We start from the raw sequence: 72,089 nt of genomic DNA, 5'->3' as shown, positions 1-72,089 counted from the left end.
CTAAATAAAAATATCAAAATAACCTTTTGTAATTAACTCCTTCTTTGCTTGAGTATGTCTGACCGTAGTAATGTTCATGAAATGAAACTTGCCAAACTATTCAGTTATGATAAATGTTAGGGAATAACAGAATTGAAAGGCAAAATTTATTACAGCGATTGACTATTATGGATATCTGGTGAATGTGGCACAGAAAACATTTTCCCTGACGAACACATAAGAATGTACACAGTGCTTGAAGTATAAAGCAAATAAATGGCAGAAACTCTGTTTGTGTCTGCTTCTTTTTCATTGTTGTGATGCTGTTTAAATATAACACAAGTTGTTAATCAAGCAGGCTTCCCTCTTGAAGTTTCGTACCAGCTGTTGAAAATATATTGTGATAATGTTTGTTATGGTGAAGCAATTGTTGTGGTGCTGGTAAACTTTATTAGATGGGCAGCCTATTAGACCCAGGTCATTTGGAGAAGCTCCAGTTATTTATTGGGATGCATTGCCTGAAATTGGGACTGTCCTTTTCACCAGGATGTCTGGTCACCCTAGTAAATTATAGTGTCAATGAAACAGTCACACCACAGGGTACTTTGCTCAATTCTAGATAACCTTTTGTTTTTCTTGCTTGTATTTTATACTTTTACGGCTAGGAAAATCATTTTATTAACTGTACAGTGGTTTTCAACCTTTTTGACAAGTGGGTAATTTTTAGTTAGACAATATCTTCATGGACCAGGGAGTTCTCTGTGCAGTTCAAATGACTTGATTGAATAATTGAAGGATTTTAAGCAGCTCGATCAATTAATAATAGATAAAATGACAGGTTGCTTCTGAGTTACTAGTGGTGGAACTGTGTGGACTGGTAGTAGGCAATAACAGCATTCATATACTTGCCATGCCTGCCTTTTCATGGACTGGTACAAATTTTCTATGGACTGGTGCTGCTTCATGGGAAAAAAGCAGCATTGGGTGGAGTAAAATTCTAGTGCACTGGTTCTCTTCTGTTTTTGCTCTCAAGTCACTGGGTAGACTTCATAAACCAGAACCAACTTGCTGATGGAATGGTTTCTGAGTGTGCCCAGCTGGACTGGCACATGGAGGATTTCCAGATGGTTGGGTAAGCAGACAGTGACAGCAAGTAACTTTTTACGCAGTCTGCTGGTATTTCATTAACTTGTACTGGGGATCTGTTCGCTGTCAGAAGCAGCCATCGGTAGTGCAAAAGAGGAAAACACGCAAACTATACAAATCTGCGGTAGCCGCTGTCAACGTAAAGTTTAAACAGTAAATTCATTTGTAGTTTAAGTCACATAGAGTGTTTAACTGTTTTTGATTCACAAATGCTTTTCAATGAGAAATTCTGAAATTTGAGATCTATTCGAAATTGAACTGTCCTAATAAATTTCCTTGAATAATAATTTTGCCACATGCCAACAAAATTGGTCCACTGGGGGCTGAATTGTTTCATGTGGACAGATGGCTGGACAGGTAGACAGATAAACATAGGCTATTGCAATAGGTGCTTGAGTATTATAGGCAAACAGACCTAAAACAGGGATCCATCATTTTTTTTTGAAACTATAAGGCAGAAACAAAGCTGTTTTACTCCTATTTTACTTCATGATGGAGGATGAGGGTGAAATGGAGTGTACGCTGTCACAAAAAGATGTTATTGGCAGGAATTTTGCACAAAATACAGGACCAGGAGATGAAATGGATGAAACAAAATTATTCGCCAAAAATAAAAACACAATCCGAAAACAAACCCAAAAAGAAAGGCCTAAGCTAGCAAAGATTTTTTTTAACTATGTATTGGAAGGATTTCCTGTTAAGAGATTTATCCAGAAATTTAGATAAACACTAAAACACATTACCATCTTTTGTACTGAGAGGATGTCATCATGGCGTCTGCTGGTGACAGGGTAGCAATGAATGCCATTGTTAACAAAAAAAATAACACAACAATAGTGGCACACATTTTTAACAAAGCTTGAATTTCACAAAATTTTTATTTAGCAAGATATGCACAACATAAGAATTCTAATAGCATACAAATTATAAATAGCTAAAAAGTCTAACACCATGATTCCTTTTTTTCTAAATATTAGTTTTATGATTTATGCCAGAAAGTGCCATTCCCAGCCTATGCTATCAATAGCCTGATGGCTCATTCATCTGGTTTGTAGCCTGCCTATTATGGCTGTTGCAATGTTCTTCTCCTAGAGATGTATATTCTGCTTTGCTATACTCCCACAAATCCTTTCTTCAATGTTTTCATTATGGCAGACTTAAGAATGCTGTCTTTAATCAATACAGGAAAGCTTTGTAGATATTTGGCCGGCATACTGGAGCTTTTGGTTAGTTTCTGGAATAGTCTCCATTTTTTTGTATAGTGAGATTTAAAACAGCTTCTGGGAACAAAATAATTGACGAGGGATAAATTCCAAATTCGGATATGTAAATAAAGATATAAATACATCTTAGGGTACAGAATGCAAAAAAGACCACTGAGGTGAGCGGAAAGTGGAGGTAGAAAAAGAAAGCAGGCCTGAAGATATGAAAAGGATGGACGTCTGCTATTATTTTTTTTTGCAAGATGTATGGACTAAGCTTAAGAAAGAATTTAGCTCCCATTGTTTCTATCTGGTAGGTGTCTTTGAATCCCAAGCAGATAAAAACACTAAATAAAATTAAATGGTGCCACAAGGGGCTTGAAGACATCTTTGATCCTGGCCTTTTTCCTGAATCAATATACAAACAGTCTACCTCTTTCTCACATGTTACTAATTGGATGGTTTCCATTTAACTGCATTTCTAGCAAAACAGAACAGTTTAACATCGGACCACTTACTTGTCCAATACTCTTGTTTATTTTATTTTCAGTCATTTATACAAGTGAAATAGGTCAAAGCTCAAAATATACAAATCATTTCAGGGAGCAGTTTGGAGCTGTTAGAATGAAAAATTTTCCTTATGTTATTTTTGGCAACAGCAATTACTTTGCAGCCATTTTCCCCAGTTGATTAAATATGTTAAGAGACGCAAAAAGTAAAAAAAAAAGCAATAGTAATTAATAAATAGCTGATAATTGTGCATTATATACAATAACTTTTTTCCTGTGTTTGCTGATATATGTTTACCTTGCACACAAATGTAAAAAAAAATGTAATTCATAAAAGAAAAGGAATTTTACTTAACATCATCAAATCATCATTCATCTGAAATGAAAATGACACCTAAGAAGTCCAGTTCTTGGGCCACAGGTAATAACAGCAACAGGTTCCATTTCGAAGTGACTTTTGCAAATCGGCGTTCTTCTTCCTCTAATTCCTTCTCAGTCTTTTGTTTGCCTCATCACTGATGCAGATGGTCTCAAAGTAAACATCTTTTTGGTGATTAATGAGGTCCCACAAAAAATGTTCCTGTCCTAGGGTCTATCAGTTAGCTATGTTAATGCTACCTTTTGTGAAGGAGGCCATGCAGGTGTCTTTTAACTACTTCACTGGCCACTCAGAGATCTCTGGCCTTGGTTCTGCCTGCAGCATTGGACTTTTCTGGAAGATAAAGAGGTGCTCCAGGCATGTCCTTCTATTAGGAAAACCTCAGTCAGGCTCAGAACATGCTGGAGGGATTATTATTCTCTGCTGGCTTGGAAACACATAGGAATACTCCAAGGAGAGCTGGGGATGGGGAAGTCTGGGCTAACCTGCTTTGCCTGCTGCTACCACAACCCTCACCTGGAAAAGCAGTTTCACATAATGAGGTGAGATAAGAAATAATTGGACCTGTTCAGTGAAATTTTTATATGTAGAATCATGGCATTGATGATAGTGGTCGTTGCCTCAATCAGGACACTGGAATTTCCCAGCGATATAGAGAATATTCCAAAAATAACACTGGTGGAATCTCCTAAGAGTTTTCAGGTATATAACCCATGTCTTGTTACCATATACTGTAGAAGTAATAAGTTGTAATGCAATTGGCCTTATAGACCATTAGCTTGGTTTTGTTCTTGATCACGGTACTTAAAGACCTAATTGTATATATTTCTTCAGAACATACTGATGTTTATCTTTTGGGTCAATTGACTGCTAAGACATGGTAATTGGTCAAAACACTGCCAACACTCCTCCCAAGATGGTGATTAATATAAGGGTCAGACTTGGGACATCTTGAGAGAGGATTTTGGTTTTCCTGACTTTGAGGAATCTTGCAGATCTTAGCAAAGAGGTACACAGTCCCCCAGAGTTCTTCTGCCGAGTCTGCAAAAAGGGCGCACTAATCTGCATATTGGAAGTCACTGCCTATCATATTATTTACTTTTGTCTTGGCCTGAAAGCAAGGTGAAGTGAGCAACTTTGTTTCAAACTGGTTTTAGAAAATGTACGCAAAGAAACAAGATGTAAACTAAGATTGTGAAAGAGAAAGAAAGTAGGGAGCAATAACATACCCCATCATTTACATGATACTTTTATTTAGCAGTTCTTGCTACATTTTACAGATAAACAAGAAGGGTGTGTGTGCCTGGTGTTCAGAGGATTTTACTTATCTGTTTGCAACCAATAAGACTATTTAGTGGAAGTAGCAAGTACAGTACAACTTGGGTGAATTGAAAGTTGCTGCACAAGTTGCATGCCTTTGTTATGTCCTGACGTATTTAGAAGCAGGGCATTGTGAATTAACAGTTTTTATGATTTATTTCTAGTCTCTGACGTGGTCGGTATCCACTTTTGTCTTGTATAAAAATGCTTTTCCTATGAAGAATCAGTTGGGTTTTGTAATTTTTTTCTGTCTCATGAAAAATGTATTTTTGCTATTTTTATGCTGTTTATTTAAAGAGTCACCATTTTGTATTTCCATTTGGAAATCTCTCACTAGGATACATCTCCCGGTTTCTGGAAATGTGGTTTTACGTGAAGTGATGTTTGACATCATTAGCATGACTCACTAAATGCTGGCGTGATGCAGTTCTCTGTTTCTGTGATTGGATTCCTTACTTAAACCTCTGCTTCACACTTCTTACTGATAATTTCTCTGATTATTACAAAACTTTGGTGTGCCCTTTTCACTACAAGTCTGTGGTTCTTGATTAGTTATTTTGGTATTTCTTGTCATCTCAGATTTGAGTTTCCTTTTGTCCATGATATTGATTCATTTTCTGCTCCAGTTAAAATTTTAACCTCTCTACTTGTCCAGTTATTAAACCAAACAGACCCAGAATTTATTGTTCCTTCACACAAATATTTGACCACTACTTTTGTAATTAAATTAAATGGATTTATCAACAAATTAAGTCTACCCACTTAGCACCCAGAAACTGTCAAAAAAAAGTATAGAGTGAGATCATCTCATTAGAATTTTTTGTGATCCAAGGATACAACAAATGGTAGAATTAATTAAAATGTGTTTTTGGTGGAAAAAATGTATAAAGACATTTGATTATGTTGAGTTGTTCAGTTATTAGATAGAACAAAAGGTATCTGGAGTAAGATGAAGGATATATCAAAAATACCAAAAGAAATGCAAAATTACAAAATTTAAGCAAATGGAAAAACTACCATATATACTCACGTATAAGTCATGTCTTGAAACCTGAAAAATAGATCATAAAATCAGACCCTGACTTATATGCCCGTTCATGTAGGCACAATACATAGGAAAAAAGGCAGTGTGTTCCCTGGTTACTCTCTCAGGTGGGTGTTAGCATATCATAATCTCTTGGATCAATAGAGTTTTCCACATTTGACTTATACAACCAACATTATAAAATACCAGAAATTATATGGTAAAATCAAGTCCCAACTTATCCACGGGAGAACTTATCTGCGAGTATATACGGTAAATCCAAAAAAGACAGCAAGAATTATGGAATGAAATAAACTAAGCTAAAATCTTCAATCCAAAATCAAAATACAAATGCAACATTTAAAAAGCTGAAGTGCCTAAACAAAATGGTCAAAAGACTGCAAAGCTATGTCAATGATGATGTAGAAAAACAACGTTAATACCACTTCAACATGTAATGGAGGCTAGTATTCTTTACAGGCCCCAGCATTGCCTGATGTTGGGTCTCACTCCAGATTTTGAATATTAAAGGATTATTTAAATTAATAAATCACAGAAGGGAACACTTTAATGAAAGAAACAAGGAATTCATAACAGACAATTAAGAATCAATGAACACACATATAACTTAAACAGAACAACTTAGCAATCACAAGGAAAGACAAACCCCAAAACCTCAGGGCAAGTCCTGTGACCGACCGTAACTCCAGCTGTCTTTTCTCTCAGTGTAGGTCTTTAGAAAATCTGTAATTATTCATTTTGCTCAGCTTGAGTCTTTTGGATGTTAATGATTAACATTATAGTTTGGATTCGTCTTTTAGCTTTGATGTATATCTAGTTCAAAGTTTAATTAAGTAAATCTTAGTTAATAGATTTCTGACTTTGACCTTTCATTCTGCTTGTTGAACTTCACTGTTGGGGTTCTGATTTGGCTTTGCTAATTAAGAGTTTACTTCTTTTTTGTTTTTCATTTTGCTTACTTCTATTTACAATTTAATACTTTATTTTTTTTTTCTCTAAATTTAAAGTTTGATTGCCTGGTTTATGCTCAAGCCTTTTTCTGGTAATTCAGTTATTGTTAATGCATCTAATTTAAATATTTATTGTATTTGTGCTTTTAGGTTTAGGGGGGATTGTTTTGTGGTGTTTGCCTTTGCCCTTGGGAATTCATAGCAAAATGCTACAGGGAAAACAGTTAAAACTGCTAAAACAAAGCCACGGTGATAAGAGGTTAATTAATTGAACAGGCTGTCCTTGAGCAGGACTTAATTGAGTTCCGAAAAATTTCATTTTAGGTGTACAGGTGACCTCTGAAATTTAATTACAAGGTGCAAGTGTAATCCATCTGCTGTGGAAATAATTAATGTTTATATCCAGGTATGGAACCTACAGGAGGAATTAATCTTGGCATCTCATTCTTTGAATACTATTAAGGGATTAAAAAAATGATGACCTGTATACTTTACTAGATCATATTAATAGTGTTTGAATACAGGTATAGCTTGTGATAAGGATGCTTGAATCTGTGTAGAGCAAAGTTTAAGTACTAAAAGTCAAGAATCTGCTTTAATTAAATCTGAATTTTGGTTCTTAGTGTTTGAACCATATAAAAAGTAGCAAAGATTTTCTATAAAGGCAAAACTCATTGGTCAAATCATATCTCAAAGAAATCCTATCTCAGAGTATGCTCAGGTAAGGGACTTGTTAAAACCAGGAAATAAGCAACAGACTCCAGTCAGAAGCAAGACAGTAGGGTCAATGGTTCAAAAGGCCCAAAATGGGGCAAGCTAGAGTTTCAAGAGGCATCAGTCCGGGTCCTACCAAGTTGCAAGAGGTCAGAGTTGCTTGAGTGTCCCAACAGCCACAGCCAGAGTTGTACTAAAATATCCAGAGGCCTAAGCCAGAGGTTTGTCAGAGATCCAGTGTCCAGAGGCCTGAGCTGGAGTGATACAGGGATGTTCTAGAGGTCTAGTGTTCAGAGGCCCCAGCCAAGGTTCTTGAGGAATGCTTCCATGATTCTAAATGTGTACTTCCAGCTTCGGAACCTCTAAAGTCCAAATCTTCATTCTTTAAGGTTCAGCCTAAGTATTTATTCTTTGCTGAGCCTGAGTTTTAAGAGTTTCCAGTACTTACTACTTAGTCTGAACCTCTACACTTTGCTGCAAAGTCCAAATCTCCAGTCCTCACTGCTTTGCCCAAGTTTCCAGTCTTCACTACCTAGCCAAGTCTCTTAACTGGCCAGTTGTTCTAGTTGGTGGTTATTGTTGTTGTTCAGTCATTATGGCATGGGCAACAACCTAACTTTGCTGCCAAAGCTTCCAGTAGGAAGTCTTCTAGAGTTGCTGCCAGCATCCTCCCCAGGGTGTACTCCCGAGAATTGCAGCCAGTGTCCTCACCAGGGTGAGCTTCACAGTTGCTGCCAGCATTTACAACAGGGTGCATTTCAAAGTTGCTGCTAGCATCCTTGCCATGGGGCATTTCTGTTTCCAGTGTCCTCACTAAGGGGTGTTCCAGAGTCAGGTGTTGTACCTGTACTGGGCACATCTAACTAGTGCTATGCTGATTGTGGGCACACCATATTCTACTGCTGTGCCTGTAGTGGGTGCACCTCATTCCAGTGCAGCTGAATCACTGAATCTAGTGCATCCACTCTAGGAGGAGTTGCACTGGCAATTCCAGCCACACCACCAGGAATATGCATTCCAGATTTGTGAGCAATTCCTCCAAGAGGGGGCATTCCAGTGCCTTTGGCTTCATTATTTAGAGAAAACAATTTATCCAGTTTCAGTTTTTTGGGTTTATGGAATGCACCCCTAAATGGACACTTTATGTTAACATGTTGTTTATGCCTTGCTCTTCATCATACCTTTGTCTTCTACAATAACTTTTTGCCCCTTTGGTTCCCCCATGTTTGTTTAGTTGACTGATTATTAGTCAGGATTTATTCCCCAGTTGCAGTAATAATTTGGAATGCAGTCACCTGAGGGAGATGTAAGGTCTAGTTATGTTTAGAGGTCCTGCAACATCATCTTTAGCCCCTTCCCTCTTTCTCCGTCTCAGAGTAGGTGTTTATAAAATCTGTAAAGATTTAGTTCTGTTCAGTTTGAGTTTTTGGAATGTTTTGACTTATGCTTGCTTAATGATTAATGTTATAGTTGGATTTATTAATCAGCTTTGGTGTATTTAAAGTTCAGAATTTAATCAATTGAACTTAGCTAATAGGTATCTGTCTTTGACCTTTTATTCTGTTTGTTGGGACTTTGATTTGGCTTGGTTAATTAAGAGTTTTCCTTTTATTTGTTCCTATCATGTTGTTCTTTGTATTGCTTGCTTCAATTTACAGAGATTTGTCTTATTTTCCTCTTCTTTTTTCTTTTTTTCCTACCCTTGTCTCTGGTCAGTTTTGATAATTCTTAAAGTTGTTATAATAACGTTAATATAAATGTTTATTTATGATTTTGAATGATCATGGGAATTTGCAATGAAGTGTACTTCAGTGTGTAGATCAAAAGCCGTGTATATTTTTCAGTCTTCACTTAAGTGCAACAGAAACTCTGATGATTTGCTACTCTATGTATCTTCTACAACTGTTTGTTCTTAAGAAGTCAATCTACCATTTGTTGTGATACTGTGACACAAACCTGTCAAAAAGGTCTCAGAAAACTAACCAAAACCCAGATCGGGGCCTCATGTATAAAAGTTTGCTTAGATTCCATAATAAAATCTTGTGTGTGCTAGTAAGGCAAAAATGGTGTACGCACAAAAAAAAAACCAAATCGAATTTATATCATATGCCATGTCCCATGCCAAGTTCCTTTATAAATCTCAAATCAACTTAAAACTATGCACTCATGCGTGAACATTTAGCCGCTCCCCATCACCTCCTGGCAGTAACTGTGTACTTGAGCATTCATAACCTAATCACCATTTAAATTTGGCCATGATCCTGAGTGATGTTGTTACTTTCAAAGCACAGAAGAACATAAAAGAAACTTCAGTGAATGTGAGTTTCAGGAATTACTGACATTTGGTGGAGTTTAAGGAAAAAATAACGGATACACTATTTTATTAAAAAAAGTCCTAAATATAGGGTATTTTTTTCCTCAGTTTTTAAGGCCACAATTAATGTAAATGCTATATATCAATCAATGAATTAGGTGCAAAGTGATTCAGTTGCTGCACTGCTGGGTGCTCCTTGTCAGGAGTTTACATGTGGGTCTCTGTGGGTTTGCTCCAGTTTCCTTCCACAGTTCATAGAATTGAGGGTTAGATGAATTTGTGACACTAAATTGTTCCTGTTCATGCAGAAATGGGCTGGCACTGTGTCCAGTGGTTATTCATGCCTACTTGTGCTGCTTGCTAGAACAAGCCCCAGCAGCCCACCAACACATTGGATAGGTTTTGACGATGGATGGAACGATGAATATTCTAATCTGTTTACTTTTCCTGATTTAGCATGAGAGAGCTTACTTCAACTTAAATATGTTGTATAGAGTGTTTTCCTGTTTTACACACCTGAAAGATGCTCCTGTCAGCAAACAGATCCTCAGCAGTCAGCATGAGTGATTGAAACTGTAGTATATCTAAGTATCTAATATATAAAAATGTGATATGTTATTTTGATGAAACAAATAAATAACAAAATAAATGCTCCACCTTTCAAATTAGTTAACTACATTGCACCCGAATGTTACTCCATGTAGGCATTTTCTAACTTTTTAAAACGCAAAAGTGCTTATTTTGCCACAATTGCTATATATTTACAAACTTAAAAACTCATTGTATTATGACATTTAAATATTGTTAATTGTATTGATGTCATTTTTTGTGATTATGGCTGACTTATAGGCTATTTTAGAAGTATGAGAGCCATCCTCTTGGAGTTTAGTACTGAATTGGAACCTGCACTACAGAGATCATCACGCAATCCATTTTTGTTGCAGGTTTAGAACAACTAGGCTTAGAAAATGAATGGATCGACGGACATCCAAAAGAAATTTTCTGTTAATTTCTTTTTCCTGCTGGCATGAGTCGCTAAAATGCCAACACCAAAAAAAGCCTGTGTTGAACTTATGGATGGTCAAAGGTTTCTGTAAACTTTGAGTCAATTTTCACACTAAGTTTGTATTTTATAAATCCCAATTTTTGCATAGAAAAAGGTTTACATGCTTTTCCTTGACTAAAACATAAAAAAACATGTAAGACGAGCAAAATGCAATTTCTTCCTCTTGTCCTTTGTCAACAATGTAGAAGAGCCTGCTTGTTACAGATGAGTAAAAAAAATAAAAATATTTCACAGGGAATGTTTACTGCTTTTAGAATTCAATGATGTACTTCAATCCTTCAACTGTTGATGTTATAATAATTACAATACTTCTAGTGTCTTATGATTCCACGGTCTGGCCAAGTTCTTCTTCTTCTTCATGCTTGTGTTTGCTTTGTGGAAGGTAAAGGAAATTGTTCCACGAAGAAGTGAATTTCTGGTGATTGGTGGAGTTAGTTTCTGCAGGCCTGACTCACACTGAAAGGATTCTTTTATGTTGGATAAGCTTTACAAAAACACTGTTCACAGGCTAATTCAGGCTTGTTTAGATAAACTAAACTGCACTGGAAGAGCTCAGTTCCATTGTTTCTGACAAGATTTTTTTTATACTTCTACAGTTCTTCTATTTTGGAGCTCTGGTGTTCATCCCATTGACACACATGTTTAAATGGGAAAGTAAAATCCAAGGGTGCTTTTTTGAGAGACCAGGCTCCTCTTTTATAGATCATGTCAGGCACGGAGTTGAAAAGGATTTTCCAGAACTTCAGAATGTGCTAGTGGCCCTCACTAACCATTTTACATTCAAAGAAAACTTATTAATGTCTACAAGATGTACAAAACCTGTCAACCCTGCCTTTTGAGAGGTAACCTCTTTTAAGAAATTATTCTGATGGCATAATGAAAAAAGTGTTTTCCCTGGGTTATTTTTCATGTCCAGTTTTGAGAATGTATCTTTATGCATTGCCTACAGCACTTCTTTCTTCATACCCTTTTTGTTTGAGGAGCCGTACTCACTGGCAGTTCTATACACAGTTGTCTTCAGTTGTCTATCTTACAATATTGATTTATGTCACGCATATTGTTACACATGCATCCTTCCTCTCTCCGTTTAAGTCCTGCTGTTTATGGTTGACTTCCCAGTCAGCAAGAGCTTAATGTACAATAGGAATAAAAAAAAACTTGAAAAAGTGATGATCAGACAACAAAAATATGCAATATGTACCTAAAGGAAATCTTATCTATCTATCTATCTATCTATCTTAATCTGGTGTGAATTCATAGATGACACTCCACTGTTCCCAAGTGCCACAATTTTGTGATATACTGTACCTGGTTTAGAAATACATCTTCTTCAGGCCTAACATAAAAGTGTGCAATCTGGGGGTTACAAATATGAAGATAGTCTTAAAATAAAAAAGATCTACTTACTTTCAAATGGTTTTAGTTAGTGCCCTACACTGCCACAGGAAGCAGTGCAATTGAGCTTCTCATTCAACACTAATCAAACGAACTCCACCAATACCGGAAGAAATCCTGAATGGCCTGAAAGACAGATACACAGTAAAAGATGAAGTATGCTTTTTACTTTAGCCATTGTCATGAGACAAGACTCTCATATTAAGGGCAACCCAGCAGCATTATACTCACTAAGGTGGACTACCACAATGTCACCAAAATTCATGCAATGCTCAAGCTAAAGTCTTAGTTGACTGAGACCAGGGCTGGTGCATTAAATGATGTTGTATTTGTGCCGTCCATTCCATTCCCCTAATATATCCTTATTAGGCATAAGACGACGCACTTAATTCACATACTCTGTCTTGTCCCTAGCTGGTGATGGATCGGGGTTTCTTTTGTAGTCCATACACTGCTGTGGGTGCCGCAGAGGATCAAACTTTTTGCATGACGTTTTTCTAAGCTAGATGGTCCAATGCGACGGCTTAGGCACCCAGAAGGCTAACACGATGGTTCTTTAGGTCATCTTCGATTTGTTTTATCCAAATATTTTTCGGCTATCCATATCTTTTTTTTTTATATACATATCCAATATTCACATACAATATGTATTTCTATACAGGCTTCACAATACAATGTATTACCTGAACTTCAAGCCCAAAAAAATGATAATTTTGGAAAAAACAACAAAGAAGATTAGCTTTGAAACAGTGAAATAAAAAATAAGCATTAAAAACAATACAAATGTATAATATAAAACATGAGTGTGAAAAGAAACGCTATTGCAAACTGTCCTGCAAACTAACTGGCGCCTGCCCTTTAAACTAAACACATGTGGTTCAACCAGCAGCTGATTTAGAGTGAATATTGTCTTCTGGTGATGAAGGTTCTTTTAAGTTTAAGATGAAGAACCAGAAGGGGTGGTGGAGGAGAAGTGACCTAACATTTCCTCATTGTCATCCTCCTCCACTCTAAGAATGGAAGCAGAAGACAGGTTAGAGACTGTACATCACCCTTAGTCTTCCCCCTGTGTCTTCTTAAACAAGACCCCAGAAGGCACTCACCTGCCTCATGTGTTTGACATTACTAAACCCACTATTACTTTGCATCTTTGCACCGTGAGTCCTTCCATTCATCACAAGCAGAAATTGAACTTATTCTTCTTGTCATTTTTCTTACTGGATTTTGCCACCTCCCCTTCTACACACTTTTATATTTTATTTATGTTTTCTACTTCATGGCTTTCCCGCGGTGGGTTGGCACCCTGCCCGGGATTGGTTCCTGCCTTGTGCCCTGTGTTGGCTGGAATTGGCTCCAGCAGACCCCTGTGACCCTGTGTTTGGATTCAGCGGGTTGGAAAATGGATGGATGGATGGACTTCATGGCTTACTTGATGAGATCTCATCAGCCATACGTTTTTTTTTTGAAGAGATTTTGTCATACATTTATCATTCGGGTAGCCTGAATTTCGCTGAGCTATAAGTTCAACACAGTGTCTAAAGTGTGACATTGGGATGTGCTTCATAATTGTGGTAAATTCCTTAATGGAGAAAACAACCATTCAAAAATAGGTGTGCTGCTATTTTGAAAGTATGCACCTGATGGACAGTATTATTAGTACTGTCAATAAACAAGGCTCCACATCATTTAACTTCAACCGCCATCCTCTTGTTTTCCAGAAGGACAGAAACACTTACTCTTGGAGATTTAGCTATATCCTAGCCCACAAATCACTGTGAATCAGTAGAAATTCAGGGTTTATCCTACCAGGTGATGTGTTAAAATCCACCAGTGCCCACTGTTTCTGTCTTTAACCCAGTTAAGCTTTGTTGAATCATTGTTGAGTGTGCTCAGATATTTCTCTTTTTGCACTACAATTGTGCTGCTTTGTTAGTCTATCAATTTATTTACATCTAATTCATTGTACATGTTGGTTAGACTCTGTCAGCTACTTTAGTTAGTGTTATGTTTGTGATCACTGGACCACTGTTCTTCTGGATGTCTTTTGGTTGGCAACCCAGTCTTGATATACTAGTGATGCTGTCATGCATAAAACCATGTCTGGAATTGCTGATCCAGATGCTTCAGCCACCCAGAGAAAAAAACAAAATCTGCAGGGGTTCCAGGCCACGAGACCGCCCAGCCCCCTCTAGGCATTCTACCTAACATCTCAATCAGTCACCATGGATTTCAGGCCCCACATGGAAGAATTACATGATGATGGTCATGTGGGCCTCTGGCCTTCAATCCATCAATGTAAGTACAGGACGGTGCTTTGATCAGGTGGTGGTGGCGCAAAAAAACTAACATTTGCATGAAATCTGCCCTTGATAAGTTTCCAATAATGTGTTATGTTCTTGTTGAAAAATTCCTTTTAAAGTAACAGCTGGAATACACTGTGCTAATTCCTTTCTTAATTTTAAAAAACTATGATCCTATTATCTATTGATTTCCTTTGCTTAAACTGACTCCTTCAATCTCTCCTTATAACTCATGCCTCTCATTCAAAGATTCAGCTTAGATGCTCTCTTCTGGACATTCTCTAGCACTGCTCTGTATTTTTGGTAATAGCATGGATGAGCTTGCACCCCATCTATGATGGTACATGGTATCATCTCTGGACAAGAAGCTAGAATGATGAAGAGACATTGGGAGAATTGTTTTCCAGAGCAATGTGTTACCTCAGTAGTCTGGGTGATGGTGCACCTCTTTGGACACCTGTAGGGCTGCATTGTCTTAGGCAGCCCTGTTGGGGTCCTTAGGAGCCACTGGAGGGAGCTACTGAGAGGGGGCCCCCCTGCTCTCTTGAAGTACCATCTGTGATGTGATGTGTTCATGAGCCTAGCTCTAAAATGAATATCTGCTCCTCAGCCTGGTGAGCTGCAGTCAGCATATAAGTAGGACAATGCTAACCTAAAGCGATGAAGGAAAAGGAAACTATGTGTGAACATAGCCTGTCAAAATACATTTTGAGGAACTTATTTGGATCACAAACTTGTGTACAGTAGTTGTGCTTGCTCCAGATTTGTGCTGAAAGATGTTCTCTGTTTATAAAGTTTTTATCTGAGTTTATCATTTTTATTTGATTATTGCACAGATTAACTAAGGTACAACACATATGCCTGACAATTAGTTGGGTGGATTCTCTCCTTTTAATGTATATATAAAAAAAGTATTTATTTCAATGGGAAATGGCTGACCTGTAATTATATGTTGGATTGCTTTCTCTGGACTCGCAAATCTCCCCATGGAGCACATCAAGAAAATACTCCTACTGCTTTCTCACTAGGTCCTCAGCCTGAAATTTCCGTGATTCTCAGGTCACAAGTGGTGATTTGCTCCTTAAGGCTCTGATCATTGCTGATTACAGCCTGACAAAAGCAGCTCCAAGACCTCTTGTTCGCAATACCCACACCTCCTTTGGTTACAAAGTCAAGTGGTCCTGCTAGAATTCCAGTCATTAATGTCTTGTTTGTTGACTTAATCAGAGACAGAGACACAGCCAGCAGCTCAGCCTGACTCCTTGTGAAATCCACTCCAGCATGGAGATTGGCAACCCTGATTTTTGATCACAGTAAATCTATAGAGACTGATGAATGCTAAAATTAAGGTGGCATTCTGTTGCAATGACTTATTTATTGATAATAAATTAAATCATAATGTCAATTTACAAGGGTTTCCACACAAATATTTTTAGCCAAGAATGTTTAGTTGTTAGTACACCAAGGGGCATATACTCGAAATGTACTAAAAAATTTCTTTTTACAGTCTTGGCAATCTATTTAAATCAAGTCTTGTTTTTGCATCACATAAAAGATAGGTAAATTTATCTACCAATAGCTGAGACAGGAAAATACTGAACATTCTTTCAAATTTAAAGCTTTTATTGCCCTCTAAGAAACAGGTTTTTTTTTAATGTAGGTTAATCAGCTGAATTGCTTGGAATACCTGAATGCAAATTGTGAGTTTTCCATTAATATTTCTGTTTACTCATCCATTACTGAATTCACTTGTTTTGGTTCAGGATCATTCCGAGCTCTGGTCTATGAGGGTTCATTGCATTAAATGGAGAAAGCAATCCTGGGTGGGCTGCCAGTTCACTGCAGAGTTCAGTCACCTGCCAACTCATACTGGACTGGTTCGGGATATATCTGGAGCATCTGGAATAAAACACACAAGCATTAAATTTTCTTTCTCATTTGTTACTGTAATATTGTAGTTTCTGATCTAAAGTAAATATACTGATTTTTAAGACTCTGTGCATGAAGCCATTGATTTCTCTCATTTTAATAAATTGGCTAAATTACTGTGTCTAAATTCAGACATGGAAACAAACCTTTGGTCAAGCCAAGAACCAAACCATCCTTGAACAGAATTAATAACTGACAATCAATGCATCTCATAGCACTGTCAGGTCAGATTGTTTGTTTTTATAAATGTGGAAAGATATAGAAAGGATCAGTGGGGCACTATGGCTGTCAATAGAGACACTGAAGTTCAAGAAGCAGAGATGACAGAAATTATATTAAGATTAGGTGCCCAAGTACAGTAAGTTATAGCATAATAAAAGGCTGATAACGACAAAATCATATTGTAATTGAAGAAGAGGAATTAGTTTGTTTTTCTTTTCATAATGCTATCTCTAATTTTTTAGATCAACCCTTACTTTATCAGCCTTTCATTACATGAATTAACATGAGAACCACTTTTTCCACCTTCTCAAACGTACAACAGTCTTGTATATCAATGATGTTTTTGCATCCTATAAGCAATTCAACTACCAACTGAACTTCTCATCAACACAATTTTTCCACTACTTTCAAGCTAGAAGCTTTACTAAATGGAACCTGCCCAATTTTCCTCACCTTTCACCTATTTCAATTTCAGAAGAAATATTGATCAGTCTTGAAGACTCAGATAGCATCTCCATAGTTTATAAAAAAAATTTAAAGTCCCTTCCTTTCAAAGACCCCGGGTACAATGGGGAAAGGATCTGTCACTTGATATTTCAGAAAAGGAATGGAAAGCAGCCATTCACAGAATTCACTCCAGCTCCATATGTGCTAAGCATCCAATTATTCAACTTTAAATCTTCTATCAAGTGTATTTATCTTGGTTAAAACTATCTAAAATGTTTCCAGGGCAAAATTCAACCTCTGAACGTTGCAGTCTAACTCAAGCCTCAATGGGCCAATGTATTCTAGCCGTACACCGACATTTTAGACAAAAATCTTTAAATGCCTGTCAGACAGCCTAACCATTAACAGCTGTGTTTGGTATACTCCTAGATTGGCTTAAAGTGGAGAAGGACAAACAAATTATAATTGCCTTTACTTCACTATTAACACGTAGACTTATCTTGTTCAGCTGGAAGAACCCTAGCCCACCACTTTTAAGTCAATGGGTATCTGATGTCCTACACTATTTGAAATTGGAAAAAATCAAGTTCTCACTCATGGGATCTGTTCAAAACTTTTTTAAAAATATGGCAGGATATAATTTTCTTATGGGTGGGGGTTGAATTTTGGTTTGATTTGATTGTATGGATTGTTACTTGCTTTTAAGAACAATACTGTAAATACAATAAAAAAACAAGTTGTTTCAGGTATTTCACTAATATACTGTATAATACTATATATAGTACAGCATATTCAGTTTATTTATTTTTTTTAAATAGCACTCTTCACATAGTGTATGTACAAATGACAAGTTCTCAGGTAAAATGCTAGTATAAATTTTATAAATTACTACACAGAAAGGAAAATAAAGTAGTCTGAAACTGAATAACACAAATGTAACCAAACACAAAGTAGAATATGTAGGATCCATTAAGACATACAGTAATTCTTTCCTAAATTAAAATATTTTATTCCTCCTTGATAACTGTCAGGAAAATATGTAAATATTTCTGTTATATTTAAATAAACTCTATATATAAACTCTATATATACCTTTATAATGACTTACTGTGACTGATTTTTTATCATTAGCAAAGTCAGATGTTTTACTTCTGTTACTCAGTGGTGGTTTTGTTTTATAATATTTCTACATTTCTTCATTTTCTGCAAATGCTAAATTTCCTCATTGAAGCAAATAGATGGATAGATAGATAGATAGATAGATAGATAGATAGATAGATAGATAGATAGATAGATAGATAATTACTCTATCTATCTATCTATCTATCTATCTATCTATCTATCTATCTATCTATCTATCTATCTATCTATCTATCTAGTGGTCACTTTATTAGATAGACTTATAAACACAAACAGTCTGCTCCTTCTAACAGCCAGTCCTATGTCTACTACTAAATTTACAGAATGCAGTCATAATCAAGACAAGTGACATTGGCTGTAGTATGGTTGTTGGTGCCAGACACTGTGATTCCCAAAATCTCCAAAACAGCTGTAATTGCCTTTACTTCACTATTGGGATGCAGTCTTATCTTGCTAAACTGGAAGAATCCTAAGTCACTGGGTAACTGATGTTATATACTATTTGAAACTGGAAAAAATCAAATTCACACTTATGAGTAACTGTACAAAACTTTTCCAAAACCTGGCAAGAACTAATCAATAACATTTTAGAATAAGCATTTAAATTGAGGAATCAGGTTCCCTCCCCTCTTTTAATCCATTTATCTTTATTCATTTATTAATTTATCTATTTAGATACTCGCGTATTAGTCGATCTCGCAGATAAGTCGAGTGTATTGTTTAAGCCAAAAATTACGAAATTTATTATGACCCGCGTATAAGTCGAGGGTAAAACTTGACAGCTATCAGAGATAGAGGGCGACAATCAGCTGTTAATGGCGACAAAATTCCCTCTGTGCTTGGAGAAATGCTAGACTCATTGACTCGGCAACTAATCCTTGCGTGTGCATGAGTTGCAAAATGTAAACAAAGGCAAGATGGCGTCGATATGTCACAAGGGAGCGAAGCGAGTGCAGAAAAGAAAACACTTGGTAGATGATGTTTTGTACATTATCGCTGAGTCGGACTCTGATTTTTCAGAATCGGATTTTATTGACAGTGATCAGGAATCGAGCGAGAGAGTGAGAAGCCGGCATCAGCTGATCGGACACCAGCCGATGCCACGCCAGCTGATCGGCTGCCAGCTTAATGCATTCGCGCAGCCAATGCAGCTACGGCAAGTTTCGTGTGGGAGGAATACCCAGACATTGATCCGTGGGAGCCGAACTGGCTACCGGACTTCACAAGACAGCATGGCTTGCTGTTGGACACGACAGATCACCCGCTGCTGGACTACTTCAGGCTGCTCTCTCCTGATGCTGCTTTTCAGCTACTGTCAGACGAGACAAACAGGTAGGCAGAGAAATTTTTTGAATCACGGGCTGCGATTGCATCGCATTGATAGCGTTCGTTGCCTTGGTTCTTTTGATTCCAAATCTGGTTGCATGTGGCAGCTAATAGTATGTTTGTTATCCAAAACCTGCAAAAGCTAATGCTCAAATTCAAGTATTTCACAGTTTAAAGAATTATTTAATGAAATTAGAAAAAAACTAGCTAGTTAGCAATAGCATTGCTGGCTTATAATTATTTCAAAGACCATGGGAAACGGCAGATGACCGGTGACTTAACACCGTGAAGAGTTGAGTGTACAATGTCATTACCCAAATTCCATGGACAATTGTGTTGCCCCGTGGATAAGTCGATTCTGTTTTTAAGAATGAATTTTAAGGCATAAATTTTTCGACTTATAAGCAAGTATCTACGGTACTTATTTTTACAAGCTTATAGTTTTGCTCTGCTGGCATAGCTCTCTTTTTCAGGGGTGGGGGTTGATTTGTTTCAAGCCTTTTTTTGTAGAGAAAAGCCAAGCAAAATTACACCTTTTATTGGCTAACTAAAAAGATTACAATATGCAAGCTTTCAAGGCAACCCAGGCCCCTTCTTCAGGCAAGATGTAATTTATTTGTATGAAATGCAATTTGATTTTAATAAAATCAATAAAATAATAAAAAAAAGAAACAGCTGTCCTCTTAGGATTTTTGTTCACTACATAGTCTACAGAGATTGGTGTGATTAACAAAAACATCCTCCAAATAGTAGTTCTATGAATAAAAACACCTTATTAAAAAGATATGTTAGAGGAGAAGAGTTAAGCTCATTCAAACCAACAGAAAGGCCACAAAAACTCAAACAACAGCTTTTTACCACAATGGTGTGCAGGAGAGCATTTATAAAAGCACAGCATGTTAAAACAGATGGATTAGAGCAGCAAAAGAACACACTAAGTTCCACTGTTATCACCTGAGAACAGGACGATGAGGTGACAAGTGGGTAAGTGATCACCAAAACAAAATGATTGAAGATGGTAAAAATGTTGCTTGGTCTGTCTTATTTTCTGTTTTGGCCTTCAAATAGTAGGGCCAGACTTTGACTTAACAGTATGATTCTGTGGGTCCATCTGGCCTTGTGCCAATGGTACATGCTGTAGGTGGTGGTGGTGCTGTAATGATGTGGGAATGCATTTGTATCACTGATTAAGTCTCTTAATGCCAGGTGAGTGTTGTTTGAAAGCCATGGCAAACTTGTGCATTTTTGCTGACTGTAACAGAGAATAATATCTGGCATATAGGTTTATATTTTTTTTATTAATGTGTAACAATATAAATGCTTAAACAATTATCTAATATCTAATGTTACAAGTGCAAGGAAACTCAATAAACCCCGAGGGTTTAATTGATAAGAATTACATCTTGCCTGAAGAAGGGGCCTGAGTTACCTCGAAAGCTTGCATATTGTAATCTTTTTAGTTAGCCAATAAAAGGTGTCATTTTGCTTGACTTCTCACTACATTGATAAGAAAAGTACCATCTGGACAACTTTATGATTTGTCTTTGTTTCTTGTTTGTTTGAAACTACATTTGTTAATTTCTTTGAAATCGCATAAAATGCTGAGAAAGCTAGGTGGGAGAGTTATGCCCAAGCTGTTTCATTTGGAGAGTCAGGGTCTACAAATCAACAATAAAAGGATGCTTGTAAAGACAGGTATGCTCCCTCTCTCTGCCACTTACCATTCTGAAAAGATCATCTTACTTGGTGGTCAAATTCAAGTAGGCCGGGCTGCCTGGCCCTATGTAGATGATGAACTGGCTAAGAAGACATTCAAGTTTAACTACAAGATTATGTGCCTTCTGAAACAATATAACATCTGCCAGGTTATAAGGTTTGCAAAGCCACATTCTGATTGCTTTTTGTTTATTTCACTAGTTAGAATATTTCAGGAGTAAAACATATTATGGTACTAGTTAGAATATTTGAAGATTAAATTTGTAAGATTTTCGCCTGCCTGTTCTGGTAAAAGGTGGTGTAACATATGGGGGTTGTAGTATCGGATATTAGACATTCTGTTAAGGTTGGCGTAATAAAGAGTATAAAGGGGAAGAATCGAGTCTCCCTAGGACCCTACAAAAACAAAACACTGACCATGTGCATTCTACTGACCTTTTTTCAAACTAATGCTTCTTGCATAATATACCACATAATAATATAACTTTGTTTTATTTCAGAGGCCTGCACACTCCACAGATCTCAGTCCATCTTTACTGAATGAAAAATCTGCAGAAACCGTGTGATTCTATTGTGTCAGCATGGACCAGAATCCCTATGTAATATATGTTGTGTGTTCTTGTATCCATGTCCCAAACAATTCAGACTGTCCTGGAGGAAACACAGATTACTGGCCAGTACTTTATTGGTGTAACTAATAAAGTGGCCATGGAGTGTATGTGGGAAAAGTATGTGTTTTGTAGGCAGGATGTATGAATGTATACTTTGTAAATGTACAAATAATAATGTAATGAAAACCATAATTAGAAGTGTATTAATTTTTGTATATGTAAAACACCCCTCGTGAGAAAAAAATAGTTTTAAAACACTAACTATATTTTTCCTTTTCTCAAGCTTAGGGTACATCACTGACAAGCTTACATTTTGTTTTCTTAACATTGTTTAAGAATATTGCATGTTTAATAATAATAATAATAATAATTTGTTTCTTTCAAAATTGTCACTGTTTTGGAAGTTTAAAAAATAGATTCCCAATTACATTTTTAACAGGCAATGACAAGCAGGAGATGTCAAACAGGGGTCTGATGAAAGGAGAAGCAGGGCAAAAAAACCTCTGACTCATTCATTTCTGAATATACATCAAACTAATAGTTACAAGACATAGGGGCCATACAACTATATGTACAAAAAGAGCTGGCAAGTATCTATTTCCTGCAGAAGTTGTTAATAGCCTGAAAATTCCTGTAGAAGTAGGAGACAGAATTACTGCGTCTTTCCATCAATTACAGCCACCAGCTTTTCAGAGATTTTCTGCAGTACAAACACAAGAGTGTTAGAAGTACAGTGACAACAAGAGGGTGTCTCCAGCTGGTTAAGTGACAAATATTCATCACAATAGCTTGGCAGATTTTCAATGATGCTTCAGTAAGACACTGTGTCAACAAGGCATCTCTCCTCAGTGTAACACTGAGCTCTCTGACAAAACATTTTTCTGCCAGCCTGAAAGCCACTTGTGAGGCATTGCTCTCTCTGCATACATTAAAAACACACAGCAAAATTCATAAATGTCATTTAAATATATGGCAAAATATAATAGAAATTTTAATTTAAACTACAGTTATATATGCTTTTTTAGAATAAAATAATTATCTAAAACATACTAAGCAATGATTAATTTAGAATAAGACTTTATCCTTATGCACCTGTAAACTCAAAAAACAGGCAAACTTTCAGCAATCCATCCTAGTCAGAATGGCACAGTTGAGAGTTTGTCCAAGTGATGTGTGGTGCAAGGCAAGTGTTAACTCTGGATGGGACACCAGGTATTCACAATCAAGCGCATACCCAAACTTTATCATACATATCCGGCATATTTACAGCCACCAATTTATTTATAACATCCATGACTTGGGGATGTGAGAGAAAAACTAGAATATCCAGAGAAAAGCCACCTACATGTGGGAAGAACATACAGATTCTACCAGAGACAGTGACTAGGACCGGTGGACATGAAATCCTCTCTATAAAATGCACAATGTGCCAGGGGAGTGGAACTGAATTTATGTGAAATAACTACTACAGTAGTTGAAAAAGCCTTCTGTCAATATTAGCTCCTGCTACATGTGAAAACCATACCATGAATTTACTAATGAGAAGTTCAGCAAAATGGCACCTTTTATTGGCTAACTAAAAAGATTACAATATGCAAGCTTTCGAGGCAACTCAGGCCCCTTCTTTAGGCAAGATGTGATCAATTGCCTGAAGAAGGGGCCTGAGTTGCCTCAAAAGCTTGCATATTGTAATCTTTTAGTTAGTCAATAAAAGATGTCATTTTGTTTGACTTCTCATTACATCCATAATGGCTAACAAGGTACAACACCCTAGTACTCCATGAATTTACTAACAAATTTCAAGTGTACCTGTGTTCGGATTCAGCGGGTTGGAAAATGGATGGATGGATGGTTTTCAAGTGTAAAGGAAATTTTTTGGAAAGTGGGTTACAACTTGATGAAAAAGCTGGAAGTGATATCCCAAGAAATTCCTACACAACATTGTCCTGGTCTAGAATTAGCATGGCTTATGGGAATCTGCTGATGCAATATAATTCTCCCATTCCCGGAAATATTTCCTATCCTCATCTTTTTATTACCATTTCTAGTGCCTCCCATGTTTTTTTTACTGGATTTCTAACACTTCAGTCTCAATTTTAATTTTGGGAACAAAAAAAGTCACAGGGAAGAAGATTTGGAAAATACAGAGGATGTGAAGCAATGACCCCATTGTTTTTGCCCCAAAACTCTTTGACTGATAACATGGTGTGCGCATGTGCACTGTCATCCAGTGTGCAAAATCCAGTGTTGGCTGCTCCATTTTTCTAGATGTTTTTTCCTGATGCTTTCCCATAGATGTCTGAGCAGTTCAAAGTATGGTAAGAGAATTACATCTCAGTAAGAGTATTTTAAAGACGACTAAAAGGGTAATTACTGTAAGTTTTATAATTAAATTGTTTAACAATCCCTGGAATTTTTGGACACCCAGCCTCATTGTATATATTTCTATAGGAGAATATAAAATTATCCTTTACATTTTTTATTGAATTTTGCTGAGCATTAAAGATCACATTACAGTAACTAAAAATATCTCATTGAAAAATACAATCAGTACAATATTCCAGGAAAGTAACATTAATTAAACACGTAACACTCTTACCCAGTATAGAGAAATATGTGAGCCAAAACAGATGTTATAATTCATTGTGTATATAAAACAGCAAAAGAAAAACAGGATAGAGAATTCATTTTAAAAAGAAGACATTGGTTCCTCATTGTATTATAGAGTGTGATTTAGGATTTTCCAGTTGACATGTAATGCTAAATCCAGTAATGTATAACAAATAATCAAACAAATTTCTGCAAATTAATTTTAGTGTGGGACAATTATAAACATATGATGTACTGAGGCTGGTCTTTAAAGACTTGATTCACAGTTTGGATGATACTCAGAATTTAAATAATTTTAATCTTGACAGATAGGTATGTAATGTTCACTTTTAAATTGAATTATATCAGGCTTTATACACATTTAGGATGAGTATTATGCTCTAAATTCCATACTTTGAATTCCATTTCTTTGTCTTAAGTATTAATTGAGTGGTCTCTTTTCCTTCATCCAGGATTGCACACTGTAAAATTAGTTGATAAAATCTGTGAGATTAGGGAGGTTGGGCAGGTTTCTATGACAAACTTAGTAACTTTTACATAAAAAATGTATAGATTTAGGTGACCCCTTGCTTTTATTTTACAGAATGTATTCCTAGAGTCTTTACTGCCAGGCTAAGAATGTTAAGCATGATGGTCAGTTTACTTCAAAAACAATAGCAAATGGAAGGCAATGGCATCTACCACAACCTTTAGCTAACCACATCATCACATCATCTGTTTTTGACTTGGTTTCTGTTTTGGCTCTTTACACGGTTGTTGTTTTGAAGATGTATTGTAGTAAGTTCTGTGCAGTAAGTAGCCCCAGAATAAAATGCAGAACATCTCAGATATTTGAACAATAACATAATTGTGTTATTTGTATAACAAAGACAGTCACGTTCCACTCCACATCAATGGCTCCCTGGTCCAGACAAGTTAGCTGCTTCAGGTTCCTGGGTGCTATATCTATGGGCAAGAATATTGTACTAATAAAAAGGAAGACGACAGAGACAGGTTCAAAGTAGTAAACTTTAACAGGTCCTTTTACTAAGATCGTTTCAGAGTACAGTGATCCCTCGCTATATCGTGCTTCGCCTTTCGCGGCTTCACTCCATCGCGGATTTTATATGTAAGCATATTTAAATATATATCGCAGATTTTTTGCTGGTTCTCGGATTTCTGCGGACAATGGGTCTTTTAATTTCTGGTACATGCTTTCTCAGTTGGTTTGCCCAGTTGATTTCATACAAGGGACGCTATTGGCAGATGGCTGAGAAGCTACCCAACTTACTTTTCTCTGTCTCTCTTGCGCTGACTTTCTCTGATCCTAAAGTAGGGGGATTGAGCAGGGGGGCTGTTCGCACACCTAGACGATACGGACGCTCGTCTAAAAATGCTGAAAGATTATCTTCACGTTGCTATCTTTTGTGCAGCTGCTTCCTGAAACGACATGCTTCGCATACTTAAAAGCTCGAAGGGCACGTATTGATTTTTGATTGAAAAACAAACTCTGTCTCTCTCTATCTCTCTCTCTCTTTGTCTGCTCCTGACGGAGGGGGTGTGAGCTGCCGCCTTCAACAGCTTTGTGCCGCAATGCTTCGCATACTTAAAAGCCAAACAGCCCTATTGATTTGTTTGCTATAGATTGTTTTCTCTATCTATGTGACATTCTGTGCTCCTGACACGCACTCCTTTGAAGAGGAAGATATGTTTGCATTCTTTTAATTGTGAGATGGAACTGTCATCTCTGTCTTTTCATGGAGCACAGTTTAAACTTTTGAAAAAGAGACAAATGTTTGTTTGCAGTGTTTGAATAACGTTCCTGTCTCTCTACAACCTCCTGTGTTTCTGCGCAAATCTGTGACCCAAGCATGACAATATAAAAATAAACATATAAACATATGGTTTCTACTTCGCGGATTTTCTTATTTCGCGGGTGGCTCTGGAACGCAACCCACGTGATGGAGGAGGGATTACTGTACACGTTACACAGCCTTATTATTATTATTATCTACTTCCTAATAACTCTCCAATACCCATAATTCCTTATTACTACGGAATCCCCAAAAGTCCAGATTTACAATATATTACACTGGGTGTCCTGATCACCGACTGCCTTTCGTGGTCATTCACCACCACTTGCATTTTCAAAAAGGCTCTTTTTCCTGAGGAGGCTAAAGAGCTTTTAGGTAGGAACCAAAACAGTAGTGAAGTTTTATCGCTTTCACTTTTGGACACACCATTACACTATTCTGTGTGTCTGTTAACAGACTGAAATGTCAGCCATGTATCCTGGCATAGGCCTTCTCAGAGAAGGGTGATCTCTTTGATATATCTGTGATTGTAACACAACCTTTTGTTACTGTTTTTTAAGAATGGGGAAAATGACCCATTTTGACATCCATCTTCCACGAAATTTTGAAAAGGCACCTCCATGATATCATGTGTTATTAGCAAGTTTGTTATATATATATCATCAGTCCCCAGCTACACAAATGTTGCTGGCAAGTACCACTTCCAAGGTAAATATGTCTACCAGGTTTAGAAGTTCCTCAAAGTGCTTCTTCCTGTTCTCAAAGATATCATCAGTTCTTGTCAGCTTCTCCCCATCCTTGCTTAGAACAGTCCGAGTAATGTCCCAAAGGTTTATCAGAACCATTTCATCTAACAGTCATTGTCCATGACATTACCATAGTCTACCCATACATTGGCCTTTACTTTGACCACCACTACATCTCCTGCTTTTCTCATAAGTCAGAACCTCTCAGTCAAACCTTAAAGGCCTTCCAGTTAACATGGAGAGAAAGGCCTCTTTCCTGAGTGTGGCAGTTTCCTGTTCTGCTGACATTCATTAACAGATTCTTTGTCTACCAGTATTCTTTTGCCACAGCTCTTTTACAGTTGCCTGTGTATCTCAGAAACTTGCTTGCTTTCTTTATTTAATTTAATTGAACTTCCTAAAAATGACTGGTGTTTTGTACACATATATAGGTGATATTTAGTATGTCTTTCCATGTGTTATTATGTTTTTGTAGTAATGATGTCAGATACATTTACAGCCCGGGTCCACATGCATTGCTTTTCTGTCTTCAGATACAGACGGATGCTAATGGTGACACCTCTCCAGTCTTCTTTTTAACTTTATTTTAAACTACCTGAATTACCTGTCAAAATACATTTTAAAATATTTCTTTCCTAATGTGTACCTTCAGTGTTCCTCATGCGCCTTTTCCTCAGTATACTTATGTGTCTCAACCTCTCTTGCCCAGCGCTCCCTCTCTCAAGCATATTCCCTTAAAGCCCGCTTCCCTACTCCTCAGGTGCCTTGCTTGCCTACTTTCCACTTTTTGACAGGCTCACATTACCCGCTGTGAAAACTTCATTTGTATTCTTGTGAATACTTCTCGTCTTTGAGGACAACTCTCAATGTGCCTCAGCGTCTCTTGCCTGGCACTTTTGTTGATCACATTACCAAAGACAAAGTGACCAATTACATTGCAATAGTAGATAATATGCTTTTGTATGTATGTCTTTAAAATAGTATAATATTTGTATAATTACTTTATTCAGTCTAAATATATAAATATTGTATTATTTGTATTTTAACTGTTAATTTGGAAAGGAGGTGCGCTTGTTTAAAATTGTTCTGCCAAAATGTTCTGGTGTAATTCAGGATACACCAGGGTGTTACTGTCATATCCTTTGTAAATGTGTTTATAATATTGTGTTACAATTACTAAAATACATATATGTTATTTAATAGAATTATTCTGTATTTTTATAAGACATCAAGGGATGCTTGTGTTGGTGTTATCTCCATGTTTTTTCTTTAATTTCTTGCAAGGACTAGTAGTACTAGGGTGTTGTATCATGTTAGCCATTATGAATGTAGTGAAAAGCAAGCAAAATGACACCTTTTATTGGCTAAATGTATCTTGCCTGAAGGCCTCTTTCGAGGCCTCAATTGCCTCGAAAGCTTGCATATTGTAATCCTTTTAGTTAGCCAATAAAAGGTGTCATTTTGCTTGACTTTTCACTACATTGCAAGGACTAAAATGGTAGGCCTTTTCATGGTATGCTATGTGTCACTGCTCTCACCAATACCACATGATATTGAGGGTGAATGTAAACAGATGTTGCGTGTCTAGTGAAGTTGCAAAGGATGTTACACATTAACCTATCTGAGTAGTGTTTCTAAGTTTTGCTCAGCTTACTGGCAATGGCTGCTTGTAAAGACAACACCCTGAGTTTGTGTCCCAGCGATGCCATCTATGGAGGCTGGGGACTGGAAAGTGGAACCACTTTATGTAAAAAAATAAACTCATCCTAAAAATAGGAATCTGATTTCCAGCATAACCTCACCACCCATTTGGGTCTTCCAATTGTATCCAGCAGAACGTCTGTTTGTGTGAGGTGACGTATCAGAAGGTGGTTATCATTTCACAGCTCTGCACCTCTTTGAACCCAGACTGCCCATATGGCTTCTACTCAGAGAACAGTTTTACAAAATAAATCATTGAACTTGATTCCCAAGGCACTCTGGGATGAGGTATGCTGATAAGCAACATAGGACATGTTGTGTATTATGAACCATAAACAACCAACAAAGAAATCCAATAAACACTCCCGTGCCCTACTATAAATATTTATCATTCCCCACATGAGCACTGAAATCTCTCAGAAGGACTACAGAGTCATTAAATAGCAACCATTCTAGCTCTAACTTTGCAAAAATGATGAATATTCAGAATAGATGTTAGGCTCACGCAGGCAAACAACAATGAGAGTTTTCTTCTTTACATCTGAAAGTTGTCTTTGAGATGACCATCCTTTTCACAGGGTAAAGTATTGTGTTGCAGCCAATCAAGGGCTATTGTGTAGTCCCACCTCTTGCATGGGGAGACTCTGGAGTAGGAGAGAGGCCATCTTTGATGTAGTAGTCTAGTTCTGCACTTGTGCTTGATAGTGAATTCCGTCGTGATTTATGTTCATTTTAAATTATTAACTGATTTCATTGAGCTTTGTTAATTTAAAAAAAATCAATCTGAGTCAGTTTTCTACAAGTGCTACTTTTTTGCATCTTTTTTTTCTGGGCCATTTTGGTTTTATTTATTGCATAAGTTTGAGCATTCATTGTTATGGTGTTCATATACAACAGCTCTCAGCTCAAGGCAACTTTGACTTTTGATTTACCATTTAACATAGACAAAAGAAGAGGTAGTTTCTCAGTAATGACCTTTCGGCTTGTATTTTCATTGTATCTTCTCCAAATCACCTCCATTTCTCTAAACATTTGTCCCTTATCCTTCTAAAAACATAATAGAGTTCAACTTTATCAAGTGGATTATTTTTTAACTTCTTGCATGAGATAAGGTTCTTTGCCATTCTGTCTCAAATATTTGTGACAAATCAATATAAAATATAGAATTATTCGTAATGCTGTATAAAATGTTTTATTTTGCAGTTGACAGATATCTAACAGAATAAATCCTGTATGCATGCACAGTATTTATTTTATTTGAAGCACTATCTGCAGCATTTAAGTAAAAGATAAACAACCGTCACAGGATTTGATAGAAAAAAATGACAGCAGCAAATAATAATCATGAAAACAAACTTATATGTTTAAATTTAAACTGTGTTTTTGATACAGATGTGAGCAATATGAGAACACCACAGTCGTGTCTCCTTTTCTCTTCACTCTGTACGCCTCAGACTATAAATATAACATCAGGTCATGTGACATACAGAAATTCTCAGATGATTCTGCATGGATGGGTTGTATAAATAGTGAGAATAAGACAGATTATAGGAGTCAGATGGAGAAGTTTGTTTCTTAGTGCAAAGAAAATTCTCTGAATCTTAACATCAGTAAAACCAAGGAACTGATTGTTGACTTTCGCCACACCAAAAGTAGTCAAGGACTGGATGTAGAGGTGGTCCACTCCTACAAGTACTTGGGCACCCACATTAATAAAAGCTTGGACTGGTCTCAGAACACAGAGGAACTGTATAAGAAAGGACAGAGGAGGCTCTTTTTTCTTCTTAAATTGCATTCATTTAACGTAGGAAGTGACATCCTTCACTTCTTCTACAACTCTGTGATGACAGGTGCAATTTTCTACACTGTAGTGTGCTAGGCTGGTAATAGAGGCCCACCAAATTAACATGTTAATTAAAAGGACAGGCTCAGTAATGAGACACACTCTGGATCCCCTGGAGATAGAAGCAAAAAAGAGAATTAAAAGAAAACCGAGTGTCATTTTGAACAATACTGCACATCCTCTCTCTGACACACTAACACTGAGGACTTTCAGCCAAGAAATTATTTAGCAGAAGTGTGTCAAGAAACCCAACTGGAGCTCTTTTATACCAACAGCAATACATCTACATAATGCCTCACTGTGACTGTGATAGCCAAGTCAGAACTTTTAATTCTTTTGACTTTATAGTCATTCCAGTGTGTGCTCAGACCAATGTGTGTGTACATTTATTTATTTACTTACTTATCTATCTGTTTATGTATTTATATATTTAAAGAGCTTTTGTAAAAAGCCAAATTTCCCCCTGGGACAAATAAAGTTCTATCTATCTATCTATCTATCTATCTATCTATCTATCTATCTATCTATCTATCTATCTATCTATCTATCTATCTATCTATCTATCTATCTAAATAAATAATGACTTAAAATGCATAGGGAGTTTAAACAGAAGAGAGTTTAATGTAGAAGTTGGTGCAAAGTACTGTTGGCAGCACACTGTTCAATGACGGTAGGTGAGCTTCTGTTTTCTTCTTTAAAAACCATTAAGGTGATAACAATTCATATGAGAAAAAAATATCAGCCTTCTTTTCCTGTGGAGACGTTTAGTCCCCTAATAGGCTGCAATAAAATTGTGTCCTAAAAAGACCCGGAGAAAGCAGTCTGTATTTTGATTGAAAATTTAACACCTGAGTTAACTGGAATATTGCAAATGTATACTTGATTGTTTCTATTCTTTTTTTTTTTTTTCTTTTGTTTGTTATTAAAATCTTGGGAATTGATGCTGGGGAAAAATAAAAGCGATATACAGGCAAGGTAATCATGTTGGATCTGTACCTCTCAATTGTTGTTTGTGGATACATTACTATAGACAATAGGCTGTTTTGAAAATGAAGCTCTTATTACATTGATACTGAGGCTTGCATTCCCACTGCAGGGAGCCTGACAAGATGTCACAAGCACAGACAACTTTATGCCTGATGTCTATTTGTTTCACATTTTGTTTGACTTAAATCAAATGGCACAATGAAAACTAACAATAAACTAAATACTCTCTACATGATAGTTTTTCAGACTATTTTTAGTGCCATCTCCATAGTGGGAGTTTATTTCTTAAATGTCATCAACAAATTATTAATATATCCAACTATCTGTTGTTAAACCTACTTAATTCAATTCATGGTCACAGACACCAAATTCGTTTCTGGCAACTTCAAGTGCAAATCAAGAACAAAACCTAAATGGGATCGCTATCTATAGCCACATTCAGAATGAGCCAGAATGAAGGGTGAGATCATTATTTTGTTTAATTAATGCAGGAACATCCTATCAGTAAGACTTAACAAAAAACATTGATGTGTGGAAGATCAGAGAGAATAAGGTCAATATAAAATGGCAAAGAAAGCCACATACTTTGGAAAAACGAACAGATGACAAGATACAGTGGGCAAGGGAAAGGTTGCCGGTTCGAATCCCGTAAATGCCAAAAGGGACTCTGCTCTGTTGGGCCCTTGAGCAAGGCCCTTAACCTGCAATTGCTGAGCGCTTTGAGTAGTGAGAAAAGCGCTATATAAATGCAAAGAATTATTAGATTGGAGTGATAGAGATGACATTCAGGATTTCCAGTAATTTCAGAAATTCTTTTTTGGAGTGTGTGTGGGATATTTTTCCTTTATGCTTTTTCTTGAAACACACTGGCAGGCATGGATGTCTGATTATGCATCAGTTTGGCGATGGCTGAAAAAAATTTTTAATCTCATGTTTTCATGCAGAACCAATTTTAGGCAACAGCAAGTCACATAAATAACCTTGCTATACTTGTGCCATATAATCCAAATGTCAACTCATCCAGTCCTGTACTCACAATGTCCCAAACACATGCATGTTTATGAAAATATTGTTTAATAAACCACTTCTAGAAAATGTTCTTGTCAACAAAAATGGATGGAGGAGGCACATTCACATGGAAACAGGCTGTTCAATTGAAGATAAGTCTCTTGACTAGAGAATTGGAGGGGACTTCAATTCAAAAGCTTGATGCCATCTTAACACATTACCTCTGCGTGTTATTTAACAATATTTTTGAAAAAAAAATGCATGCATAGGACTAGAAACTGGATTTGTGGATTATGTGACACGACTTATGTGAGATTTTTTTCATGGACGTTTATATATTGTTTACTGCGGTCCAATGTTGGTCTCCATTGCTGCCCATTTCATCAGAAAATATCTTATCTCCGTGCCACATGAAAACATGAATCAAAAATGTTTTCTTGCCCATCACTTATACCACATGAGGTAAGTAAAATATAAAACAAAATATTTTTTGGTAGAGTATTCCTTAAATCTGTTTTAGGGTTTTGTTCTGTTTAAGCTCAATAATTTAAAAAGTAATGTGCATATTTATTATGAATTAATGGTTTAAGAGCTCTACAGGCTTCTAAATGAAGAAGTGCTTCCATTGATGATAGCGACTTTGTTTTCATTATGGTTCATTGCACTAAGCATTTATTGAGAAAACAGCAGAGAATGTGAGCTTTGATGGGGTAGTTTACATGATACAAATATTTTACACCGATCAATTTGACTTCAGCCCCCCAAAGCGAGAAGGTACAAAGAGATAATAGTTAGATTGATATGAAAAGTAAGATTATCAAAGATATGTTCAGCTGTCTTCTAACTAATGTTTTAAATTGTGTATCAGTGTACATTAGATAAATACATAAACAATTAAAGCATAAATGTTACACATATACCGTATAAGGAAATTTTCAGATTATTCAAAGCAGAAATTATTACAAGTAGCCTTACAAATAAATTGGTGAAAAAGAAATTATTAGTTCTTTTTTGTATCCAAAGGCACCAAAAACAAATTCCAAACTCAATTACATAAGAAATAACCATAGTAAAGCAAAAATAAAATTTGTATTTATTTAGAAAATTGCAAGTATCATTTCACAAATGATTATGAGGCAAGCAAAGCATGCATGTATTGGCTGATTGAAAATTGCAGTGACCTTTAAAGGGTTTGTGCCCCAAGGAAAAGAAATGATTATGGCGTGTGTGAGCCCCTATAATTAGGAATAATGGGTTATGATAATAACATTTTTCCCCCAAGGATGCAGCTAAATATAATTTATGACACTAGAGCTAATAAGATAACCCTGTTATGTTTTGTTAACAATTGTTTTAATCAGGCGTACACATTAAAGGTGAAGTCAATTGTTTTGTGCAGATCTGAGTAGGTGTGTTATTTTTATATTTACAGTACTGTCACTGTTTTAAGTCTAGTTGCACATACACATGTATTCTGATCCATCATCACTTACTAATTTATCTTCATTTTCCTTAGACTTTTTCAGGTAAGGGTTATGGCCTGACCAGTCCTCCCTATCCTCATCAATTTCCTCCAACCTTTCCATGAGACTTTTTTCACAGGACTGTTGAGAAACATAACCCATGCATGGTGTCCTGGTTCTGGATCTTCTTTGAGTGGAGAGTTACTTGTACAGTCGTGGTCAAAAGTTTTGAGAATGATACAAATATTAATTTTCACAAAGTTTGCTGCATCAGTTTTTATGATAACAATTTGCATATACTTCAGATGAAAAGTCCCTCTTTGCCATGAAAATTAACTTAATCCCAAAAAACCCATCTCCACTGCTGTTGTGAAGGCTTCAGGGCACCCAAAAATGTACAACAAGCACCAGTACCATCTCCAAAAGTTGATTCAGCTGTGGGATCGGGGCACCATCAGTGCAGAGCTTGCTCAGGAATGGCAGCAGGCAGGTGTGAGTGCATCTGCACACACCGTGAGACGAAGACTTTTGGAGGATGGCCTGGTGTCAAGAAGGGCAGCAAAGAAGCCACTTCTCTCCAAGAAAAACATCAGGGACACACTGACATTCTTCAAAAGGTACAGGGATTGGACTGCTGAGGACTGGGGTAAAGTCATTTTCTCTGATGAATCCCCCTTCCGATTGTTTGGGGCATCCGGAAAATAGATTGCACGGAGAAGAAAAGGTGAGCGCTACCATCAGTCCTGTGTCATGCCAACAGTAAAACATCCTGTGTGGAGTTGCTTCTCAGCCAAGGGAGTGGGCTCACTCAAAATTTTGCCTAAGAACACAGCCATGAATAAAGAATGGTACTAAAACATCCTCCAGAGCAACTTCTCAAAACCACCCAAGAACAGTTTGGTGATGAACAATGCCTTTTCCAGCATGATTGAGCACCGTGCCATAAGGCAAAAGTGATAACTAAGTGGCTTGGGGAACAAAACATTGAAATTTTGGGTCCATGCCCAGGAAACTCCCCAGACCTTAATCCCATTGAGAACTTGTGGTCAATCCTCAAGAGGCGGATGGACAAACAAAAATCCACAAATTCTGACAAACTCCAAGCATTGATTATGCAAGAATGGGCTGCCATCAATCACGATTTGGCCCAGAAGTTGATTGATAGCATGCCAGAGTGAACTGCAGAGGTCTTGAAAAAGAAGGGCCAACACTGCAAATATTGACTCTTTGCATAAACATAATGTAATTGTCAATAAAAGCCTTTGAAACTTATGAAATGCTTGTAATTATACTTCAGTATACCATCTGACAAAAAGATCTAAAAGCACTGAAGCAGCAGACTTTGTGAAAACCAATATTTGTGTCATTCTCAAAACTTTTAGCCACGACTGTATACATCCTGTCAAAAATGCCCTAAATAAATGACTAAACCACTCCAAATGGACCCTCTGTTTTTGGAGAAACAGCAGTTTTATTCACCTTGTCGCAGAGATTTGGCCCAGAAACTTTCTGCAGGAATCTTATTTGAACCACTTATACTTATGATCTCATTCTTCAGACACTAATCAGAGCTTAAGTGAGGATGAGGAATGCAATATAATGACAGCTTTTTCTGTGAATGAACTCCACCTTTCCCAAAATTGCTTGGTACAATGTTTCTAAAACTGTTGCCACCGCACCGATTCACTCAATACTCTCACCTCCCCACTCATAACCAAGACCTCAAGTCACTTGACCTTCTCTGTTTTGGGCTGTTTCCCACCTGCTTGTTTTTTAGAAGAGGCCTATAGCTTCACAATATGGAATTGCAAATTCTCGTCCCATCCACATCACACTCAGCTGTAAACCATTCCAGTGCACACTGGAGATTACAGTGTGATATGGTTAGGAGGGACAACATCATCCACCACAACAGACATGCAATCCTTAGATTCCTAAACGGGAAACTTCTCCAACCTCGGTTGTGCATTAATACCCGATCCAAGAAAATTATGAACAGGACAGGAGCCCCTTATTGAATGATCTCAGTAAGTTTTAATTCTTACTCCATACAAACTGGGTTTGAATGGCATCAGAAGTGGCCCTGGAACCCCATAATCCTGATGACTTCTCACAAGATACTATGGGGTACAAAGTAAAAAGCCTTTCCAAGTCCACAAAGTTTATTTAGATAGGAATGTCAAATTTTCATGAACCCTTTAAATATTAGTGTAAGAGCAAAGAGTTGGTCCACTATTCCTTGATCAGGATGGAATCAACATTGTTCCTCCTGGCTTTTAGGTTCAAATAATAAACGGAATGAGACTAAGGTATGTGACTCCTTGGGAGATGGAACACCCTCCTCTCCTACTTTTTGAAATGGGGACCACCACCTGCCAGCCCCACTCTTTTTGTGCAACATTGATAATGTGCAGTAGCCAAAATATCCCCAAAATATCAACTTCTTACACCATTTTTGGTCAGATCTTATCCACACCTGCAGCCTTGCCACTAACCACCATGGTGACTTCAGCCATTTTCTTAAGTGATGACCTGTCACTGGGGATTTGGTCATGAAACGTTAAGGCAATAATGCCATTGGTGCTACTATACGAGGGGGGACCCAAAAATAACTGGAATTTTGTTGTTGTTAGGTTGGTACTTGTAGTACGTGGTTGGGCCGCTAGGGCGATCTAGTTACACTCCTCACAAGTCAGTCTGCCAAGTGCCATCAGTCTGGAAGGTTGTGCTTGTGTTCAGTGAATTTTTTTGTAAAAGTAGGTTGCGCAACAGTGTGAGAAGGAAACGCCCTTATTTGTGGGAGTCGGGCGATTGGTTCTTTCATCATGACAACGCTCCATCTCACACTGCTCTCAGCATTCGCCAATTTTTGGCAAGAAACGGTATGACAACCCTGAACCACCCACCCTACTCACCGGATTTAGCTCCGTGTGATTTCTTTTTGTTCCCTCGGATGAAAAAAGACTTGAAAGGAAGGCGTTTTGCTGACGTCGAAGAGGTAAAACAAGAAACGACCAGCGCATTAATGGGCATTACTTCAGACGAATTTAAAAAATGTTTCGAACAATGGAACAAACGGTTAGATAAGTGTATTTCCGCCAATGGAGAGTACTTTGAAGGAGACTAATTGTAGTTTGTACAGAAAATTAAATTAAACACATTTTAAAAATTTTTCCGGTTATTTTTGGGTCCCCCCTCGTATATACTGTACATTGGCATCATGGACATCACTTTGTTGTGGATATTTACTAAATAGTTTGAGGATTGTTTTGCTTTACATTTTCACGATCTTCTGACTTTTGCTAAGCTCTTTTAGACTAACATTTGACAGATATTTTTGACTAATGTTTTTGTTAAGGGGATGTTGGTATATCCTGAGGATTATTGTGAACGCCTGAAAAAAGAACCAGGGTCAGATTTATAAAACTGGTGTATGCACAAAAAGAGGTTCAAAATGTGCTTACACAGCTTTCCATGCAAAAATCAGGATTCAAAAAAAAATTTGATGGGAGAATGTGCATATAGGTGTATATATTTGCATTTGTGTATGTTTTCTTGCTTTTCACGATTTTGCTCTTTTTTGTGTTATGATCAGCCTTTTCTCATTATTTACCTCACAAGTGAATTTTATGATGAAATACCTGCTTCTCTTTAGTATTCAGTATCATTTACACCTATGTCTGTACTGCTTATCAGAAATCATCAGTGTTTGAATAAATACATTTAAAGGGGTAAACTCCATCAGGAAAAGGTGAATTAAAAAGAATATGGAAAAAAATGAACATTTAAAGATATGGCAAAAAATGCAAATTTAAGGAATTTTGCTAACATGTAAACTTACTAACACATATTTTATGAATGCAAAATAAGAGACGAGACTAATTAGATCTTTTAGAAGTAGGACTAAAACAGTTTATTTGTGAAAGAGGGCACATATTTATTAAGTGTTTTAGAATTACCCCTAGAAACTGCACTATTCTAATCTGACTACTCAGAGTAGAACATGAGAAGCAGTTCCCAAACGTCCTATTCCCTGTCCCAGGAAGGAGTAGAGGGCTACATCTGAAAATGAATGCTGTCACAAATTTAAAACATCTCTTGCCACAAATTATCACTCATCATGAAGCTTTGTAATTTTCTGATACTAACACTGAGGCTTCACCTCAAAGATGAAAATAATAATCAAAGAAGAAGAAAAAGGAAAACATAATCAGGTAGAATATTGCACTGAGCTACATGTAATTATTGCCACTACGCAACATCATGAAAAATATTATAATTGAAATCAAGATGCACAGACTGAGAAACACACACACCAAAAGAGGGTTAAACCCAATAACTGGCATGTTTATTTAACAATGAAGGATCCACAGACTTACTTTAAGAAGAATCACTTTCTCGCTTTTATGGTACAAGGGAAATGCCTTGTAATGTAACAGTTACTGAAACTAGCCATGGCTATTCCTTCACTTTTATTGCAGCTGTGTTTACTCTTCCACTGTATCCGATTGTCTTCTAGAGTCCTGTGCTGTGCCTTTCTCCATGATCCCCCCTTATTTTCCGTGAGGCTCAATTATCCAGTATCCTGGGAGTCTCCACCTGCCTTTTTGAACCTTCCTGGGCTTGTAAGATGTTCCAGGGGTTTATAAAATACAGTGCTCGGTGTACCTGAGTCACATTTCACTGTCAGTCACCTATCCATCCCTATCTATCTTTAGGGTAATATACAGGCTGCTACAATACATTTTGGATCTATGACCGCCTGTGTGTTGATACTGTGATATCTCTTACGATTCACATATGCATGCTCATCCACACTTGGGGCAATGATCTTTATGCGTGTGCTGATATCTATGAATGCAGCATGCTTTAACATTACCTATTGTGAGGTGCTGGACAGATGTGTGTTACCTCATGCCTTTTAAGGGCATTCAAAGTTTGATGCAAAATTCAAGAAATTTTTTTTTGTGTTATACTCAAATCATTGCTATTCCAAAACTTTACCTTGTGGCCAAAGATGGTAATGTTACCAACACTTTTTTAACTTTTTAAGCTTTGGATGAAAGCACATAGCTTTTCTGCATAGATGGAGTGATCGTGTAACATACAAGACTTCTTAAAAATATTCCATCTGTGCCAGAGTGGTATCTATGAGTTCATTGTTGTCCAGCATTTCCAAAATATTCAGCCTTTCCAGGTATGTGTGTGCCGACCTCTTTCGGAATGCGATCTTTTGGCAGCTACCGACAAGTTAGGACAGCTCACAAGCTCTCCTAAAAGTAGGAGTCTTTTCCTAAGTTAGGAAACTTGACAAAATGCTTTCAGTTCTGCTCCTAAGAGGAGGACCAAATTTGCATCTCTCTCAGATTTTTGAGCCAGTTAGAACTATCTTCCTGTTTTGAGAAAGTTGATAAATATTGGCACCATTTGGAATGAAAACCTGCAGGCACAGTGGTAAACAGGGACTGAAGTTGGAAACCTGTGATTTTCTTAAATATATAAAAACTTTATGATTGCTCAAGGCCAGACTTGCATTTATTAAAAACTAGCTGTCCCCTGCAGCTCCACCCATAAGTAGTGAAACAGGACTGTGAAGAGGGCCCTGCATGGCTCCCTACTCCTGATGGTACACTTCCCTTTTCCCTCAACCTGCAGCCTCTGCCTCAGATTAGCGCGAATATATCAATCCTATAAGCAAACTATGATTCTTAGCGTAATGAGAGAAGTCACAAAATCAGCTAGAATGTTTAAGCAAATTATAGAAAAAAACCAGATCTAAATCCGTTAAGTAGTTCTCTCATTTGCTAGCTAAGCGGATGTAAGATATGCCCTGAGGCAGGAGCGTGAGTGAGGAGGGCCCCGCCCTTCAGCCCAATTCATGTCTCTCGGATTTGCACAAATAAATCGGTACCGCAAGCGAACTATGATACATAGCGCAATGAGAGAAGTCGCAAAATCAACTGAAATGTTCAAGCAAATTATAGAAAAAAACCCGATCTAAATCTGTTATGTAGTTCTCTCGTGAAAAGCGGACAGACATACAGACAGACAAACAGACATTGGATTTTATATACCGTATATACTCGCGTTTAAGTTCTCCTGTGGATAAATCAGGGCATGATTTTACCATATAATTTCTGGTATTTTATAATGTCGGTCATATAAGTCGATGCGGAAAACTCACACTATTGGTCCAAGAGATTATGATATGCTAACGCCCACCTGAGACAGTAACCATGGAGCACACTGCCTTTTTTTTTTTTATGTATTGTGCCTACATGACCACACGGTAATACCCGAACTATTCCAAAGCGATGTTTGCACTGATTTGTGCTTTTTGTATCTCACACCCTTATACACCTTTATCATAAGAGCATCCCTTATCTGTGATGGAGCGTTTGATCAGAAGAAAATATGAAGCTGGTTTTAAATTGAAAGTCGTTGAAGTGGCGAAAGAAATTGGTAACTGTGCTGCTGCAACAAAATTCAATGTGTCTGAGAAACTGGTGCAAGATTGGAGGAAGCAAGAAGATGTAAAAAAAAATTAAGTGTCGCATTTTTGAACAGGCATATGAGTCAGGGTCTAATTTTATGATTGATTTTTCGGGTTTCAAGACTCGACTTATACACGAGCATATACGGTATATATAGAGATAATTAAAACTGAAGAATTAATTTTTTTCTCCTATACCGAGGCCTTAGTTCATGCTTATAAGATAACTCATGATAAAGTCTAATCAAAGTAATTTATTCATTTTATCCTATTAATAGCCACACATATTATCTATGTAACCTCATTTGATTGTGATTTTTGGCTACACTGGAAGGTGATGGCGATGAACACCTCCAAATCCGAACATATGATTTTATGAGAAAAGATTGGTTTCCTCTATGGAAGTGAGGGGGATTTTAAACTATTAAAATTTGGTTTACGAGTACTGACAAAAAAAAGCTCACACGGGCACTGATACTAACCAGGTAGAAAGTGAATTTAGTTCTCTAGAACTTTGCTGTAGAAGCACCATCTACTGAACAAGGCTAATTAATATTTAACAAGTTTGGTATGTTCATTGTCAGCTCTGTACTTGCTTTGCTGTGAGCGAGTGTTTTCTATCCAACATTAGTCTGCCTTATTCCTGCTGTCCCCCAACACTCTGAACAGGATTGTGCATGTGATGCAGATATATGGATGCCTTATATTGGTTATGAAGTAGTCTAGTGATGCAGGGTTTACTGCTGCTGCCGCCTGACAGGCCCAGTAGACCGAGTTTACATTCTGTGCCCAGCAACTCTAAGCCTGCCTGGCAAGAAAGTGTGTGAATGTGGACTCAGGATTTGTTCCTGGCTTATGTTTGATGTTGCCAGGGTAAGCAATGGCTCCCCATGTGAGTTTCAGAAATGGATGTATGAATGTTTCATTATTTATTGCTTTAATAGATCTAGTATTAAATTTTGTTTTCAGCAATAAAACTAACCACACTAAAGTATTTTTTATTTAAGGTCTAAAAAATATGTCTATAAAATAACCGGTAACAGCAAAAACTAAATCTATTTTTGAATTCAGCTGTCATCATATTCACATCTCTAAAGAAGCGTGCTGAAAGTTTATTTGAAACAATTGTTTAAACACACCAGCTCTTCTAAATTCATATGCTTTCTTTGATTCATTGTATACAAATAATTGCTATCAAATCTACATACAAGCCCATGTCTGGTGTCTGGGTTAAATAACTGTCACTGTGCACACTCTAGGGAAAGGCGCTGCTTGCAGCAATTTCATATTTTCCATTAATGCTCCAAAAGTGAAAGTTCAAAACCACAATCAAGACATAAAGTTCATTTTCCACCCAAGTTTGGTAAAATGTTCCTCTGAGATCCATTGGTGTAATTGAACAAATTAGGAGAACTGACACTAGTTTCATGGTGTTTCTAAGTGAAGGCCTCTATGGGTCAGCTCTCAGATCTTGTGCCGACACGTTAAACAAGTTTGTCAATTTTCCATCAGATTGATTTTTTTTTACACATCTGAAAAGCTTGTCTCATTTCATCTTATTTCCACTGGGGTTCTCAGAATTTCACATTGCCATTTACTTTTGTATTAAAATGTGTGAAAGCTTCTTTTTAACCAGACAGAGCTCAAGACAATAAAACAATATATTTTTAAAAGAGTTCTTTTTTCTGAATGCATTGATAGTAAAAGGCAGTCTGAGAGAGTACTCAAGACTGGCAAACTTTGGGCACCTCTACAAGTCATTCAGGGCTGGCAGGGACTACCATGGCCATAGTATGCCCTTTCACTACATGTGGTGCCCTGGTGTTGGGTACTTTAAGGGTAACAGAGTTAGTAAAAGAACTTGGAGGAATGGTGGGCGGTCCAAAAAACTCAGACATACTGGCAGTATATCCTGACTGGTCGGGTCTGACCCTTTTGCCTAGTTTTGAGAACAGGCAGCCATGCCCTTAAAAGCAGGTTGGGTTGCAGTGGTCTCAGGACTTACCAGAGGGCACTGCTGGCCTCAATACTTCTTGACATTTCATAATACAAGTACTGACTCCCAGACTTGGGCCGGATGTGCACTCCAGGTCAAGTGTAATGGCTGCTTCTCACTACAGAGGAGGCTCAAAGCTGAGGGTAGTCAGATTGATCATCTAAACCTAACCCCTTGTGTTATGATTTGATATCATGTTTGAAATTTTTAAGTAATTTCTAGCAATCTATTATGGTTATTTTGGTATCTGGTTGTGGTTTTGTACATTAGAGAACAATGCGTGTAGATACATTAAAGTCTTTCAGCATAGCCATTATTGTTTTTCTATATACGCAACCTTTTGGTGACTCCTTTTGTTTATGGTTGTCAGGATGTGCTATGCAAGCATGGTCAGGTTGTGTGTCATGTGATTACAGTTGCACAACTGTATAAACTTCGTGTCATGCTCTTCATCCATCTCTGAGTTTTGCATATACAGGTCAAATCCTGTTGTAGCTAATAACAAAGTAACAACATTTTCAGAATACAGAATACTTTTTTATGGGCCCGGACAAACATTCCTACAACATCATGTTACATGAATTTTGTTTTATCGAAATGTAAATTTCAATATAATTAATGTTTTTTTGACCAAAAATGATTGCCAAAGATAATAATGCGATGCAAAAAATACTTCATGCTGTACCTACACTTTCCACGCCAAGTCTCGGGAAGCCCGCAACAGGCTGTCTCAAAGAATGAGACAGTCTGTTGTGAAATTTCCGGTCTCAGGCAGTCTTGGCAAGAGTGTAGGCAAGAAATCACATAGATAAAGCCAAATTCATAATCAATACTCCACCTTTCCTACGCATGGGTAGTTGTGTTGTATGCGGATACTGTGCTATTCGAATTTCATAGCGTTTCTATAAGTTTTCTTTGAGATGAATAAAACAAGCAAGAAAAAGTTGATTGTGGAATGAAGAAAAATGGTGTGACAAAAGCATTCAGAATCATGCCTTCATCTTCATCTAACAGCTCATTTTCAATCTGCCTTTTCGTACCTGTATTTCAATTAAAAAAAGAGTTTAATCCAATATCTCGTTTTCAAATAAAATACTTTTTGCTGTTTAAGAAGAACTTTTTTTATACTGGTATTGTTAAGCTTAGGTCACAGAGTTGCATGACAGACAGGAAGGTGAGTCCAGGTTTTCAAGGAAAAGAAGGCAGGTACAGTCTCAAAACTTCATTCAGAATAGGAGCTGTTAGGAGCCGCGACACAGGCTTCCATCTTCAGATTAGAAGAACACCAGCGGCTCAGAATTACCACGGTGGCAGACGTGGTCTGGAGAAGATAGATCAGGAGAGTGCAAGGAAGAGCATTTCAAAACCTGATGTTAAATGTTCTAAACATTGTGTGACAAGCATGTTACACGGTTAGCCTGGTCTTGCAGGGGACAACCAATTGCTTTGCCCCGCTGCCTGGTCACAATAATATATGTATTTTCACTATATTCATTAAACAAAATTTCCATTATAATAAAATATTTTTATGATCCTGTGACTTTTGTTATAACAGGATTCCTCCTGTATAAACAAAACCTATCAATAGCATGTACTTTGTTTCCCTCATTTGTCTTAATGGTAAAGAACCTTTTTGCTTCGATTTCATGACTATAAATGTTGTTAGTTTAGGGCTTTGTTAAAACGTTCGAATTTTTGGTATTGAGTGTTGGCTTGTTGTTCTAACCATATTTCATCTTTAAGTCCTTTCCATATAATATTCTGTTATATTTTACTGAGGTATAATACCATGAGAGGCAACATCCACTTTCCCAGTCCTAGTCAGACTGTATGAAGATGGAAAGGAATTCTGTGTGATACTGCCACTAACATTCATTCCTTCTGTCTTCTTAGACTGAAGGAAGAGAAATGTCTGGGGGACATCTGATGTAATTTCCCCACTGGCTGAAACCTCCACCCCATATGGCTCAGATGGTATGTAACCACAAATTCCACTGGAAGTCACCCTTCGGACAAAGACCACCTTTGGAAGAAACCAGAACTATGAGTCTCCGAAGTTTGTTTTTGAAAGTCATGGCAAATGCAATTAAATGGGGATTATTTTGGGACCCAACTCCTCATTCCCTCTCTGTTTGTCTTTTACAGTACATCGAGTAGAAATGGGTTGTAGAAAACCGGAGTGGGAAAAATATAAAAGGACTGAAGCTTGTCCCCCACAACATTAAATTTTTGTTCACAAAATCGCAAAAGAAAGGTATGATTCAGTCTTGTTAAATGGCTCATCTACAGTATTTAATAAGCTACTAACTTTTCAAAATGGTTTACTTCCAACCACCTTGGCATGCTACCTTAGGTTTAGTGGTTTTCATCCCACACCATATTAAAAATTATTGTTGTTTTATAATTGTGGATATCAAAAGCACAACCCCTTTTTATTAAAAAATGCTTCTCATTTTGTTAAAATGAAATCCAAACTGATATAAATCTCCTTTTCATAAAAGGGAAATGAGTGTCTTCAGACATTGTATCTTTATATATTGTACTGAAAAGAAAATGTGCAAACTGTGCTTTCTGTAATTATTTATTTTGAATTAATTACTGATATCAAAGATCTATAACCCATTAATCTGCATGAATCCAACAGAACGTTTTCTTGATTTTCTAACAACATAAATCTAGTGTTGACTTTCACAGATGGTTGCATCAACTCCAATATCAAAATATTTCCAAAAATGTCATTTTTTTATTATTCAAACATGTTCAAGTTTCTTAAGATTGCTTACACTGTATTTGGGTTGTAAGTTGAACAAAGAATCACTGGAAAGGAGGAACATAAAGATAGGCAGTGATGGGAGATGGATGGGAAAGTGCAAAAGTTACTGCAATGTTCCCTATCTCTGCCTGAGATATGCATTATGGACCATCCATGAATAAGGAACCCATTCACCCAACAGCAAACCTTCTCATGCGTTAGTCATTTTAGTCATTTATTTGCATTTTGGACCTTTGCAGCCCCTTTTTTCAGGTTATCTCATATCTTTATTGGCAGCTGAGAAGATGAGAAAATTTAGATTGTCCAGTGTCCAAATGTTTGTGTTTATAAACCTGTGTTGGAGGATTATGAATTAGAATGTGAGATCACATACAAGAAAAAACATCCGAATAGAGAAGTAGCAAAAATGTGAATGAAAATATCAGCTGTTTGTACAATTCAGCATTTTTAAGATAAACTTCTACACATCAGAGAGAGCCTCAATTGTCTCTGATTTATACAAGCCATATTTCAGACAAGGAAGAGACTTGACAGCTTTGAACTTGAATTTATTACTCTGTATTTTATCTTGCTATGAACATTTATTTATTTTTTGCCTTTATTTTGAATTAGACTAACACATGGGCAGACATATGTGAGCCAGAGAGTCCGGGTGGAAAGAAGATAGGTGGATATGTGCCCTGAAATTGAAGACTTGTGGTGAGCTCTCAAGTTGTGGATCCAGGGACGTCATGCAAAAAGAGCTGATTATGGGGAATACTTCGGGCCTGAATGTGTTAGATCACATGCTGTTCACTAACTTAGTGGATGAGGTGAGTGCTAATATCTTTTGTATGTTGTTGACCCCCATATCATCCTATATTTCTCAATAGGGATGTTCTGTATGTGCTGTCAGCCGGGGGATTGTCTCTACTTGAAATTCCTGCATAAGTTTCCAGTGGTGACGTCCAAGGAACCTTATGCTCTCTTCCAGCCAGTTGATGAGCCCAAAGGACTAGCAGACACATTTCCATTTTGGACTCCTTTTTGTTTATTTTTGTTTATTTAATTTCTTTGACTTTAGATTCTACTTGGATGTTATGTTTTCAGTAATTAATTGCTGAAGTCCAATATTTATCAGTATTTTGAAATGGAGTTTGCATTATTCTGTTTCGACCACATTTTATTAAGCAGTGTGACTTATGTTAAATGAATCATTACTTTTTTGTGTAATTTGTGATTTCTTTTTCTTTCTTTTACACAGTTACGAACCAAACTGCAGTGGGTTGTGCTTCAAGATGGCATCCGCTTTTTCTATAGGGAACAGTTGTGAGCAGCTACGACTTCTGACACACATGGTAAATACCTATAAATAGAGGCCTAGTTGGCAGTTGGATTCTCTTTGTTTTCACTTTTCAGCTTTTGCTTAATAATAACGGTGTTGTTTGACAGCTTTGTCCTATTTTTGATGTTATTCCATGCTGAAATGATGGGTTACCAGGGGAAAAAAAGGCCACAAATGGGACAAGGGCATGACAGTGTCCATTTTATAAGTTTATACTGATGGCATATCACCCAACCAATAGAGAAATTATTGGTGCGCTGCAGAAAGCCAGCTCAGTTTCTCATAACAGGTAGGTGTTAATAAACCTGCTGCTCAGAGCATATAAAAGGTGTCAGTTTGCTCCCCAATGCAGAAGGAATGTGGTTGAAAAACATTTAAGTCCTGCTGTCACTTTAACTTAGAAAGAAACGACAGGAATACTGTGGTTCCACTGACTACCAGTTGCACTGTCATCTGGCAGGCCTGGGTTTCTGCAGATGCTTCTTTAACTTCAGAAGTAATTCCAGGGATGGCTGCAGATATAACCACAGAGGAAAGCTAAAAAGCTGCTTCTTGCCAAAGCCTCTGATTCTGGACTTGAGGATTAAGGGCTTGGCATACAAACAAATCTGGCTAGGAGTTAGAATATCCAGAGGTTTAGAGAGAGTAAAACAGAATGAGGTGTGTTTTGGATAACTGATTAACTTCTGCAGAAGGTCAATGTTGTCATTTTATTCACAAACAGGATGGACAAAGGAGTACAAATCCCCTTACCCATAAAAAACTCAGTACTTTTAATATCAAAGAGTATTTTTATTAAATTAATTCAAACAGTGAATCCACAAATAGAATACTATTTCAAAGCTTAAAATTAAATAATAATCAATATAATAAATAATAAATTTTCAGTAAATGAGAGAAAGGATTTAAAATTTACAAAACACAAAAGAAAAGGATCAAAAAAATTAAATCATTTAGTCAAACTGGAACACAATTAACTATACAGTCAATAATTTACTATCCAAAATTAACATTTTTTTTTGCCAAAAAGCAAGTCAAAAGCCAAAGAATCAAAAACAAGATGGTCACAAAGTTCACAAACCTCACACTAAAGGAAAGAGTACAAAAGGGAGCAGAAAAGCAAACTTGTATGGAATAAAATAATGCCATTGTAAAAAGGTTGTTACTGCAGGTGTCTTTAACAGTAGAACCAGTACACATTTTTAGGTACTGTCACTGCTGATGCTAGGCCAAATGGAGACTCTGTTCTTTTATTGTCACAAATGACCCATCAGCTTGACATCCTTGTTGCACATACCTACTGCCATCCACCCAAAGGCACAGATAGCTTAAGACAGCTCGAGTGTGTGTAAAAGTAATTAATTTTTTGGCACACAGCTTCTTGTTTGCATATATTTTCAATTAAAACTTTTACATATGATTTCATTTAAATAAACTATCAAGACTCACACAGCTACACACCTGAAAATCAATTTAGTATTTAATCTTGAAAGCAAAACAACACTTTTTCTTTGGCTGGTCTCATAAAACATAAAATGGAAATAAATAACTTTATTTGTAAACAGTGTCAAATTTAAAGACAAACACATATTTCATTGTACTGTATGTGTAAGTTAAAAGCAAGCACTGACATATTTCATTGTACTGTATGTGTAAGTTAAAAGCAAGCACTGACTAATCACAAAGCGGTCAGCATCAGCAGTCAGCACAGATTCCTGTAGCATTTTCTTAGCAACTCATCACACACAATGGCAGGACCTTACACACCTTTCCTTTGTCTTGCGCTACATGCATCACCCCATCTGGCATTTTATTTGCCACAGCCTAGACCACACTTTGTGTTTTATTTTACAGCTTTGAGAGGTGGTGGGAAGGGGATGAAGCTACCATTTTATTTTTCTCGTTTCACCCCTTGGATATTGTTGCAGGTTGTGCATTAATTATTCCATATTGTGTGAAAAATACTTTAATGCCACTTTGGGAAATTATATATATATGTTTTACTTAACTGAAATGATAAACCACAGAACTGAGGGGGTGGTTTGGGGGTAGGAAGGAATAAAATAGAACTTCGTTGAAACAAAGCAAAACAATAAATAAACCTGAGAAATGTAACGCTTATTAAAAAAAATTCAACTAATGTATACACATACAGCATGTTACATGTCATATAAATAAACAGGGTTGGAGGTTGTTTTTGTTTCTACTAATTCTAAAAATGTGTTCCTAGTTTTTTTTTTGTTTCTCTTCAACAGTGATTATTTTTTATAAAGATTTCATCTCAAAACATTATTAAACAAATATACAGGCGGAGTCAAAATTATGTTCACATTTGAATGTTGGAAACAATTTATTCACAAAACATACTTCATATGTGCAAGATGATTTACAGGAATGTGTCAACCTGTTTGCCATCATGTTCAACACATGTACAATATGTGGCAAATAAATTGTCCACAAAAATTTTATATTGAAATCTTTTTATTTAGCCAATAAAAGGTATCATTTTGCTTGACTTTTGATTACATTGCAGTACAATTAGCGTTAACATAATTTTGACTCACCCTTTATTTGTTATATAGAAGTTTTAGTTAATATATAACCTTTACAAATTATTACAAGTATATAATTAAATGAAGTTGTAGCAATGAATTAATTAAATATAAGGAAAAGGACTGTTAACTAAAGGGTTAACCTAACATAGCTCAAAGCTTGAGCATGTGAGTTCTACATCATCTTATAGAAACCACCAGCTTAATTTACCAAGGTTAGAATGAGGTAAATGAGTAAGAAACACCCCACTAGAAATCAAGAATAAACTAATGGGATGGCTGAAAGACCCCTCCTACGAAGCGGTACTAAATCAGTAGAAAAGGCAGCAGGACTATTCTTTCAACAAGATGGCATTCAGGTAAATGGGAGAGCTGAAAGGAGTCTGAAAATACTGGTGGCACTTGGTGATTGTATGGAATAATAATGTTCTGCATATTATGTATATGAACAGTCAGATGACATGATGTATTAGATGAGGTAATGGTAGTAGAAAAGCATAAAAGCAAATGAATTGTATTTTTGATTGCTCACTCCATGGACTGAGACATTTGTGCATGTCTTTGTATAAATAAGGAAATGTCCTGCATTCTTATTTGACTCTGTGACTGACTTCTGTGAAAACAGAGGAAAGTTTTTTTTCACAACAGAGTACAGCTACGACCCTCAGTAAGAAAAGGTTGCGATATACTGCCATACATTTTAAAATGAGCCAACTGCACATTAAAAACACAGAAGAAATTAATAAAGACAGTTAATGACATAGAGCCAAACCACAATGAGATGGGATGAAGCTTCACAAACAAATTATTGAATTTTATAGCATAGAATCAATAGCTCTTGTTGAGAATATGATAGAGAATGACTGAGGTTACTATGTTTAAGCAAATAATGAGTAATTTTTACTGTTGCTTATCAGCAGACATTTCTTCAAGCTCAAATTAGAAAGCGAGTAGTTTTGAGTTGTGGTTTAAAGAAATCTTAAATCAGGATTGAAACATTTTAATCATCTTTATAGCTTTACTGAACATTATTACTGTTACTGTCACCTGTAATATGGAGTCCTCTAGCAATCTCTGTTTATCCACAATTGACCCCTGCTGCAGATTCTTTTTTGCTATCCATGACTGAAATTACTGGTGTGCCAAAGTTTTTTTTAGAGTTGTGTAATATCTTTTCCATCACATATAGTGTGACACTATGAATGATTATAATTATACCATTCTTTTGGTTGTCTGCAGTATCGAAGACAGCAATTCACACTTTGGTAGCACTCAAGGATGTCTATAAGAGCAGTGGGAAGAAGACTTTTAGAGGTAAAGAATAAAAGAATATGCAAATGCTGTCCAGTACAAGAAAAAGAAGAGACACAGCGATTATGAACAGGATAGCATCATTCAGTAGTGATACATTGTGTAGTAATGGGGGTCTTTAGTGTTAAATAAACTAAGGAAAAGGTTTTCAGGCTCTCATTTTGAATGGAATTTTAGAGTTAAAACAAAATAGATAAGTTGTAGTGTAGCTGTTTAGGGAAGGACAGGAGCATGGTCACAGGTCAGGTCCGGGAGCATGCACCTATACAGCGTTTTACCGCACCCACCACAGCCAGGTCTCACGTGGGTGTCCCTGTGGCCTGGTCCAGCCGCTCAAATCCTCAGCAATGAGGATCCTGTGAGCAAGGTCTTTCTCAGGGAATTGTGCCATAAGGCTGTATATTGAATCTCATTGTACCATATAATAACAATAAAGGAATTCAATTCAATAGAAGAAAGCATGCATTTACAGATGATGGCAACTGCTTTCTAAGTCGATTTAGATTTCCAAACGCTATCTTCTTGGCGCTATTGATATAACATTTAAGATGAAATGCAGTAAAGTATGTATATTACATTATACAGATACATTTTTAACTTAATTTAAATAATGTATATTGTTAATGATTAAACATATGAGGATGTGGTGCTGCAGCGGTAGCGATGATGTGGCGCCCCGTTCAGGGATTGTTCCTGCTTCGCGCTTTATGCTTGCTGGGACTGGTGCGACCTTGGATGTATAAATGGATGGAATAATTAAACATGTACTACGAAGATATTTCAATGTTCCTTAAAAGTTTTGAAGAAATGGTGTTCTAAGCTTACAGTTGGCTTTAAATTTATTACAGAGCTGATTGTTTGTCGATTGGTTACTTGGAGAAAGAAAAGGAAGGACAAGAATTGGGGGTTAGTATGTTTGAAAGAGACAGTACTGTTGCAATAAATTATTTCATTGAGGGTCGGCACGGCGCAGCAACAATCTCTGGATGAGGTGCCATCTCGTCGCTACCACTGTGCCACCGTGCCCTCATGTTTAATACATGCTTTAATTTCTATCATCATGAAAATTATATTAAGTATACATCTTAGTATTTAAATTGTTCAGAGAGTTGTAATGTCATGAATGTAATGTATTCTTTTCCTGTTGGAGTAAGAGAAAGCCCGGGTAAGAAATACGTAGTGATTCACACATATAGAGTAAGTAGAACACATAGAATATGAAGCATTTAACGTGCTATTTTAGTTACGATGGGATTTGAGAAACTAGTAAATTAAACGATTTTAAGATGAAGTTTATGACGTTCTACTTTAATGACAAAATAAACTACATGATTAAAGTGGAAATTTTGATATTAAAGTTGAAATTTTGACATTTTTTTTCCACTCCGTCCCTATTTTGTTTTTGTTTTCTCTGTACCTAATACGCTTCCATATGACACTCAGATGGTGGGCTACGACTCCTCTTTTCTATTTCAGGCACTGTGTGACTTTCTAAACTTGACCTTTCCAGTTTCTCCACCACAGATTTATGCATCTGGATTTTTTTGTGTGTGCGCACTTTTCTGTGTTTGTCCGTACTCCATGTTTTAGTGTGAATTCTATTCCATTCTATTCTATTTTCCAGCAATCTTATGACCCTCATGCTCTCCCAATCCGTCTACTGACTTCATAGGAAGAGCCACCAGAGACATGAATGTCACTGATGAGGTAAGTAAACCTCTCAGTGAGGTTGACATTCCCCCCACAGACATACAGACTGCTCAGTGACATTGCACAGGTGTTAACCAGCTGAGGGTAGGGAAGGCTACAGGGATCTCTGCTATTCGGGGTGAACTTCTGCAGGCTGGTGGTAAGGCTGTCTTACTGGCATTGCAAGGAATTTTTGCTTTCATTTGAAAGATATGAGTCATTCCAACTGACTGGAAAACAGAATTTGTCGTCCCTCTCTGGAAAGGGAAGGGTGATTACCCACATTGTGGCAACTACAGGGGAATAACACTGCTCTTGGTGCCATGTAGGGTCTTTGCTTGGGTCATCCTCAATAGGATCCATGATCACTTGCTCACCTACCAGCAACTGGAGCAGTCTAGTTTTACACCTAGGAAGTTTTCCATTGACTGCTTCCTGGCGCTCTGGGTTCTCAAACCCAAATGTGAATATTGGCAGAGTTTCTTTGCATCCTTGTCGATTTTCGTAAAGTGTTTGACTAAGTTGATCGAGCTGCCCTGTGGGACATCCTGAGACTTCAAGGGATCCCCCTGAAGTTGCTGAAAATCATGGCTGGCCTCTAAACTGGTACTGTGAGTGCTATGTGCAATGGAGGCAAAACCTCTGTATTTTTCCCATTTGATTTTGTAGTTCATCGGTGGTGTGTTCTTGCTCCCACTCTGTTCAGTGCTTGCATGGACTGAGTGTTGGGCTGAGTTGTGGGGTCCAGTGGCTGTGGGGCATCATTTGGTGGAGAGAGAGATTAACTTATCTTGACTTTACTGACGATGCTGCGACCTTCGTGAAGTTGATGGAGGCTGTGATGGGTGCTCTCGAGAGACTGAGCGAGGAGTCTGAGTGTCTGGGCTTGTGAGTGTCTGGGATAAAAACCAAGGTCCAGGCTTTTAAGGACTTCTTGGGCATAGCCATTAGCAGTGTGTCTGTTTGCATGTGGTACAAATAATGTTGAAATAATGACACATTTAAAAACTCAACATCCTTTGGTATATAGTCCTTGGGCAAATGCTCTAACAACCACAGCACCTGTGGGGATTAATCTACCAGGAGGCATCTGCACAGAAGATGAGAAACACAACAAAGAGTAGGGGATCAGAAGGAAGTAAAAGACACTAAACACAAAAAAACAGGGCACCGGAGCAGGGAAACATGGAAAACACTAAGCAAAATGTAAACAAGGCTGTAGAATGGCCATAACCCAGGCAGGCCATTGAGTATACCAACTTGCCAGTTAAACTGTGCTAAAGAGGCCAAGTAGGGCAACAGGGATTATTTTATCTATACTAATAAAAGGCAAAGCCCTCACTGATTGACTGACTGACTGACTGACTCATCACTAATTCTCCAACTTCCCGTGTAGGTGGAAGGCTGAAATTTGGCAGGCTCATTCCTTACAGCTTACTTACAAAAGTTAGGCAGGTTTCATTTCGAAATTCAAAGCGTAACGGTCATAACTGGAACCTATTTTTGTCCATATACTGTAATGGACGGGGGCGGAGTCGCGTATCGCGTCATCACGCCTCCTACGTAATCACGTGAAACACCTATCGCGGAAGTTAGTTCTAGACCCATCAGTGATAGGTCAAAATCCGCGATATAGAAAGACCATATAAGTAAACATTTTTATAGTTTAAGCCTTAAAATACCCATCCCACACGCTTTAAACACATGTAAACTTATAAAACACACTTTGTTAACACATATGATATATGGATGTCGGACTAAGGATATAAGTAACATCTCTCTAGTATAAAACATTTTAAGTTCATGCAAGACAAGGCAGTGAGACAGGAAAACAGCTGCTGTACAGGCTTATTGACACGCAGAGCGACAAGCAGCACAAAGTCCACTTCTCCTTAGCGTGCATTCAGCAAGCCCGCTTCCCCTCACCCACCCACCCCCGTCCCCCTGCCTTCACAAACGCGAAGTGGCAGGAGCGTACCACGCCTCGGAGAGGGGGGTTTGAGCGAACGTGCGTTCAGCCCTCACACCCCCACACACACACACTCCTCCTCCTCCTTCAGACCGCGCAAAGCGACAAGCAGGCATTTTGGCAGAAGCAACACAAAGTCCACCTCTGCTTAATGTGCGTTCACCTGCCCCCCTCTTCACAAAGCGAGTGGCAGACACATCAACGTCTGATCGCTGCGTGTAGTGTTGCTCTGCGATGTTAAGAGTGTAGAAAGTGTTTAAGAGCATAGGAAGTGTTTATAAGAGTGTGGGAAAGGTTAAAAAGAGAGAGAAAGGTTTATAAGAGTGTGGGAAGGGTTTATAAAGCCTTAAAATATATATAAATAATAAAATAAATATAGGTCAGTACTTCACGGATTTTCACTTATTGCGGGGGGCTCTGGAACGTAACCCCCGCGATAGGTGAGGGATGACTGTATTTCTGTTTTATTTAAACCTTTTAAGTTCGTATGCATAGCCCCATTTGGCTGTTTTAGTTTTTTTTTTCTTTCTTCAGTAATATTTAATCTCCTTAAAGAAAAACAATATATGCATTTTACTTTTTTTGTATCTCTTTAGTAATATTTTAGTGTAAAAGGATAACCAGTATTTAAACCTTTTATGTTACTTTATAAAGTTATTTTACACAATGTTGAAAAATTAATAAGAAAGCTAAATGTTTTGGCAGCTGCTGCTTTAATTTTCAATGAAATGAAAAAAGCTCTCCAACAGAAAACCTCAATGAAGAAGAAACAGTTTGCACTATCTAAAAAGGAGAAACCCTCATTTATAAAGGTTTGCTGCAGATGACTTAACTGAAAATAAATGAATAGTTCCTATGTGTATAATACATATTTATCTATTTTACTTATGCCTTTATTCCAGCAACTTGCAACATCTGAGGTACAATTTGTTACATTACTTTTGTTTCTTGCAGCACAGGCAGGTGAAGTGACTTCCTCAGGGTCACACAGTGGTGTCAGTACCAGGATTTGAACTGACAAGCTCCGGGTTTGCTGAAATATTACTGAAGAAAGAAAAAAAACGAAAACGGGCAAATGGGGCTATGCATACAAATGTCCATCCATCCATTATCCAACCCGCTATACCCTAAATACAGGAGCCAATCCCTTACAACACAGGGCACAAGGCAGGAAACAAACCTCGGGCAAGGTGCCAGCCCACTGCAGGGCGCACACACCCACACACACCCACACACCAGGGACAATTTAGAATCGCCAATGCACCTAACCTGCATGTCTTTTGACTGTGGGAGGAAACCGGAGTACCCGGAAGAAACCCAGACAGACACGGGGAGAACATTCAAACTCCACACAGGGAAGCGAACCCGGGTCTCCTAACTGGCACCTTTCACTGCGCCACCATGCCGCCCGCATACAAACTTAAAAGGTTTACATAAAACAGAAATATATACCTTTATTTTTACTTCCTTAACTTGTGGAGGGTGTATCCTGTAGCAAAGCCCTACCTTTTTCATGAAAGCCCCTTTCAGTCAATAAGCCTTAAAAACAGGTGTAAAGCTAAACTTGCAGCACCGCTATTCAATTACACTCGCCTAACGCCTCTCCTAAGGGGACATACTGTGGGATCTAGGCATCAGTCAAAGCACCAATCACAGGCCCGATTAGAAAGCGGGAAGCTGTGATTTGTCGTCTCCCTCCCATGTAACAATCACAGCCCGTGTTACAACGCACTACGTATGTATGTATGTATGTATATATGTATATGTGTGTGTTTATGTATGTGTGTATATGTATGTATATATATATATTCATATGTGTATATATATATATGTATATATATATATATATGTGAATGTGTATATATATATATATATATATATATATATGTATATATATGTATATGTAGATATGTGTATATGTAGATATGTATATATATGTATATATGTATATGTATATATATGTTTACATAACCTCTTTAATACACTACTTCTCCGCTGCGAAGCATGGGTATTTTGCTAGTCTTTTTATTTTTTTAATATGATGAAACCCTTGCTTTGTTTATCCTTCCTTTATGTTTGGTTTATGGGTTGAAATAATGAATTTTTAATCCAACACGCACATTAATAATCATACTAAACAATAAAACTCTGTTTTCTAATTCTGCCTCCTTTTATTCTGGACCCAGAAGAGCTTCTGGTGACCCAGCATGACTTACAAGGAGTACTTCTGGCTTATTTCATCACCACGGCAGTCACTCCCTGACAGTGCCCTCTTGTAGCACTCAGGGACCTCAGCAGGGTTGCACTTCCAGACTCCAGTTCCCATGAACCGCTGCAAGTGCCCAGCTGGGATTCCTCCCAGCGGACCACTGCTGCCTAATGTATGGTGGATGGAACTGCTCTTGGCTTATGGCCTCTGCTCATCCATCCCCTGGCACCTTCTATCTTGGCAAGAGGTCATACTGTCATCCAACCAAGATGCCCATCTGTCCTCCATGGCACTCACACATAACATAACATCACACATAACATGTCATTCGGAAACCTGCTTGTTCAAATCAAGAGAAGCAGAGGCATGAGTCAACGCTGAGCACTATTATTTTAATATCTGTAATTTATATTCATTACTTTTGAAGGATATGTTGGTACAATATTTATAGCAGGCTTTAAAAGTTACATAGCTGTTTGAAAGATTTTATTTTTTACTACTTGAAACAGACATTGTATTATTTAGTTTATAAGAAATCTTCTTTACAGTCTGTTGTTGATGAAACTTTTATTATGCTCTTCCCTTTAGTACAACTAAACTCTTATTGAGTGCAAATACTTGTTCTATCATGAACTAAGCCCCACCATCCAAGAGCCTGCTTGAGAGAGAACAGATCAATACTTTTCATATTTTACAAACAGCACTATTGATGTACGAAAGCATCATCTTTACAGGATACTGAATCACATTTGCCTTCTACAGCACATATTTATGTAACTAGCAAGTTTCTCCATCTGTCAGTTTGTCTTTTTCACCTAGCTAACTCCTAAAATGGAATTCTTTATCTTGTCTGCTCTCCAGACAGCCTCATGAAAATCCTGCTTTACACAGAAACCTACATTTTATTACGTTCATATATTTGTTTTACTGTGGCAGGCATTGTTAGTATTTTTGTAGAAAAAATGCTTGTTTGATATTTATTGACATCTCCTTTGACTTCAGGTTTTTTTTATTGCTTTTGTCTGTGTTTTTGTTCTGCCATCCCAAGAGACTTAGAGATTGAATGAAGAGATTAGGTGCTTGTCCGTCTGTAACCCTTCTATGTAGGAAACCAATGGCTTTACTTTTTACCTACATGGCTCTGATTGACCATTCACAGCAGGTGTAATATACATTACTTCTTGACAAAAATTCCTGCTCACAGCATGTTCACACCATTGCCAAAATCAATCCAGTAATCAATTTTTATTTTACATATAAGATTTTGAACACTAATTCTTAAATTTTTAAACCTTAGTTTTTATTAAAGAGAAATCATCCTAAAGAACTAATGTGTGTTAAAACAAAAGAATATGTCACTATCCTACAGTAAATATATTTCTTGTAACATTGCAAATTATTTTGTTTTTATCTTTAAATGTATGTATTATTACATTAACCTATAAAAATGATTAACCCCTTGGACGTTTTCACATTTTATTACTATATATCATTGAATCACATTTGATTTAATTTGGCTTTTTTGACACACTAATTAACAGGAAGAGACTAATTAATGAAAACTGGTCTAAATCAATTACAAATTTAAAACACAAAATAATTAACCACATAAGTTTTCACCTCCTGTGAATATGATGCCCCCTAAATAATCACTGGGGCAGCCAGTTGGTTTTAGAATTCATATAATTAGTTAAATGAAAGGTCATCTGACTTCAATGAAGGTCTTCCATTTGACTGTAGTATAAATCCAATTGGAAGGTCCAACATGTGGTGGGTCAGTATCGTGGCGAAACCTACACAATGATGACAAAAAAAGAACACTCCAAGTAACTCCATTAAATGATGGAGACAAGAAAATAACCAAATCGCTGAATAGCCTTTGGAGTCCAGTTAAATCAATCATTAATGAATGGAAATAGTATGGCACAGCTGTAAATCTGTCCAGTGTAGGCTGTCCACATAAATGGAGTAATTGTTCAAGAAGAAGACTAGTGTGGCAACCAAGAGCCCAATGAGAATTCTGAAGAAGTTACAAGCTATAGTGGCTAAGATTAGAAAGACTATACAACTACTGTTGCTGGTTGTTTCTCCAGTCATAGCCTAATTGGGCAGTGGCAAAGAGAAAGCTACTGTTAAACAAAATGACAACTCAGCTAGAATTTGCCAGACGGTACATGACAGAATCAGAAGTTAGCTGGAAAAGGTTCTTTGGTCTGATGAGACCAACTTTGAGCATTTTGGCCATGAATGTAAATGCCTAGTTTTGTCCACTGCACATTATCAAAAACACACCATCACCACTACGAAAGATGGTGGTGGCAGCATCATGATGTGGGGATGCTTCTCTACAACAGACTCTGAAAAGCTTGCGCAAGCAGAGGGTAAAATGATTGCAGTAGAATACGGGGAATTCATTGGGGAAAGTCTGATGCAGTCTACAAGAAACTTGCACCTTGGGAGATTTGTTTTTCAACAAGTTAATGATCCCAGGAAAAAAGCCAGAGCTACACAGGAATTGCTTACAAACAAAATGCTAATGTCCTGGATTGGCTGAGTCAGAGCAAAGCTTGCATATGCACAAAAAGAAGCTTAATGTGTGTGTACGTATGCAACTTTCCACGCAAACATCAGGATTTATAACAGAAAACTTGACGAGGGAATGTGCATATATTTGCAGGAACTGTGATCCACGTGTATGCAACATTTCAGTGAACTGGGAAATGACGACACCCTTGATCATTACATTACATTACATTTACTTATTTGGCTTAGACCTTTTTCCAAGGCGACTTACAACATTTATGATACAATTGGTTACATTACTTTTGGTTTTGGGAATTTAATTTGCTACATTTGCACTAAAGAACTTTGGCTGTCTATTGCCACTTCTCAGGAAACTGCCCAGCAGGTTAGGAATATCTCAGCCAAGCTTCACTCTGTCATGCCTATTGTACTGGAAGCCATTAATAACCAGCATGGCTCTATGTCAAGTTTTCCAATGGTGCGGGTGCACATACATCAGAGCATAACATGTTTTTGACAACATAAAAGGCAATTTGCAGCAGCGTCTGGCTCTCCTAACATAATTGAAGCATTTTACTATATTACAATAAGGGCACCTATAAAGAAAGAAGCTACTTTTGTTAATTGTTAGTAGATTACTTCCATTAATACACAAGTCATCTATGATACCATGATGTGGCTGGCAAACATCCAGTCTCAGTGGACTGGGTCAAGCCATGACTCATTTATTTTGAGGAAAAGTAGTTTTGGCAGACATGACTGTACTGTACGTGCTGGCTTGGATATTGGTAAAGTATCTGGCTGAAGTCTCAGTTCTTCATATGACCTGTACTCTTCATTGTAACTGCAATCATGTCATTACATGTGCCAGGTAATAGCAGCTACTCGCTCAGATGCTGGCACCTTATGCCTTTCCCAGAACCCCAGAGTGCAGAGGAGAGGTGGTATAATGCCCTGTTATGATCTAGTGTTCTCATTGTTCTCAGTTGCAGAACAGATACAGGCAGAATGCAGATAGTGGAGTCATGATCCATCTTGAGATGGGAGGTTGCTCTACTATCCAATGAACGTCTGCAGCATCATGAGTGCATATGTATGAGGTTGATTTGCATATTCTATATATGGTGTGGACGCAAGGGGTCACTGTTGCCCCTTAAACCCAACAGGCAGACATGCAGGACACTAGGTAAAAGCACTAAGAAGATGTTTTATTTCTTATTCTTCTTTTACATTGCCCACCAAGCACCACGGCCACCAATAAACAAGCAAATAACAGGCACAATACTTTTTCTATCTCCTCTCAGTAAGCTACGTCCACCTCCACCTGATTCTGGCTCGCTTGCTAGGTTTCCAGCAGTCCTAGCACTAACAATTCCGGGTCAGATGATGAACTTGTGTTTTCTTCAGCCCAGAAGTACTTCTGGGCTATGAGGGAAGCACGACTCCCCAGGTCCTCCTGCAGCGTCTCCTGGCTGCACCCACAGTCCCCAGCAGGGCTGTGAAGCCAAACTCCAAATCCCATAGTGCCCTGTGGGAATCCGGGGCACCGGTATGCTGCAGGGAAGTCCCCATCATGCATCTTGGGGGAGGCAGTGTCTAAACGTTGCCTTCTCCCATCGTTCCCTTCTCGGGATGTCCCGACCGGGTTACAATGGATATTTCAGGGCAGCATTTGAGGTGCACTCAAGTACACATATTTATAAGGTCATAGTAATTTATAATCAGTAAATTGTGTAGAATTGTGCACATGCCAGGTTTTGTAAATGTATTTTTAGAAGCTTACACCTTTTCCTGTTTTTTTGGCATGTGCATATGTTCATGCTCAGAAAGTTTTATAAATGAGGCCCCCAGATCTCAATCCAATTCAGAATTGATCCCCATGCTGCCTGAAGAAGCTTAAGCAATTTTGTAAAATAGAATGGGGGACAAAAGCAGCGTCCAGATGTGTAATACTGACCTCTGCACACAGACTCAGTACTTGAATTGGTGCCAATCCCACCAAAAAAACTAAATATGTAGTTGAAGGGAATGAATACTTATGTGATCAATTATTTTGCTTTACATTTGTATTTATTTCAGATCACTTTGATCAGTGCTAAAAATCCAAAATAAATCCATTATAATTCAGTGTTATATAGCAATAAGAATTGGAGGGGTTGAATACTTTTTAATAGACAGTGTATGATTTCCGATATTATTTCTCCCATTTTGATACTTCATTGCCCAACTCCCTCCAACAATTGCATAGATGTAAATACAAAGCAAATTGCTATAGCGTCCAAATATAATGGCTACATAGATCTTCCTTTTATATTTTTCAAGGTTTAAATAATACAGTATATTCAATCTGTTACTATAAATTGGACAGCATTATGGGATTCTTCTAGTTAAGAAAGATTGGTCAAATAAAAACAAACAAATAGCTCACTTTGAACAACATTGTCTCAGACAAGCATAATTCAAAGAAAGGTGATTAGTGAAATTTTGAAGCCTTCAAACAGCATAGTAACAAGACATTCCCAATAGGGTCTGAGGTGAGGGCATAGCCATAATATGTAGGCAGCAGAATTTTATGCTTGATGATACCTCTCAGATAGATTTTAGTGGATGAGTTTAGAGGGGTGTGTGCAGTCTACAGTTTTAAGGTTTTAAATTGTATTAGTCAGTTACTAGCATAAATTTAATGTATTCTTAGGTATTAAAGGGTTTTGGACTAAGGAAAAGGACTGGGATACCTGCTTGGCCACACATTTTTATTAATAACAAATAAAGGAATTAGGAGAGATGCAATTGCACTGCTGCCATCCGTTATCCCCACCAGTTTTTCCGGTTTAATTTTTTTTTCACTCAAAATGTCTTTCAGGGGTTCTGTCTTCGCTTCCTCCTTTTCCGTGACACTGTCCAGTTTTTCATAGGGCTTCTTTTTTATAGATTTACAGGCCAGCATGAAAACAAAAACTTGGATTCATCTTCGTACAGGGTCAAGATATTAATGCTATTGAAAGAGCAGAAATGTGTGTTAGACATCTGTATTGAGGTTTCACCACTTTGTGTGTTCTCTTCAAAATTTTCCATGTAGATGCAAGCCTGTGATCTCACTTCTGACTGAGGTAGTTTTGGAAAATCAAATATATTAGATTAAGCAAAATAATTTGCAAGTAATGAAAAAAATAAGTTTCAACGGTAAGTTGTACTCTCACAGAGATTTTCAGATGATGCAAATATGGTTTCTATATAGAAGCATCTAAGGGTTTCCGTACTTTGACAGAAAATACATTCTGGTTATTTCAGTGAAGGGGCAAACAAAAGACTTATTTTTAAGGATGCATTCTATGGTAATACAAAGAATTAAATATACTGCCTATATTAATTCCAGTCTCTAAATGTATTTTGATTTTCACTGTAACTAAAAGCGTTGACTGTAGTGATTCCAAAATAGAAGAGAAACTAAACCCCCTTTCCATAGTAACACATGTAGGTACAGGTGAGAGATTCACAGTTTAGTCCAGAATCATAGTTATGCCATATTTTCTATTGAGGACATTCTTAACTAGAAACAATTCTTAGTATAAAAATGTGAATTTGCTTGAACTGAGGTTTTGGGATTTGAGTAGCACCAAGCTATGATCTGAACACCAAATAATATACATACACTTTTAAAAATAAAGACCAGAGTAGTTCTTCAGAGTGATGCCATAAGGTAACCATTTTTGATTCCCAGAAGACCCATCAACATGAAGGTTTCAGAAAGAATCATCATTTATTTAGATCCATATCAATCTCCACACAGTAAATAACCATGAACAGATACAGTATACCAGATTTGTGAAATACCAATGACTCATGATTTTAAAAAGGACTCTCGCTGCATACAACCACACAGGCTAAGGCCAGGCTTTCTTAAAGATACATTTAAGATTCCAACTTTTTTCCACATATAAGGAAGCTTTTCAAAGCACAAAAAACCAGCTTCATATACTAAGAACCCACCCACAATAAAACAGTCCTTTGTTGAACAAAGGTTCTGTGAGGAACCACACAACTCAGTAAAGAACCATATAGTGCCATTTAGGAACCAGTATTTAAAGAGTATACACATCCATTATCCAACCCACTATATCCTAACTACAGGGTCATGGGGGTCTGCCGGAGCCAATCCCAGCCAACACAGGGCGCAAGGCAGGAAACAAACCCTGGGCAGGGTGCCAGCCCATCGCAGGGCAGAGTATACACAGTTTAGTGCTATTCAAAAAAATCATTTCTGATTTAGGAGATAATAATAGTTGTTGGTGCTCAAACATGGATTAAGTTTATTTTACAATTTAAATTGCTGACACATAATGCAAAAAATGAAACAAATGTGTCTTCCCAATGAACTTAGTCTGATCTTTTAAAACAACTGCAGGCAGAGCTTTTTCTCTTTGGTTGGAGATCTTAAAGTTAATATTTGTGAGTGAAATAGGTCTATAATTTTTTTTTCTTTGAGAAAAGCTTGAATGGAATTCTGTAGTTATTCCTCAGTAATAACTTTAGTATGAGTTTATAGTGGTAGCAATTTCATACATCAGCACTATTAATTTCGGTAATAATAATATTCAAATCTTTTCTGTTATGTATTCAGTGTGCTACTTATGAACAGCTAATGCAATAAGAAAGTTGATTCTACACATTTGATTTAAAATAGGGCAGTTTAATTTTATTAAATTGAAACAGATAACAATTGTATTAAGTAGATCCAAATTATTTTTTGCAGTTTGTATTATGCACTTATTCACAATGCACACAATGAGTTATTTCAATATTTTTGCTGGACAGAATATTACACTCAGTCTTTAATATGAACTGTTTCTTGAAACTGTGAAATAATACTGCACATATATCATTCGTCTTTAAGTTGATCTCTTAGTAGTCTCATTGAAAAAACAAATATTTTAAGACAAGTATTTAACAGGCACAGAATGACCAGCTCTGCAAGCAGTGAGCCAAGAAAAGAAAAATTTATAAACCCTTATTTTTTAAGTTATAGCCAAACTGTCAGTGGCATTATTGATTGATTTTAATATAAAGTGTGTGTCTGTTTGAAAAGCTTTACACAACTACAGTGCCCCAATAACACAGCTTATATGATTTGATTAGTGTTGTCTAGTGATTCCTTTTAGTTCTCTGCAGTTGTTTAATGTGTGAGCAGTAATGATGTGGGTGGGAGTGTATTCTAATAACCCTAATTTGAAAATCTAAAAAGTGTTATTACATACAGCCATTAATATAAGCACCTAACTGATGCCCTCACTGCCATATATTTGTTCAGAGAGAGTCTGGTTACCCTCTTCACAATGTTTGTACTCTCAAAATCAAAAATGACGGCCTTTATTACCCCTGATTAGGGGTAATCTCACTCTACGAAGAACAGCTCAAATAATTTGCCTGATTTTTCAGCAGCCCAGCTTATGGCCACATGCTTTCCCTTTTATAGCTATTTTTAATCTTTTCTGATTAAAATTAAGATTATATCTGTAGCTCTGCAGAGCAAGGCAAGGTGAAACCAAAGAAGTAGACCAGGAAATGATTAAACATAAGTAGTAGTTAAACCTTCAACAGCTCTCCATCTCAGACAGGACAGTTTACAGATGCCACTCAAACATTATAACCTGTGATTTTTGTCACACAGGAAAAAACAAAAATACCTTGAGAAAACCCATACAGTATTTCAAAAAGAATGGACAGCAAGGGGAAAGGTGGAAAGACTTTAGAGCCTGATACTCTGACAGGATAACAGAAGCCATGTGGGTCCTTACCCTCAAAATGATGAAACCTGGCAAGGTAAGGGCATAGAAAGGAAAATACAGGGTTGTAAGCAGATGCCTTTTTTTCAGGTTCTTTGGCCTTGTCTCATTTTTCAAAGTATTATAATCTAAGTGTACTTCTTATATGGCTGGAGATAATTTTTTGTTCTTTAGGTGTTTACATTTTGATGTATAAAATCACAATGGCTATTTATTTAAGAGTAAGCTCCAAATGGGAAGCTTGCTTAAATTCAGTTTAAAAGAGAAAGATAAATAAAATTGAATGGAACTTTTCGATGCAAAATTAAATCAAGAATTTCAAGAAAAAAAGCTGGACAGTCTTGAAGTTGGAGTTATGGCCTGCCATACTGTTTTTCAGAGCCATTACTTCTATTGTGTTTACTGATCACTGTCTTTTTTTTTTTTTTTTTTTTTCTTAGTGCATTTAACATCATCTCTGCCACTCTTCATAATAACAAAACACCATGCTAGACTGCACTGATTTCAAGGAAAGATCTTCATTGACATGTTTAAGGTGTAAGCATAAAGACAATAGTTATGGAGTAAAAGAAGGGACTCAAAAAGACTACTAACAAATAAAGGAAATTTATTTTTAAGGAATATTCTTTCAACGTGGGTGTTTTGGAATTACTCTTTTATGACTCCACATAACTCAGCTTGAACATTTACTCTCAAAAGTATCCGTATACAGGCATTATATTCTTCATAGATGGCCATTAAAGTGCCATTTGATCTGTACTTTGTGTTTGCATTGCATGTGGAGTGTGTCGTGATGCTTTTTTGTTAGTGTCTGAATTTTGGTTTTACAGTTGTTGTTACCTGCAGTTTGATCTATCTTTAGTAAGTCTTGTCTATGTTGTCCTTAATTTCAGTCATATAGCTGTCTATGGCAGGCATGTCAAACATGCGGCCCGCAACAGAAATCTGTGCGGCCCGCATGACAGATGCTAGTTAGCACTGAACTTGTACAAAATGATTGATTCAATCACAAACGATAGTATTCTGCATCTTCAGTGTTACTTATTGACTTTTCGTACTTCTGCCTTCTGACAAAAGCGCGTTTTCCCATGGTATTACGGTATCGGAAACGTCATCTGCTAGTATAGCCACGAGCCTTGACAAGTTAATGAGCCGCAGTGTCATAACTGAAGTGCTAGGCTGCAGCAGGGGTGGCCTTAGGCATGTGCAAACTGTGCACCTGCACAGTGCCGCCAAATCCCAGGGGCCGCCACGCCAATATATATTGAATATAAAACAGAACGAGAAAATAACGACACAGCTGACGGCAATGTGGCCGAAAAACATTCTGTTTCTTTTTAATTAGTACGCTGTATTTACAAATGTCGCTAGAGTCAGAGCAGTAAGCTATATGTAGTATTATATTGTTTTGCCGTAATGAGAATATCATGGGTCGCCACTCGGTTTTCAAGTTACGGACACGCGTATATAGAAGCGTGTCATGAGCACGGCGGCTATGCAGTGTCCGCAATGGATGTGGATCCACCGTGCATAAGATACCGTATTGACATTGCCAGGCTAAGGGGCCACCGATTCTTTCTCTGCCCAGGGCCGCCACAAGCCTAGAGCCGCCCCTGCTAAGGCTACACTACTGACTGGGCTGCTGAGACTGGCCACTGGGCAGAACTGACCATCACGAGTAGTAATAGCCTGCATATTTTCACGTTTTTTTGCTCTAGTTTCATGTAATTTGTCTAGTATTGTAACGAACAGTAGTGCAGACTACAGCTGAAGATCTGCAGTGCGACGCCCCGAAAGTTGGTGAGTTAGCACGCTATTAACAATTTTGTGATTTGAGTTTGTAAATTATTTGTACGCCCGTCAGGTGGCTTTTGTGCGTATCAGGCTCTCATTTCTACACTATTAAACTTAGAAGTACAACTAGTAAAATACAATTTGAATTTTTGAAGAGATTCTGTTTTCCAACTTGAATTCACTGAGCAACTGAATTCCAGTGAGCATCTTTCGTGATTTCAGGTTCACACAAACAGAGGGCATTGCGCTGGTCTCTTACAACGTTGAGAATGCGCCCGAGAATATCCAAATGGAATTGATTGAAGTGCAGTCAGATTCTATTCTGAAGGCAAAATACAACGAAGTTGGTGTGCCAGGTTTGTATGCTTACCTGCCACCCTCGTATGTGCAGATCCGTAAGTTGGCATCGAGAGTACTGTCTATGTTCTGAAGCACTTACCTTTGTGAGCAATTGTTTTTGTTAATGAAAGCTACCAAAACCCCACATCGCTCAAGACTTCCCATCGAACACCTTTCATCCCTCATAAAAGTTGCAGCTGCACAAGATTTCAAGCCTGATATTGACGAAATGGTTACTAACAAGAAATGCCAAGTGTCGGGACAAAAGAAATAAATCTCACACTGTAAGGCTCCTATATAAGTAATGAATATAATATAATGAATATCAATCATCAAGACACTATATAAAAGCGGTCGGGATTGTCCTTCCATCCCGTGAGTGCAAAGCGTAGCGGTATTCCGCTTATTACAGACTTACTACTTGCGGCTTGCGGTACAAAGCAACGCGATGTGAGCAGAGTTCTGGTGCTCCCATCGTTCCCTTGCTTTTGTGCGCGATGCGCTGGAAAAATAGACAAAATTATGTCTCTGGAAATAATTAATGTTGATGGAGTACAAATGCCTCACCGCATAGTAAATATCAGGGAGATGGTGCTTGCTTATTCTCATCTATAGCTTATTTAGTGCATGAAACTCCATCTTTAGCGTACAGATTCGGGCTGACATTGTACGACATGTTTTAAGTAATTGGTCAAGGTTTCAGCCATTTACAATGATGCCGTCAGGAATCTCTTATACAAATGAGTTTCAGTATCTCACTGAAATGTCAAAGTCTCAAACTTATGGTACCATTTCTGAGCTAATGGCAGCTGGAGAGTTGTTCCAAGTATCTTATTATGGAGTCCTACACTCCAAGTTTGGACAGGCACTCGAGGGGATAAAAAAACTTAGGTTTTCAGGAGATGTTATGAATGGGCACTTTGATGTTCTCATTCCCTACACTTACATGCCTGATGTACACATGGAGCACACACAAATTGAGGATAAAAGTCGGTCGCCTTAAAAGGAGGGTGAGCCTAGTAATATAATAAGGACCTAGCTAAGAGGTTAAGACTCTAATTCTACACTGTTGTTGACTGCATGGAAATAAATTGCTTTTCTTTAATCTTTAAACTTTAAGTGTTACATTTTTTAAAGTTTTCAGTATTGGAAAGAAAGCTACAGTAACTTTGTATAATAGTATAATAGTATTTGTTACAGTACGGCCCGCTGACACACGTATGGCAGTCGAAGCGGCCCACCAATGGTAGTGAGTTTGACATGCCTGGTCTATGGTATCCTTCAATAAGGGCGCGTAGCTTCAAAAGGGTGACCTCAATTGGGCGCAGCGAATAAAGGCAAATGCAACAAAATTATTATAGAAAATTTATTAGATAAAGGCAATGATTGAATGTATAAAATGCGGAAGCAAGAATATTAAAACATCCAATTAAATTAATGCATGAACTTCTAACAAACTATTTCTAAAGCTCTCTATATTTCGTCGTTTTCTGCTCTTACTCATTGTTGTGTTACACTTGAAGCTGTAGATTATGTGCAATGCCACGTAGATATTCGAGATGCGGTCTATTAGCATAATCAAGGACAATTGATTTAATTCGCTCCGAAGTGTCTCTGTAGGTCTTCCTTGGCCTTGGAATAGGCCGACCTGCAACGAGCTGTTCAAGACGCAGCTCAGTAAGGCTCTGCTCTTTCTTAAGGCCTTCGATAACTCTCCAGATAGTTGGATGACACGCTTCCAGCAAGGATGAAAATGCCCGGTGCCATCCTTCAACGGAATTGTTGGTCTTTGGGAGATCGTTGTTCGCTCGGTCATAGACATTCCAAAGGCTGATGGGGAAGATCGATTCGTGATGTAGATTGCGTTGTAATGGGCGTCCAATCCATGTGTCTTCAAAGTAACCAAGCAGGTCGCTGATGTCTCTGTAATTGTTGACAAAGAAAGGCGCGTCCATCAGCTCTTCAAAGACATCGACAACATCATCCGGGGCAACGAAAGCCAGTGCAGCCAAATGATGAAGACCTAGAGCGAACACAGCATCAGTCGTATATCGCTGAACGATGTCCGGTGTCTGCTGCATCCGACGCCACAGACACTGACTGAAGTGGAAGAAGCATCCTTGATGAGTTGCACGTGGGAACATCGTGTTGAACGCCCGAATACTGGCCTGTTCGAAATCTGTAACAATTGTCTTAGGATCCAACCGTTGACAGGTGTTTTTCAGTTCAATAAGTACTCGAACGTAACTACTTGAACTCTTGTCACTCATGAGCATGTAAACAAGAGGAAACGTTGTTTCGTACTTTATCCCATGAATCGTGTAGATTTGCTGGAACAAATGAGGTGCAGATTTGAAAGTTCCGTCGCATAACCAGGCTTCACATTTGGCAAGGACCTGCAGATTCCCCTGCATTGAAAAGACTAAGAATCGCTGGTTTCCTGGTCCACTGTCATATCAAAGAAATTGCTCACCTCCAGTAGTCGTAGAATATTCAACAGGTATAGTCAAGTCGTCCAGACTAGTTGGGTTTGACATTGGTGCCTCGTTGACATGCCGAACGCAACGGACAGTTTGTTTAAGGTGACGAAAAACAGGAAGTTGTCCAAGGACCGCTGATGACAGACCTTGGGTTGCTGTAGCCACGAGTTCCTGCGGTCCATCAGTAGAAGAAGTTGCTCATTGTTTGATGTCCACTATTGCTTTCCTTGTTTCGATCTTCGCCACATCTGGAACATGGTTGTGCGTAGATGGTCTCTTGACGAATAATCCATTTTTGGTATGACAGCGAGACGAACATTTTCCAATCCTATATTCAGTGCATTTCCAGATGTTTCCCGTTGATAGTTTTCTCCTTTCTGAATGTGTAGCCTTCGACTACGAGTAGATCTGCACCTTTGTTGCTCTTCACATATTCCAGAGCCATATGAACTAAATTATCTACGAACGCCTTTATTCGCCGCGCTCAATTGAGGTCGCCCTTTTGAAGCTCGCCTTTATTTACGCGGGCCTTTATTCGCCGCACCCAATTGAGGTCGCCCTATTTGAAGCTCGCCTTTTTGTGTGCGGCCTTATTGAATAGAGCCGCTGTCTATATGTACAGAGGAATGTGTTTAGTGTTGACCTATTGATCACTTTCAGTTTGTGTTGGTAATACCTCAAGTGGCAGTTGCACTTCTGTATTGTTCATTCTGAAATAAAGAGTAAGAGAGGCTATGCTGCAAAGGAAACCGTATGTTTTTCTTCGCTCCACACTAGTCTTAATATACTGTATGTAAGCATTGCCTTACATAACTGTGTCATTTTATCACAATGAGATTTGAGATTTTTTGCAAACTTCATGGCTACTTTATCAGGCACTTTTAATCACTCCATTTGTAATTTTCGACTATTCAAAACAAAGGGTTTCTCAACATTATAGCAAGGAACAGCCAACATAATGCTGCAATGGCAAGATGGATGGTTTTAAGCATTTTAATAACTATTTTAAGTACAGTAAAACCTTGATTATCCATCACTCAATTAACTGTCAGTCTCCGTTAACTGTCAGGGCAAAAACAAAAAATTGGACAACTCTCCTTGTGCTAGTAGGTAGTGTTCTTCACCAGCATCATATGTCATGCCCCATTTCGAAATCACAGCGTTAATTATGCACCTTCAGTTTTAATAACATTTCATAGCTTTTCTCTTTTGTTATAATTAATCTACTTATACATTGTTATGGCCAATAAACAAACGAGTGTGGTGTTGGAACTGTCACAAAAAATTAAATTGTTATTAAAATGTTTACGAAACGGTGAAAGTGCTTCAAGTATTGCTTCAGTTTACGGAGTAGGAAGAACAACAGTGAACGATATGGAGCATGATGCCAACGACATTGAAAAACGTGTCGAAAATGGAAACCACTGACAGTAATATTATTTTGTATTAATGTTAATGTTCTTCTGCATTGTAATTTTTTGAAGTTCTGTTATATTATGTTTTGTTAATATTTTGTGACATGCAGGCAGTTTGTGATGTGCTGTGGTGGAGCAGAAAGAATGGAATGAATGCTGTAAGCGATGGGAGTGGGTGAAGGGCTTCTATTCTGGATGGGACAGACATGAGTGAGAGGGGAAGTTAGGAGAAAAAGGAAGGTGACGCCAAAGGAAGTTTGAGTAGGGAGCCAGTGAGAAAATAAGCAAGAGTTTTTGCCGTATAGAGAAAGACAGAACCGCGAGTGGCAGGAGATAAACTGATTGGTAGGTAAAGCTTTCTTTTATTGTTTTGGAGGTGTGCTCAGTAACCCAGAAAACAGAGTATAAGAAAGGGCACCGTTTGTTATGGAACAAAGACTCCAAGTGAAACGTAAACAGCTCCAGTACCTCTGAATTGTGTTTGCTTATTACATAGTTTGTTACAATATTATATGAATTGATTAATTTTGTTGATACTAAATAATATTTTGTTAATATAATTTTGTAATTTTGTTTTTTAAATAAATATGTCTATTCTCTAAACTAATCTACTGTATACCGGTTTTATAGTAGCTGTTCTGTTATCCGCCTTTTCTTTAATCCGTCACGGCCTTGGTCCCGAACCCTTACAGATCATTTAAGGTTTTACTGCTCATATGTTGTGTCTTTTTAGCTAGAATTATTTCAAATGAAATTTTTAGATTATTTTTCTGCTTCTGCAAGTTTAAATTTCCATTGCTGGCAGATTTCTCAATGAAACCAGTGAATCATATTTTGTTCTAATACACAAATTTTGACTTACTATTGGTCTCAAAATATGCTGACTGCCATTGGCCATGTCTCCCACATGCAGTGATTCTCTTTGCCATTATCCATGTGATGTAATGTAAAGACATATTTACACAAGACTTTAAGCATCAGTCTTTGCTGAGTCATTGACTCTTTTGAATCTCATATGTCTGGTGAATTCTCTGCTGCATCACTTTACTGTCTGATTATATGTGTTTTTGTTGCTGCTTTTATTTTCCAGTTATGATTCAGGCTGTTTTTTTTCCTACATACCTGGTTTCAATTTAGACTGCATTTTTCATTGTGTTTTCTATTATGGTCTTAAGCATATTTGATTGCTGGCATTGTTATTCCATGGCTCCTCATCCTAGTGACCATTAGAATCAAGCCCAGAATGACACGTATGCAAGCAAAAACCTTATTTAGGACCTTTCTAATTATTTATCTTGTGTTGCTTTTTGTAAATTTTATATGTGTGGTTCTTACAACAGGTCAGTTGTCCTTCAAAGACCTTATGTTTATATGGCCCATCACAATGGTTCATTCTTAAGCAGTTAAACACTCCATACGGTAAGTGCATACTTGATACATTAACCATTTTATGTTAATCTTCGCCATATGTTTATATGTCAGTGACCTTTGCTTTTCTATCATTTAATCCCTTAAATATAGCATTCTTTCTGAACCCTTAAAGGAAAACAAAACTTTCCAGACCTCCTGTCTAAAAAT

Source organism: Erpetoichthys calabaricus, chromosome 7 (genome assembly GCF_900747795.2).
Source record: "Erpetoichthys calabaricus chromosome 7, fErpCal1.3, whole genome shotgun sequence".
NCBI classification, from domain to species: Eukaryota; Metazoa; Chordata; class Cladistia; order Polypteriformes; family Polypteridae; genus Erpetoichthys; species Erpetoichthys calabaricus.
This window is presented reverse-complemented; position numbering follows the sequence as displayed.